We start from the raw sequence: 72,089 nt of genomic DNA on the forward strand, positions 1-72,089 counted from the left end.
TTAAACAGCTTAGAGGGTTCCTTGGCCTTACTGGATACTACAGAAGATTCATTAAAGGCTACGCTTCCTTGGCTTCTCCTTTAACAGATCTGCTAAAGAAGGATGCTTTTGTATGGAGTACAGAAGCTTCTAAGGCTTTCACTCAACTTCAAAAGGCTATATGCTCAAAACCTGTGCTGCAATTGCCCAATTTTGATTTACCATTTGAGGTTGAAACTGATGCTTCGGGTTCGGGAATAGGTGCAGTTCTATTGCTGCAAAAACATCCAATAGCATTCTTTTCCAAGAAGCTTCCCCCAACTCTGCAGAAACAGTCAGCTTATGTTCGGGAATTTTATGCCATCACTGAAGCGTTGGCGAAATTTCGACATTATTTACTAGGAAAGAAATTTGTATTGCGTACAGATCATCAAAGCCTTAAGGCGCTGCTTGAGCAGGACCTACACACTCCAGAACAACACAAATGGATGCACAAGCTATTGGGATATGACTTCGAGATTCACTACAAATCTGGTGTTGAGAATGTGGCTGCAGATGCCCTTTTGAGGAGTTTTCTTGGGGCTTGGTCTGCACCACGAGCTGATTGGCTGAGGTAGTTGAAAGAGGATTTAGCTCAAAATCCTGATCTTCAAGTACTGATAGAAAAGTGTAGTAATCACACTTTGGGGGATTTAAATTACTCAGTCCATAATGACCTTCTTTTGTGGAGGAACAGATTAGTGATACCTACAACTAGCTCTTTGATACCTAAAATTTTGCATGAGTACCATGATAGTGTTATTGGAGGTCATGCTGGCATAGCAAAGACCGTGGAGCGAATTTGTGCAATCTACTATTGGCCCAACATGCAGCGAGACAGCATTATGTTCTAAACTGTTGTGTTTGTCAGCAAGCTAAGGTGGACACCAAGGCCACGGCGGGGTTACTCAAGCCATTACCAGTTCCCTCACAGGTTTGGGAGGATATTGCAATGGATTTTATCACTGCATTACCACTGGCAGCAGGGAATTCAGTAATTATGATGGTTGTTGATAGACTAACCAAATACGCTCATTTTCTCCCTTTAAAACATGATTTCAATAGCAAATCAGTGGCAGATATATTCATCAACAATGTGGTTAAGTTTCATGGTTTTCCAAGTTCTATTGTTTCTGATCGAGATCGGGTTTTCATTAGCAAATTCTGGCAGCACCTATTTCGAAGTCAAGGAACCACATTAGCAATGAGTTCTGCTTATCATCCACAAACGGATGGGCAGAGTGAGGTATGTAATAGGACATTGGAGATGTATCTATGTTGCTTTTGTTCTGATAATCCAAAGCGTTGGGTTACTCTTCTTCCATGGGCAGAATATTGGTATAATACTTCTTGGCACAGCAGCATCAAAATGACTCCATTTAAGGCATTGTATGGCCGAGAACCTCCTATGTTAGCTCGCTATGAGTTTTCAGCTCAAGATGATTCTTCCCTACAAGAGCTGTTGGAGGACCGTGATCAACTGCTGGACAAATTAAAGTTTAATTTGGAAAGATCACAGCAGTATATGAAGCAGGTTGCTGACAAGAGTAGAAGACATTATGAATTTAGTGAAGGAGATTTAGTGCTGGTTAAGCTGCAGCCCTATCGTCAGCAGTCAGTGGCTTTGAGAAAGCATCAGAAGATTGGCTTAAGATATTTTGGCCCATTCCCTATAGCAAAGAAGTTGAGTGATGTGGCATACCGTTTGGAGTTGCCACCGGAAGCACGTATTCATAATGTGTTTCATATTTCTGCCTTAAAACCATTTCGGAGTGAAGGAACCTCACCATATTTTCCTCTACCGTTAACTACTACAGATGCAGGGCCAATTTTAGAACCTTGCAAAATACTGCAGACTCGTTCAATTAAAAGGGGTGATCAAGTTATGTCTCAAATCTTGGTACAATGGGGCCATGATGGTTTGACAGATAACTCTTGGGAGGATACTGCCCAATTCATCAAGTTATTTCCAGAATTCAACCTTGAGGACAAGGTTGGTCTTGAAGGGGAGAGTAATGATACGAGTATAGCTAAATGCAAGGAAGGAAGTGAGAGGCTTGCAACGTCAGCAAAAGAGGTTGCAACTAACTCGGGACAGATGGCAGCAGATCCTCAAATTCAGGGCCTCAGAAGAAGCGTGAGAAAGAGGTCAAATAGTAGGCTGTTGAGGGATTTCAAGCACTAGGCGTATTATGGTATTTTCTTCTTTCTTCTCTCTCAACCCTCTTTCTTTGGTCACTCTCATTCAGCTGCTACATAGAATTTTCCTTCTATTTTCCTATTCTGTTATCTTCCCTTCCCTGTGCTGATTCCCACTTCCATATCTCAGGTTATGGATTCTCCCTACTGCTGCAATCTGATTCAGCGAATTCTGATTTTTTCTATTTTCTTCAATTTGACATAGTTACTGTTATACTGAAGAACTCTATCTTGTTTCGGTTCTTAGAGCTCAATCACTGATGAGCTTGATTTCTTTCTGATTGTTCTTAGTTATTTTTGAACTCTAAACTTGTACTTCTGGCGTAATTACTCTATTCAATATACATATCATTTCCCTGTTTTTTGTTTAGAGCATCTATCACCCTATCAGAATCCTTTGCCCCTATTGCCCGAATGGAAGCCATAAAACTTCTCTTAGCTTATGCTGCATATTGTGGTTTTAAATTATACCAAATAGATGTGAAATGTGCATTCTTGAATGGAGTGATAGATAGAGAAGTGTATGTGGAGCAGCCTCCTGGTTTTGAAAATAAAGAATATTTTGATCATGTTTTTAAACTATCTAAAGCTCTTTATGGTTTAAGACAAGCTCCTAGAGCTTGGTATGAGAGACTTAGCTCTTTTCTTTTGAAAAATGATTTTCAAAGAGGCACCACTGACACAACTCTATTCATCAAGAACTCTAATGACTCTTTTATTCTAGTCCAAATATATGTTGATGACATTATTTTTGGGTCAGCCAATGAATCCCTTTGTTCTGAATTTGGAAAACTCATGACAAGCGAATTTGACATGAGTATGATGGGTGAACTTAATTTTTTCCTTGGGCTGCAAATTAAACAAACTGAAAATGGTATTTTCATTCATCAAGAAAAGTATGCCAAAGAATTAGTTAAGAAATTTGGTATGGAAAATGCCAAACCCATGGGAACTCCCATGCATCCTAGTTCTAAATTAGATAAGGGAGAAACTGAGAAAGATGTTGATGAGACTAGGTATAGGGGGATGATTGGTTCTCTTATGTACTTAACTTTCTCTAGACCTGATATTGTGCAAAGTGTTGGATTGTGTTCTAGGTTCCAATCCAAACCTAAAGAGTCACATCTTTCTGCAGTTAAAAGGATCATTAGATATGTTCATGGCACATCTAATTTTGGTCTTTGGTATCCTAAGATTGATGATTTTTCTGCAGTTGGTTGTTGTGATGCAGATTTTGCTGGTGATAGAGTTGATAGAAGGAGCACTTCAGGCCTATGTTGTTTTCTTGGAAAGTCCTTAAATGTTTGGTCAAGTAAGAAGCAACCAATAGTGGCCTTATCCACTGCAGAGGCTGAGTATATAGCTGCTTCTTCTTGTTGTTCTCAGCTTTTATGGTTAAAAACACAGCTTGCTGATTACAAATTAAACGCTGAAAATATTCCCTTGATGTGTGACAATATGAGTGCCATCAATATTTATAAAAATCCAGTTTTGCACTCTAGAACTAAGCATATTGAAGTAAAATTTCACTCAATAAGAGAACATGTCCAAAAGGGGGATATTAGTATTCAATTTGTTAAATCAGAGGAGCAATTAGCAGACATTTTCACAAAACCATTAGTTGAGGATAGATTCTGCATGCTTAGGACTAGTCTAGGAATTTTGAGTTATGATTCCTTATTTGAAAAATGCTGATGTATTTGCTGGAGCTTTTTGTCTCATAAACAGGTGTGAGATAATTTTGGGCAGGTGATGAACGTTTCCTTCAAATCAGCGTGTTTTGGGCTTGTTTCAAGTGAAAGTCAATCTGGGCCAATCTCAAAATTCAGATCTAGAGTGGTCCAATATGTTTCCTTAAAACCAACCATCTCTGGGCCCATATATGAATGTTGCAATTTTTGCTTGGTTGTTGTGATTGTTGGGCTGTGTGCTTAATTTTTTTTAAAAGGATTTTCATTTAATGTTCTTGATCCAAAAAAGATTTTCAGTTTGACTTAATTTTTAAAATCAAATAAAATCTTTCTTTTATGAGGTCAGGTCTTTTCATGTCATTTCAAAAGGTGATGCAGTTGCATGGTTTTGTAAATTCACTTTTGGGTCAAAGAGACATTTGCTGAATAAGAAATAAGAGATTTGGATTTTGTAATGTAAAAACGGACATGGACCAAGCTTGAATCTTATTACACATGTGGTCTCTTTTTGTTCTTTGAAACCTTCAAGTGATATGAAACTCTCTTTTTGGTTCTAATGAGTCTTTACCAAGAATTGGTCTTTGCACATTGTGAGTTTTATTATATAACTATGGTGTTGCGGGTTGAAATATGATCTTTATTTCTCTTCCAATTTTTTAGTATTTCAAAACGCAACATTTAGCTTTAACATGTCTCTAACACACTTTTTTGCAGGTCCTGTTTTGTTTTATTTTTCCCACCTTGACGACTAAAGGGGGAGAAAAATGCATATATGAGACTTGATAAGACATAAGACTTACTGAGATTATTGGATATTGGTTTTGACTAGTCTTGTGTTTGTTAATTGACTTGTGTTTATGAGATGAAATCTGTTTGACTTGTTTGTGAACTGAACTTGGATGAATTTAAGTCATTTAAACTTTATGTTGTGCTGGTGAATTGTTGTGTTGGCATTATTGTTTGTGCCCTCAGGTTAAGTGATAAGCATACATTAAGGGGGAGCAACTTATATGAAAGAAAGGGAGAGCATATCAAGCTAATCTGGTATCATCAAAGGAAAGTCTCTGACATTTTCTTGCAGGGATTAAGGTGCTGTTTTTGTTGATCTTGCTTATTGTCCGCCCTTGATGACAAAAGGGGGAGTAATAGCTGCGGAATGCTATTGAATTTTCTGTGATTTGAATTGTGAACTTTTGATTGTTGCTGATGATAGTGTTAAACTTATAAATTTTGTTTTGCAATTGTGCTGCTACATGGAATGTATCTCCACTAACAATTGAAACTTGCTTTCATATGTTGTTGGCTTGCCCTTGATTAATCTTGATACTTTGATTTTGCTGCTGACATAATATGTTGAGTATTGGGCTAAATTTGTAGTGTTGATTATTTAAACTCCCTTAGTCAAAATATTTTTGTGTAGCTCTTTATGGTGCTCTTTATAAGTAAATACAAATAGGAAAGAAAAGAAGAGTACAAATCAAGGGGGAGTTAACTTTGAAAAAGAAAGGGGGAGCAACACTAAAGCAAGAAACATCAATCAAAGGGAAGTTTTCTAACTTTACTAAAATTCAATTCCTTTTGGTTATTGCTTAAATATGTTTGTCATCAAGGGGGAGATTGTTGAGTTAAGAAATTAACTAAATTAATTAGTGATGACAAACATTATTTTATTAAGCAAAGTAAGTAATTAATGTTGATTATTGATGATGATATGTTGCAGGCCAAAAATAAATATAATAGAGCAGCCCAATTGGATGAAAATAAAAACAAGGTTGGAAGGCTACTAATCAACAACAGCCCAACTCAAAGCAAGCTGAATCTATTCTACTGGGTCACAAAATAATAGAAGCCCAAAGGTGATGAATAGAAAGCAAACGGGTTGCATGAATGAAGAAAGCCAACCCAAGCCCGAGTTGCTCACCCAAGTTGATCCTACCAAGCTTCTCATACAAGATTGAAGTCTTCACTCTCTCTTATTGCTTTGGTCAGCAACAAAACACAAGAAAGAGAGCTTCGTCGTTCCTACTCATTTCAACAAAAAAAAAAAGAAAGAGAAAGCTTATTCAGAAAGCAAATGTCTAATCACCCACATCAAACTAAGTCAGAAATTAAAAGGTGATTTATTTCCATTTGTATGCAACTTACTTTCTTCACTTCATCTCAAATCTTCTGTTTTACCATTTTTGGATAAATGGAAAAAGTGTTCTCTGTTCTACACTGCTGTGCATCCACGATCACAAGTGTATCTTGGGGACCAAGTTGGTTTTCAATGGCTAAGATAGGGGTTAGCTACAAAGAGAAAGAAGAAGAAATCAGAAGCTAGGGCAAAATCAGATCTTAGACAAATTAGAAAGATCTTTCCATTATTGGTACCCCAAAGTAACTTGCTGAAGCTTCTTTTCCCCTCATACCCATTTCTGGTTAAATGAAGAAAGAAGCCTCTGATCACTGTTGCCGTAAATCAAGGGTTCACAAAGTTTCTTGGAGCCAAAGCACATCATCAATGGTTTAGATTCAAGTTTACCTTTGAAACTTGTATCTTTGCTGATCTAAGGCTTTCGGTCAAGCAAAAAAGGGTCTGTTCCAGCATTCCATTTTTGGAGGTAAATGGAAGAAAGTGAAAGGTGAGTTGGTGAAGCACACAGCTCAAGAAGTTGACCTTGGGAGAAGATCCCAGCAACATGCAAGGAGAATAAAAGAAGACTTCCTGCTCATTCAGAACTAAGGAGGGAAAACCAGAGTTTGAGAGTTGTGTTCTGTGAAGTATTCCCTGTGAAGTTCCTCTACTTGGATAATGCTCTCTATCAAAGAAGCATTCAGCCAATACTGAAGAACTAAATCAGAGGTTTGCAAAGCTGGTTTTTAACATAGCAAAGAGGCTGTTGATGAAGTCAATCTCCTTCATGTTTTACTGATTGTAATGTACTTTTCTATGTTTATCTTTCTGTAATTTCTTGTGAGAAAAGGCATTGTGAGAAAGCTCAAGTAAAAGCCATGAGTGGAAAAAGGCTGAGTGAAACACTTGAGAGAAAAAGCCTAGAGTTATTTTCAGATTTCTTTAGGTATGTCTATGTCTTGTATCTTGTACCTGTAAGGTATCCCTTTCTTAGTTGGGTTAACACTAAGAGTGAATAGTTAGGTATTAGCATAGCCAATGTTAGGTTAGAACTTGAGTGTGAAAGGATTGGGTCAATCCTGTGTTATTGGTGTATGTAATACTGTTAACTATAGTGAAATTCTTCCATAGTTGTGGAGGAGACTGAATGTAGGTTGCGTAACTCAAGGCAACCGAATCAGGATACTTGCTGGTGTTAACTTTTCTCTTCTCTGCTGTGTTCTGTTTTCTGATAATCATGAGACAAAAATAAATTGTCTGATAAATTTTGGCTGCTGAGTTCAAACAGAATCAGAATTGCAAATCTGTTTTAAAAGGGTAATAACAACAACTTAAAAGGAAGGCATATATTTAACCCCCCTTCTCTAAGCCTATCACAACCTTCAGGGTGACATATAATAATAATAATAATAGTAAGAAGACTCGCCAATGAGTTATAGTTCAAATGACATAGTTTTTTCATATTTACCTAAAAAGTTGCAGGTTCAAGTTTTTTTATTTTTTATAAAAAAAAATAATAATAAGACTCAATCATATTTTTCTGCAAAATTAAATTAAAAAATTCGTATAATAATAATAATAACGAAGGTGACATCTAATAAATAAATAAATAAATAAATAAATAACAGTAAGAAGATCCTATCATATTTTCTAAAAAAATTAAATTAAAAATTTCGTATTATTATAAAATTTCGTATAATAATAATAATAATAATAATAATAATAATAATAATAATAATAATAATAATAATAATGAGGCCAATAAATTATATTTTAAATGACATAATCTTTCCATATTCGCCTATCGCGAATTCGAATTTTTCTAAAATAATAACGAAGATGACATTTAATAATAATAATAATAATAAATAACAGTAAGAAGACCCAATCATATTTTTTTGGAAAATTAAATTAAAAATTTTATATAATAATAATAATAATAACAAGAATAAAAATGAGAGTGACGTCTAATAATAATAATAATAATATGGATTTGTGAATCAATTCCTCTATTTTTTATTATTTTGTTTTGTTACCTGATTCTTTAGAATTTAGAAGATATTTTTTCACTCAAAAAAATTCTATGAAACTAAGGCTTTGTTTGTAGGATTTTATGGTGAAGAAAGTATAAATTTGGTTTTTAAAGATAAAAAAGAATGTTATTTTTGTGGTTATGATGATTTTTTATATATTAGTTTTTAATATTATGTAGATGATTTTTAAATTGATAAAATTATAATGAGTAAATTAGAAAATAGTCCAATTATGCTAATAATAGTAAATATAAATTTAGTGAAAATAATAAGTCGTCCGTTGATATAATATCAAGTTATCCACTCCACAAATGGGATTAAAATTTCAAATGAATTGAAAATTAACAACTCATAACGAGTTGAAATTTCAGATGATTCTTAAAACGTTTGACGCGTGCAACGCTAAGAACAGTGCATGGGAGCAACTTCAGCAGAAGTCACACAGGGTAACTTTATTCAAGTCCTCGCCTAAATATAACGGGACTCTCGGAGCATCATTAGTAGAAAAGTATCTCATGAAGATATTAAATTAAGGGTTTAGTTAACAAATTTATTATTAGTGAAAATTATAAATGTTTTTATTGAATGAACGTAAAATAAATGCATAAAAAATTTAAATTTTTTATATTTTTAATATTTTTTTAATTTATAAATTTAAAATATGACTTTAGGATATAAGATAAATAAATCTTTAAATAAATGATAAAAGTTTATATAATTGTCTTCATATAAAGAAGTTGATAATTATTAAATAATAATTTAATCAAATTTATCAAATTATCTAACAATTTTAATTATTAACTTTACCTAAACACAAATGTATATAAATTTTTATTTAAATTAATACATCTGGAAGACTTTGACTTGGACTTGGACTTGTTGCATATATACGTCTAAAAATATTGAAGTTTAACTAAACAATTTTTCCTTAGGAAGTTTCCAAGTGAATTTCAGTATTGCACTCTTATTGTTTATATGAGTCCCTTTCTCCTTGTTGGTTCATTAAATTTAATATCAGAAAAAAATACACACAAAATTTAAATCATATTCAATGAACTACGCTTGGACAAAGAAAACACATAGATTATTTATACTAGTAAGAAGGAGAAAATTTTATAAATTAGAGTGCATACATTGCTGTGAGAAAAAAAGAGAGAATCCAAGGGGGAAATGGCTGAGAGTGAGAGAGAATCAATAAAAGAACAAATCTCTATGTTTGATGAGAAAATGATAAGTGCTCAAAGGGCTGCAAGGAGTGAAAACTGGAGGGAATTCAAGAAACTCTTTGAAGTTGACAGGATGCGGTTACTTGATCCCCTTGACTTGTTTGGAAACACTGCCATCCACATTGCAACTCACTCTGATAATCCAAATCTCTTGCAGGAACTTCTGGAGTTGCTTCCTCGACAAGAAAGGTGGCGCGCGATGAGGATGGGGAATTGTGTGAATAACACCCTTCTGCATGAGATAGTCTTTTGCACAACGGTTGACATGGCTGGTGTTGTGTTCAAGTTGGAGAAGGAGCTGCAGGAAGAAGTAGAATCATATGATCCCCTTGTAGAAGTAAGAAATGACTCTGGTGAATCCCCTTTGTTCAGGGCTGCTAAGCTTGGAAAGCTGAAGATGCTTAAATATATGGCAAATCATGTGGTTGGTGACATAAGAAGTCATTTTGTAAGATTTGATAGATGTTCCATTCTCCATGCTTGCATTCTTGGTCAATTCTTTGGTAGGTCTCTCCCTAATTTCATGGTTGTCATTGAATAGTATGCTTATGTTAATAAGTATGATATATAGTATAGTAATTTGTCCATTCCATAATATCTATCACTCTATAAGTTTGGCATATTCATAACTTAATGTATCTCTATACTATAATAAAACGAAGAGTGTCACTTTATGGTGCAGATGTTGCTATTTGGTTATTGAAATTGGATGGAAATTTGGCTCAACACAAGGATATGGATGGGTTGACATGTCTTCAACTTCTTGCCAACATGCCTCTTGTTTTTCGGAGCCAAACCCCCTCAATGGGAGCAGTGAAGAACCTTGTATATTATTGTACATTCTTATTTCCCCATATCTATATTCAATTCTCCAACATTGCCATGATTGTTTACATTGATTGTAATTTGGTTGACACAGTGCTTCCAGATGAAGGATATGAAATTGATGATGATTATGACGAGAAGGGGGAGGAGGAGGAAGAGAGTGTTTCGTTCAGACTGAGAACAGATTTAGAAAGTGGTCCACTGGACAAGGCAAAGCAATCTGGTACCCTCTAAATCCTAAACCCTAAACCTCCAACCCTCGAGGCGTTTATTTGTTTTTTCATTTACATATACTAAGCTCATGGATTTCCTAATGAGATTGATTCCCCCCTTTTTTCATGTGATTAAAGTTCACCAATTTGCAGCTTTTTCAAGGATCAATTATGCTATTTGGAAAATTTTGGCTAAAGGTATAGACCATACAAGTTAGAATATAAACAAAGCATTATTGGCAAATTACAACTTTCTTACTAATTGAACTAACTAGATTTTGTTGTAGGATTGTTTTCTTTTTGATCAATTTTATGGTTGATCATGTGCAGAGTTCAATGGGATTGGACATATTTGGCAAAAGAAGAAACAACACAAGTTAGCAGAGTGTCTGGCTGAGTTGTTAGTGCAGAAGGACTTCTCATGGCAGATTTCTTTTCATTCAAATTTTCAACCATTGATTGTGTTGCCAATTCTTTCTTCCAAACTAGACAGAATAAAAGAAATTCAGCTGATGAAGGAGAAACGCCAGTTAGTTGAAATAGCTCATTCTAGAATCAGCAAACCTTTGCTCAAGGAATCCATTTCCGAAGCATCCCATTTTAAAAACTACACACCTCTTCTCATGGCAGCCGGTTCAGGAATCGTAGAAATTGTTGAAAAAATCATTGACATGAATCCTGAGGCTATTAGTCATGTTAGTCAGGATGAACACAATGTTCTACACATGGCTGTGAAGCACCGGCAGCTTAAAATCTTCAATCTGATAAAGAGAAATTCTGCATTCAAATCATTGATACACAGGATAACCGGGGAAGGTCGCACTCTCTTGCACCAAGTTGCTAGAATGGAGTTTTACAAGGAGCAACGGCTCCCTGGCGTGGCGTTCCAACTGCAAGACGAGTTGCGTTGGTACGAAGTAAGCAGCTCTATGACCCTTTCTGAATTGTGATTTGCTTTTGTCCTATATTCAAATTGATTAAAATTAACTGGTTCATTACAAATTATTGGTACAGAGAGTGAGAAGGATTGTTCCTCCTCACTACTTAATGCATTGTGACAAAGATGGCCTAACTGCGAAAGATGTTTTGGAAATGGAGCATCAGGATATGCACAAAGAGGCAAAGTCCTGGATAAAGGAGACAGCTCAATCATGCTCCACCGTAGCAGTTCTTGTTGCCACAGTTGTCTTTGCGGCGGCCTACACAATCCCAGGTGGGAGCCAAAATGGCACGCCAGTGTTCTTCGGCTCACGAGTGTTCCTCTTCTTCACTATCACTGATGTTGTGGCCCTTGTGAGCTCACTTGCCTCAGTGGTGATGTTCCTTTCAATCCTGACATCACCGTTCGAGCTATGGGATTTCTACAAGTCCCTCCCAAGAAAGCTCAGCCTGGGATTTGCATTGCTGTTCTTCTCATTGGTGTGCACAATGCTGGCATTCAGCGCAACCGTTTTGCTGACGATTCGGTTGGATAACAAGGAATGGACTTCTATTTTGTTCTATTGTGCTGGATTCCTTCCTGTGGCTATATTTGCATGGATGCAATTCCCACTCTATAAGACTCTTCAAAAGTTAGTTAGGAGGCTTTACAACAGGGTTAAGCAGGTGTAAGTGAATGATGTTATTATATCTAATAAGCTCAACTTTCTTGCTTGAGTTTATGTGTTGCCGGATATAAACTAGTATATTTGTAAGGTGTAAATACTGTGAAAGCATATATATATTAGACCTCACCATTGATTCAGAATTAAATTAAACTAGTAGATTTGAAACCATTGCAGAATTGTACATCTAATTTTTAATTTTATGATAGAAATAGATTGCTCATTTGTAGGGCCATATTTTAATGGATTCCAATTTCATATAATATTAGTTATATAGTCAATTAGTCATAGAATCTGTGTGGATTGCAAATTTTCAATTCTTTTCATTGTTCTTCAAAAGTTCTTGGCAATCTGAACATGTTTAATTTTACTATGGTATTGTTGCATATATTAGAGATCATTCATATCAGACAAAAGCAAACAAATTTTCATAATGTCATGGTATAACTTTCTCATTCACATAGCATTTTTACATTTTCAAAGGAATGATACAAGGAAGATACAAAAATGGGCAATCTTCAAAATAAAAGAAACAGCCTTCTGTACAAAATTTGGTCTCATCTAATCTATGTCAGTCTCTATTAGCACAATTTACTGTCCACTGAATTCAGAAGTGAGGTTTTGGAACTCTTCCTCACTGCATGGAATTGTGAGACCACCAGTTGGATGATCATATCCGAATTCCTCTTCGGCCTGGCATAGTAATTCTTGGAATGAAGGTTGATTCAAGTATGATACCGGAATCACAAACCTCTTCATCTTATCTCCTACATAGACTGCAAGATAGCCTTTTGGAACATTAGTTCCCTTGGATGTAGAAAATGATGTGGCCCGTCTAATACCTGGAATACGGAAAGCCATCGTTTCTTGTTGCTCGAAAGAAAAAGTAATATATTGTTCTTGAAGGATTTGTATGAGAGAAATATGTGAGCTTTGATACTTGGGGAGATGCAAATGAGTTGTGCTGGTTGAAAACACAAGAAGTAGTGTATATATAGTTGCTACCTTTAAGAAATAATTCTGGTGAAGCTGTAAAATAGGGTCTACAAATTGAAATGATCACAAGAGATCACATGGTATTGTCTTGGAGTTAATACATCATATTCATACCCAACTTCCTGACATAATTGCCAAGAAACTACATATGTCAAATCAAAGACATGTAAATTAAAGCAATGTAGTTGTACCAAAGATACTGAATTAGACATGCTTTGGACATCTCACATGTTTCTTCAGTAAACCTTGTCCACAACCTGATTTATATCTCTGAAACAAAGTGTTCTGAGGCCAGAAGAGAACCAAAATTGGACACATGATAATGATCCAACATGAACCTCATTTTTAAGTACACCAGATTCTTAGCATATCCCTTGGAATTTGCAAAACCATAGGCAACATGATAGAATCAAACTTGCAGTTGTATACATAAATGAACCTTGAATTATCTAAGACAACACCATGTGATCTCTTTTATGACCATGTCTCCTAGTAAGTCCCATGGCTACCATCTCATACGCTTTCTCCACCAATCATTCAAGTGGCATTATGTTTATAGCATCTCCTTTTATCTATATATATGTTCATGGTTGCAAACATTTAGCAGCAGCACAAGTCATTCACATCCTAAATCACAAGAAACTCAAATACTTGCATCTTATTTACAAGTCATTTGTAAAACTAGTCTTTCTTCAACACATACAAAAATGGGTTTTCGGTTATCTGGTATCGTAAGAAAGGCATCAGTTACTTCATCTTCAAAAGCTATGGAAGTGCCAAAGGGTTATCTTGCAGTTTATGTTGGAGAGAAAATGAAGCGGTTTGTGATCCCTTTATCATACTTGAACCAGCCTTCATTTCAAGACTTGCTAAGTCAAGCTGAGGAAGAATTTGGGTATGATCATCCAATGGGTGGCCTCACAATTCCTTGTGAAGAAAATATGTTTTTAGATATCACTTCTTGCTTGAGTTGATGCAAGCACCATCAAGACTAGGCTGACTTAGAAATAGATTACTTAACACAATTCTTGAAACAATTCTTACCCTGAGAAAGATTTTCCCCAATTTTTGTTATCCTACTATTCATCTCAATGAGAAATTTATGCACATAAACATTTGTCTCCCATTTTCTCAATGTATTGTTAAGTTCAAAGGCAATAATAAGCAGAAAGTGTTGTTCATAAAATCAATTGAAAAGGAACCAGCAGGTAACTCTTATGATGATAGTAAAAAAAAGTTATGAGGGAAAATAAAAAGCAGTAACTAATATGAATTTGCATAATATTAGTCTCAATAATGATAACATTTTTGGTCAATTCAATTATCCAATTATCACGATAGGATGATTAAACATCTTCAAGGACTAGTCCCTGTATTTACCATGTCCCACTTTGCTTTTATCTGTCTTTGAAATCTCTGTGGACCCCTTCCCAGTTTGTACATGGTGGTCACTAAAATGTGGCCTCTGAAATGACAATGAGATTGAAGCTTATCCATATGTTAAAAAAGATCAAATAAAATAGAAACATTAATCCAGTTGTATTACATAATGTGATGGTAACAATGTATGATAAAGAATTGTTTGGAATGTGTTTGTGCAATTGCCTTTGATAAAGAAATATTATGACAATAATCAAAATCAATTGAATAATTTTTAATTATATTGAAGTGTTGTCAATTTCTATTTCTTAAATAAATTTGTTATAACATAAGAATTAATGTTTATTTTTAACATGCTATTTAATTATCAAACTCTATCTATTCTTAATATATAAAAGTAGATACATAAGCATGCACTACATTACTTCTAAGTTATTCCTCTTATTCTATTAATGCCATGTCAGCAATATTGCTTACGTGGCAAAATTTTAGAAACAACCAATCAAATTTTTTTGCCAAATTTCAACAGCTCAAATTTTGCCAAATCAACTTCTATTTTCAAATTAAAAAAAAACTAAAAAACAGAATAAAAAACAACAAAAACACAAATTAACATTTACTCCAAAAAAATCTCTAAAAACCAAAGAGTTCATTACTTTTCTCATGCTTCTCGCTTGAAAACTCCTTACTGTTCTTATGCTTCTCGAAATCCTCTTCTTCTTGGCACATTTCCGTACCAAAATCCTATTTCCACCATGCTCTTCCGGTATGAGCCATTGTGTTTTCCTCGAATCAAATTTTACTCTTCTCATGCTTCTCGAAACCCTCTTCTTCTTGGCACCTCTCCGCATTGCATCAATTGCAAAAATCAGGCCAACTAAGAAAATTCGTCCAACGAAAAAAATTCGTCCCAAGTATTTTCCTAAGGATTACAACATTGAGGTAATTTTATATAAGAAATTAAAAGTAGATATACTTAACCTATCTTTTATCTTTTTTATTCATAAACTTATTCTTTACCAGTCGTTTATGCTTGCAGTACTTGATTCCATATCAATGGCATTTCAACAAACTCATGAAAATATATCTTCTATAAAGTAAGTCATCTTTTACACATTGTGAGTCGATGAGTAATTTCATACCAAACTCCTTTGAAAAAACTTGCGATAATATATTTCCTCCTAAATAATCAATTTTTTACGTCTGGAGTAATGTTTATATTTCTTTCTTCCGAAATTCTTCATACATATTTTTTGTGAAAATGGTTGTATTTACAGGTATAACACGCTTCGGAATAAGGTCGACCTCTACAATGCTTTAACTGGTCCGAAAATTAAATCTCAATACTTTCTTTTAGACATTGAACATATAACCATGGGTTGAATTTAAGGATATTTTTTTCTCTTAGTTTTGTATACTTCTAAATTTATTTATATATTATGCTACAGTTTTTTATTTTTTTTTCTTTTACAAAATTCTTAATCATATCATTTATAAATCATAATTTAAACCACTTAAAATTGGTCTATAAAATTTATGTAATATTCTTAATCACATATAACAATTTAAATAGGTTAAAGTTACATTTTAAAGCTTATAATAATTTATTAGTTAGTAAATAAATTTATATCATTATTATTGCATATTACTTCACTAAGAAATATATATTTAAATGTGACAATATCATATTAGGTGGAATGCTTGGTCATCTTTAACATTAAGACATCGGCATTCAATTTGATCCACCAAGGACCGATCACATTTAATAATATGATATTATCTAATTCAACTTGCTAATTTATGTATTTTATTAGGAATAATTGGTATTATTCATGATTACAGATAAAAATACTATTATTAATTAATAAGTTGTTTTAAAAGTGGGATAAGAAAAAATGGGAAGAAAGAAGATGTACTGGCTTCTATTCTAACTGCAAAATTTTATGAAGTCATTTAATTAAGTAATTAGAATATTAATTTTGAATTACTGCTAATAAACTTTTCGCCATTTTTGGTACGTTAGTATATATTAATTGTTTAAAGAGAAACGTTAATGACTAATATTTTTTATTAATATTAGTCTAAAAATTTTCAATTAAGTCCATATAATATACAAATATTTTTTAATCAAGTCTTTTTAAATTAAAATTTTTGAAATTAAATTTGTAACATATAAAGACATTGAAATCATATTCCTATATTTATTATATCTTACCGTTATAAATAATACAATAAATTTATTATACTAATAATTAATTTATTAATTTATGTAAATTAACACATTAAAAATTTATATCATTATTATTGCATATTACTTCACTACTGCCATTATTTTAGCGAGCATAGGTCTCAACTTTGGATTTCTACAATACAAAAAGAGTATCATATAGTCACATCAAGCATCGGATGTATTTCATTCATGTAGGTGAAGTATTCTAAAACTTCCTAAAACTTAAATATTTGCAAATAGCCTAAAAGTTTTCTATTAAGTCTATATAAATCTAGAAGTTCTTGATTAAATTCATATAATATATAAATATCCTTCAACCAAGTCTTTTTAAATTATAAATTTTGAAATTAAGTTTGTAACCTATAAAGATATTAAATCTATATTTTTATATTTATTATATCTTACCGTTATAAACAATATAATAACTTTATAACACCAATAATTAATTTATTAATTTCTATAAACTCAATCATTAAATGTAATAAATATCCATATAATAAATGTCATAATAATATTATTAATCATAATAAATTTTACGTTACAAATATTTAAATTATATACTATTTGAACTACTTATATAAGTCTCTAATCACTATTCTTTAAAATAACATCAAATTTACCATAAGAAATTTATTTCCAAACTATACAACATCTCAAACTTACTCAATGGAGCATCATTCATTGGACAATATAACCAAACATATGGATAATTAGTTTATCAAAGTTCGCGTGGTTCGTCTATGAAAAACATTAACACCAAAAAACAAAGAGGAGCCTTTTTGCTTAGAAATGATTATATTAGATGAAAAGGTACAAAATAAACAAATTTATTCTGTTTTTAAATTGAATTTAAAAAAATGCTTTAATTATTTTTGTTTTTTATACTTTTAATATTATTTTATAATACTTTATATATAATTGTATTTTAATATCGTTAAAGTTAAACTTCTCTCAATTTGATAATCATTGTTCCTTTTCTAATAATTTAAAAAAATAAACGCAATCATTTTTTTAACTAATTGTTAACAATGATTTACTAACACTGAGGGAACACCTCTTCATGTAATTGTGAAGAAAAATATGATAAACAAATTCAAACATTTGTTAGAAGAAGGAAAAGTCTATACTATCAAAAATTTGAAAATAGAAGATGCAAATGATTTGTATAGAGCAATTAAAGGTACTATGAAAACAAATTTTTTAATAACAACTATTGTGAAAGAAATCAAAGATCCAATTTTGAACATTCTCCAACACTATTTTGAATTTGCATCACTTGAGATATTATCTGACAGAGTGGGTCAAAGACAAATTTTAACAGGTAATTTTATTTTATATTATTTCAATTATTCTTATTAAAAATAATTTATTAAAAAAATCAACACATTTTTGTTCTTTTTATTGTAGATGTCATTGAAAAACTGCATGCAATAGGAGAAGAAGAACAAGTAGATGTTAAAGGAAAACCCACAAAAATACGAAGAATGGAATTGATACTCAAAGAGTAAAAAAATATACAGCAAATTCATTTTTCATTTAGATATATAGTTATTAACAAAATACTATTAATTTTAGGAACATCGTGTTGAAAGTCACGTTGTGAAAAAATCTTTCAAATCAGATAAATAAAGAAATTACAATACAAATCAAGGGCCAAAAAATTGTTGCACTCGCATCAACATTGGTTAATGAATATAAAGGTATGATATTTTTCAAAAAAATTTAATTTATTGTTTTTTTTAGTTCAAAGAATTATATTTTATATAATACATTAATTGACACAATACAACACAATCTTATTTTATATAACCTATTATATTATAATATTTTAGGTGATTATTAGGTTAGCACAACTTCAAGTACAAAAATCTATATCAATCCAGAAATTGAAGAATTCACACAGCTGATTTATGGGTATTTCATAACTAATAAGTATCTCAAAAATTAATTCATTTATTTAATTATTCAATTTAATAAATATAAAAAAATTTCTAAACAGGATTGATCAACATGAAGAAGTAATGGAGATACCAAGCCAAGACAATGCCAATACAAATCTTCAGAGCAAAATGATTAGAAATCGAATAACTATTTAAGATCTAATGGCTATACAATGGGAATCTGATGATCAGATATGACAAAAAAATCTCACAACATGCATCATACATTCATTCTTACTCAAATACAATATACCTAATGATAACATAAATGGAATATTGGAATAGGAAAAGATCTTTACAATTTTAGCAACTATAAACGAAATTGATGACAAATTTGGATTGAACTATGTTGAATGTGAAAAGTATCATAAGAAAGCATAAAAAAAGGAGACAACTACATCTGTGGCACATGTAATCAAACACCATAATATCCAACCATAAGGTAACTTTATATACTTTTCATAATCTCATTTAGCAAATTATTAGTTATTAACGGAATACTTATTTTAGGTTCAGAATTCAATTAAAGGTTTCAGATCAAAGTGCTATAGCAACTTTTGTATTATTTGATGGCGAAGTAAAAAAATTGTTGGACACAACTGCTTCAAATCTAATCACACTCCAGAAAAGTAATGATCTTGAAGCACCACCCCAATTGAAAAACTTGTGTAACCTCACACTTATTTTTGAAGTCAAACTAAATGAGTTTAATCTCAAAAAAAGTTCTCAACAATACACCGTTACCAAGACATTTGTTCCAAATAAAAACACTGAACAGCAACACCCATTACAACAAATAAAACAAGTAATACTAAAAAAATCACTTATTTAAAACATCATTTTTATTTCTAATTTATATTATTCATTGATTATAGGAACCAACTTCGCCAACACTAATATCATCAGACGAAGATCACATACCTATCAAGAGGTTGAGGAGAAAAAAAAGATACAAATTCAAGAGGGAGCAAACAACACAAAAGAAAGTGCACACAACACAACTCACCAATTCATAAGGAACATGCCTTCACAACAACCTATGACAGAAAGAAGAAAGCAACAACTCTAACAACAACCAATAAAAAATAGGAGGACGAGTGCCATATAAGAAGACCAATTCCATCAATTAAATCAAATACAAAAATCAATTCTAACATCCAAATACTTTGTACTACCATTTTTTTTAAATAAAATACCATTTAAATTTATTTTTAGTTTATACATATTTCATTTAATTCTACAAAACATAATAATTTTTAATATTTATTATATACTATTATTAATTTACCGTCCCGCGCATCGCGCGGGTCACATTCTAGTTGATTTACAATAGTCCTCATTGGTATGACAACATAGAGTGAAAATGAGTGAATTAGAGATTGACAATGGCAAGATTATGATTATGTGACAATAGTATGAAGTATTATGTGTCAAGTTTTTAATATAACATGATTTTGTTCCATGATCAGCTCAATGACAAATAAGGAATCATAATCCCTATCTGATATATATGAACTGAAACATGAAAATTCTAGTGATGCATAAGTTTGATTTCATTCAGATTTGACACAAGCTAAATTTGTTTAAACAATATCTTGTCATGAATTTCTCATTTATCAAATGATTGATACAAGGAAGAAAACAAAATATAAATTCTCAAAAAGAAAATGCCTTCTGTACAAGTTACTCTCAACTAATCTATTCTCCATTAGCATGATTTACAGCCTACTCAACTGAGAAGCGAGGTTTAAGAACTCATCCTCCCTGCATGGAATTGTGAGACCACCATTCGGATAATCATAACCGAATTCTTCTTCTGTTTGGTTTAGTAATTCTTGAAACAAAGTTTGGTTCAAGTATGATACAGGAATTACAAACCTCCTCATTTTATCTCCAACATAAACTGCAAGATATCATTTTGGGATATCATTGCTCTTTGTTGCTCTTCTAATACCTGGTATGCGGAAAGCCATTGTTTTTTTATGCTTCTTGGTAAAGGACTAATATGAGAAAGAAATATTTGAGTTTTCCTAAACTTCTAAAACTTGAGAGTATGCTAATGACTGGTGTTGCTTAAGAACACAAGTAGTGTATATATAGTTGCTAGGATCTTCTACAAACCAATTTCCTGAAGAGATAATTTTGAATAAGATAGGATCTACCAAGTGACAATGATGCATCACAAGAAATCACATGATATTGTCTTGAAGGTGTTAGGAAGTTCATTGAGAGTGCATACCCCACTTCTTCATATAATGGCCAACATATTAGCCACTTGAAATTAATGAGATCTACATTATTATAACACAGTGAAGACCTTACATAATGCTTCTTTCATGCATTGTACTACAGCTACTCCATTAGTTAGTAGACATGCTTTAGACATATCAAATGTTTATTCAAATTGAGATTGCTTCTAAGAATGAACTTGTGAACCTTGACCATGACCTTATCTGTTAGCTTTGAAACTATTTGTAATGAGCCAATATGAACCTCAGCTTTTTCAAGTACACCAGATTATAAGCAGTACCAACTGGAATTTGAAAACCATGGGCAAACATGTTCCAATTATACTTCCTCTTGCATATATTTGGTGGGCCTTGTATTATCTACTATGAATTGACATTTAAGTTTCACTTGAGCACCTAGCATTTGATTGCAAGTGGCTGCTTTATTAGCCATTCCTTGACAAGGTGGGGTATGCATTCTCAAACAACTGCTTAATCCGTGATAGAGGCCTCTAGGACAATACCATGTGATCTCTCATGTAGTGATGTGTATGCATTCCTATAATTTTCAACAATCTTTTATCATAGAAATAATTTTCTGAAGAATCTTAAAATCTATAAATACACTTGCTCCTGCCTTCAAAAACAACATAACCCATTGGCAATCTTAAGTGTCAAACACTTAAAAAACACATTATTCTTTGAAAATTGAGAACTTCTCCTTGCTGTTATTCTTACATATATACTAAAGAAATGGGTTTCCGTTTACCTGTTATTCGAAGGACATCATCATTCTCAGCTAGCCAAGCAGCTTCAAAATCTGTGGAAGTCCCAAAGGGGTATCTAGCAGTGTATGTTGGAGAGAAACAGAAGCGGTTTGTGATCCCCATTTCATATTTGAACCAACCTTCAATCCAAGACTTGTTGAGCCAAGCTGAGGAAGAGTTCGGATATGATCATCCTATGGGAGGCCTAACAATTCCTTGCAGTGAAGATGTTTTCCAACAAATCACTTCTCGCTTGAATTGACGATGAATCTCACGCTGTAGGAGACTGACATAGATTAGTATACAAATTTTGTAGAATAGGCAACTTGTAAAGATTACACATTTTTCTAAGTAAATGAAAGAAGAATGATCATTACTATGACAAGTTCTAAGTGTTTCCTTTGTTTTTTGTTTAATGACAAGGAAAGAATTCAACTACTCTAGTATTTCATCTTTTTTTTTTTAATATTTTATCTTCTCTCTACAAACGGAACATTATGCAGTATCTAGTAGTGACAATGCTGCCTGGTGTAAGAAAAGCCATACTTCATTGTTCATTTGTTCTCATAGATTGCACTAATACACAAGTATATAAAATTATAAGATTTTAATATAGAAAAAAAAAGATAGAATTATGAGTGTTTTAAATAAAAGAACATGCATGGAAAACTTTAATTCATGGCACCAATGATACACAAGATGCTGTTTCTGCCAACTGCCAATGCAAGTTTACACTAACAAAGGGTGAATTTCAACTGATAACATCTCCTCTATAGCTAAAGAAATTTCTAACATGGGATGTATGGGTTATTTATTCATATATGTCTGTTCTCTTATTTCTTTATTGAAGTTTTAGCCATGCCTTAACATTTTCAAAAAGCAAAGATCAGTCTTGAATTTAACTGATTAAGTTCTATTTTCTTCCAAGGCCAGCTGCAATTTTACTCAATATTTGGTTAAATTTTCTAAATGATCTCTTATTTATGCAACAAATCATCAAAATTGGACTCAAGTTTGGATAATTAAATGTCCCTTCACCTTTTTTTTTCTGCATTCTGAAATTATGAGCAATCATGTGTCCAAAAATAAATGCAAATGGAGATGTTAAATGTTCAGATATGAATTTGCAGCTCTATAACACTGCCCTCTACAAAATTAGAATCACTGTAAAAATTGAAGTTCATGACATTCAATCAAAGAATGTCTCCAGCTTGTGTTACTTTTTATAATGACATGGAATGCCTCTTCCTTTACTTCTAATATAAGAAAACTGTGAGTTCTTAACAGATTTACAATTGTAGTTGCAACCCACTATTCAAAATTCTAATTTAAATGAAATAAATCATCAATTTCAGTGAATTTCTTCAAAACAAAGTTGAACTTAATTTTGATTTGCTGCATAAATATAAGAGATCATTCAGATACAACAAAAGCCAAAAATAAAAAATAAAATTAGTCAACAAATGAGATGCAATAACTTTCTTTCATTCATCTAAATTTTTACACTTTCAAAGGAATGATATAAGGAAGAGACCAAAATGGACAATCTTCAAAACAAAAAAAAAGGATCCTTCTTTACAAAATTTGTCTCAGCTAATCTATGTCAGTCTCTATGAGCACAATTTACTGCCCACTTAATTGACAAGTGAGGTTCAAGAAGGCATCCTCGCTGCATGGAATTGTGAGACCGCCTGCCGGGTGATCATAACCGAATTCTTCTTCTGATTGGCTTAGTAACTCTTGAAATGAAGGTTGGTTCAAGTAACATACAGGAATCACAAATCGCCTCATCTTATCTCCCACATAGACTGCAAGATAGCCTTTTGGAACATTAGTCCCTTTTGCTGCAGAAAGTGGTGCCTTTCTAATACTTGGAATGCGAAAAGCCATTGTTCTTGAAGGATTTGTTTGAGAGAAATATGTGAGTTCTAATACTTGACGAGATGCAACTGATTTGTGTTGGTTGAGAACACAAGTAGTAGTGTATATATAGTTGCTATCCCAAAGAAATAAATTTGATGAAGCTGTAAAATGGGGTCTGCAAAGTGACAAATGATCACAAGAGATCACATGGTACTGTCTTGGAAATTTCTATATCAAAGGTTAGGTCTCTATTATCAAACATGCTTCCGACATCTCACATGTTTCTTCAGATAGACATTTATAGCTCTGAAAGATGGTGTTCTGAGGCAAGAAGAGAACCAAAAGTTGGTCTCACAAGCCATTATGGACCTCAACTTTTCAAGTACACCAGATTATAAGTTACAATTTTTTTGCCTACCCTCTATAATGAGGACCTTGAATTATGTAGAATAAGAAGTTGGTACACATGAAAGTTCTTTAAGACAATACCATGTGATCTCCTACATGCCGTTGTTTCCTAATAGGTCCCATCTCATAGCCTTCCTTCACCAATCATTCAAGTAGCTACATGTTCATAACATATCCTTCCATCTATATAAATGTTCATAGTTGCAAGCATTTAGGACCAACAAAATTCATTCACATCCTCAAATAATAAGAAACTCAAAGGCTTACATCTTATTTGCAAGTCATTTCTAAGACTACTCTTTCATCAATACATACAAAAATGGGTTTTCATTTAGCTGGTATTAGAAGAAAGCTATCATTTAATTCGAACCAAGCATCTTCAAAGGCTTTAGAAGTCCCAAAAGGCTATCTTGCTGTCTATATGTTGGAGAGAATATGAAGCGGTTTGTGATTCCCGTTTCGTGTTTGAACCAGACTTCATTTCAAGAATTACTAAGCCAAGCAGAAGAAGAATTCGGATATGATCATCCAATGGGTGGTCTCACTATTCCATGCAGTGAGGAAGCTTTCTTGGATCTCACTTCTTGCTGCAATGGACTATAAGTAATTCTAAAGGAGACTGACATAGATTAGTTGAGAGACAATTTTGTAGTGGAAATTAGTAGCTATCATCTCAATGAGATGTCAAGGATGTAAATATCAGAAATTTTTTCACAATTTCAATGAATTTATACACTTAATCACTAAATACTTATAGATTCAATTAAAGTCGACTATAATCTTTTTTATTTTTTTATCCGATTAGACTCAATTAGCCATCTGATAATACATCGTACCGAGTATAATTGAGTTGGGTTCGATTTGACCCCAGACTCGAATTACCCGTACCCACACCTACCTAGTTCCTAAGAGAAAGGCAACTTTCCTTCAATCAACAACAAATGCAACTAGTCCAACATAACGAACCAATAAAAAAAATTCAAAATGTAGAAAGAAAATTTTGAATAAATCTAAAAATTAATTGCTGGAGTGGTGGCTATTTGCACTGACTGGCTGGTTAGCTTATGGAGAATAAGAGAATCGTGACTCTCTTATTCTTCTCATAACAATTCATCATCATCAAGCCATAGCTGGCTGATAATAGTAACCAGAGCATGCCAGCTTTCTTCTTTTGAGTGGAGAAACTATATATGCTTCTCAGTGTCTCTAATACATATTGTTTCATTTAATCTATGTATGTACCACCTCTGCACTTCTCAGAGTAACAGCCATGCCAAGTTTATAACTATTTCTCTGATGTCGTACATCCGATGGCTCTATTTTGTAGAAGAATATGGGAAACACAAGCTGGCCCTTTTCCTTCTGACACTCGAGGATCTTGGCACCTTCATCTAGATACCACTTTGGAGCTGCATATATAGTTCTCAGAGAAAATGCAAATTAATAACCCAACGTGAAGAATAAAAGCTAATTTATGACGAGAAATTATTTGCACAAAACTAAACTGACCAAGTACAGTGAGAATTGGTCACCTATAACCTTGTCAAATGTCAACTCATTACATGTTTCCTATGGGGAACCTTAGCTGCCTCTATGCTTCCATGTCTGACTCTCCTTCCTCTTCCTCTTCCTCTTCCTCATCCTCATCCTGTTGCATTAAGCAAAAGCTTTGCTCTTCTTCTCTTGGAGCCATAAGCCGCTTCAATTTTTTTACCACAGTTTTGAGGCTTTTTGAGAAGCTAGCAATGGCAAGTTCCACAGCACTCTTCTTCCAATTGGATCTCACTGCACCACATGGAACATCTTCCCACTCCTGAAATTGGATATCTTTCATGCTTGTTTCTTTCTTGTAAACATACACTCCCCAATGAACTGGGATGATGTCGGGTACACACCTCACCTGCACTGTCTTCCATGTGTTACCATGCTCAACATGTGCATCAAGTCTCTTCCACTCCTCATCACTGAACCATAGTCGTAGGTCGCACAACAACACATGATTTTCCGCAACTGTGAAATTATGCGATGGTTGGTATGCAGAGTTTACATCCCCAGACTGAATGGACAAGTGCAGCCCAACAGATTCATAGTTCATTTCTCCAAACACAAACGCCAAAGCCACAACTGGGAACTTGCCACGTGCTTTGAAATTCAGGTGCTTCCAACTTGTACGATGGTCCCACCATTCTGGAATCTTTGTATTGGAAGTTGGCATCACAACTTGTAATTTATTTATCTCTCTGGACACCTACAAATCAAAAGATATTGCTTCCGTATCTTTCTCTCTCTTCTTTTTAATCATTATTTTCGTTAAAAAGATATGAAATGATAAAAAGTAACAAACCTGTGACCATAGCATACTTGTTGTGTTTGCACTTAAGGAATTGCAGTGTCTCACATCCACTTTCCTAACGCTAGAGGGAAGTTCTGGAATTTCTTGAAGCTTTAGGCAGTAACTCAAATCCAAACTTGTCAAGTAGGACGATTCTTGGACGCATGCTGGAATAGACACAAAGTTGTTTGATGAAACATTTAAGACTTCCAAGTTTGGAAAACTCTGCATAATTACTTGAAGATCTTTGTCACGTAAACTTGCATGGCTGAAATGCAGAGTTTCTAAACTTGGACGGCTCTCTGCAGTAGTTGAAAGGCTTCCTCTGAATCTTGCAAATGATCGACCAAGTTGAGGGCATCCTCCAACTTTCAATGTGACAAAATTTGGCAGCATAAATAAGCAGCTTGGAAGATAACCAAGTTTCTCGCAACTTGTCAAATCTAAATAGCGAAGTCCTACAAGATCAACAAAGGAATCCGGAAGCTCTTGAATAGCAGTAGCTTTCAAACAAATCTTTAATGGCTTATCCATCTTTCTTACTATGTCCGGGAAGAGTCCAAGTATTCTACACCAGTTAAAGGAAAGGTGCTCTAGTGAAGGCAGATAAATTCTTGAAAGAAACTTTCTTAACTTAGTGCACTTTGAAGCTCTCAAATATGTAAGGTTTGGGAGATCTCCAACCGATTCATCAAAGCTAACCAAGTTTTTGCATCCATTGAGTATCAACTTTCTTAAACTTTGGGTTTTAGATACGTTAGGAAAATGAGTGATGGATTCACAATGGGAGAAATTCATGTAAGTCAAATGCTTAAAGTTCTGCAAACAAAAATCAATAAATTAAAAAAAAAGGTAACAATATATTATATGAATTCCACCAATCCAACCATTGAATTGAGACACTTAACCATATAGATTAATCATGTAAAATTTTATAAAATTTGGAAGTGATTTAATATGTTAAGCACTACTTTATTTTGACATAACACAATTTTTAACAAGAATTATGCATGGTCTAAATGGATCCTTGTGTATAAATTTCAAGTTTTAGCAGAAAGTAGTATCCACAATAAAAGTGAACTTTTTATAATAAGGGAATCAGACAACTAGTTGTACCTGAAACGAGTTTTCCAACGTGAGAGGACTATGACGTAAACTGAAGGCAACAATTTTTTTTAAGTTCGACGGAATAGATTTTGAAGGATACCCCTTCCAATCAAGCAGCCTTAATTGCTCAGGTAGAAGAATAGTTCGACATGAAAGGTTTGTGTTCCGAAGAATGAGAATTCTAAGTTTCTTCATCTTTTCAAGGGCAGTGTCAGTCCAATCATCTTCTTCACATTGAACAAGCTTTATTCCTTCAATTTTTTTATTTTCCTATGAAATAAGAATATGTCACATTAAATGTTATTATTTTCGAGGAAGGCTTGAAGGGGGAACAAAATAAAACAAAACTTTCCAAAACTTTTGCAATGCCTATTGATGGGAGGAAGACAAATAACTAGAATATCCTGCATCTGACAGGTAAAAGTTAAATAAGAAAGAAAGTTTGTGTAGTTCTCACTTTATCATCGGGTAGTAGTTCAAGAACATCTTCATGAAACCATAATCTGCTGCGGTCACTAACTTCTCTTGGTGCCTCCTGCTTCACAATCTCTCTACCCATATTCTGTATTAGATCATGCATCCTCAAGTAACCATCTTTGATAGTTACGAGAGATTTATCAACTAGTATTTTAATACCATCTTCTGTAAACATACCACATCCATCTAATACATTTTTTACATATTCACATTTCTTCCCATTGAAGAAGCATGCTATGTCAAGAAAAATATCCTTTTCATTGCCTTCAAGACTATCATAGCTTACTCTAAGAACACTTTGAATGTCTTTAGGAGGATTCTTCTCATATTTGTCCAAAGCAGACTTCCACTCTTTTAAATTTTTATTAATCAAATTAGAGCCTATAACCTTTAAGGCTAATGGGAGGCCCTGAGCATAATGTATTGCTTGATTGGATAGATCTTCATAGTTTGCTTTGGGCCTTGTCATTTTGAAGGCGTTCCAACAGAAGAGCTCTAGAGATTCAGGGTCACTTAGCAATTTCGTCTCGTAAATCTTTTCGACTTCATGAGCTTCTAAAAGAGATTTATCCCTTGTTGTTATAACAATTCGAGTCTCGTCACTAAACCAATCACATTCTCCTGCCAATGCTTTTAATTGTTCTATCTTATCGACATCATCAAGAACAATAAGAGCTCTTTTTTTGCTAAGTTTCTTTTTTATCATACTGATTCCTTCCTCAACACTGCGGACCTTGATTTCCCACTCCCCAAGCAACTTTGAGAGGAGCGTTTGCTGTAGACGTACTAGGCCCTCTTCTTGATCTGAAATTTTTCTAACATTGAGAAGAAAACAAGCACATTCAAACCGGTAGCAGATGGAGTTGTACAAGGCTTTGGCAAGCGTCGTCTTTCCACTCCCACCAATTCCAACAATCCCCAACATGGTATCGTTGTTGTAGTGCTTTCTTTTGGGTGATTCGCCATTGGATAATACCCTGTCCCAAGGATATAGATCTGACAACACTTCTTCAACTCGAGTTTGCATTCCAACCATATGATCCCCAATAAGTAATTGTCTTGGAGGTATATGAGTCAATGCCTTGCTTACAATGTTTTGAATAAACTCGAATTCATACCTGTAGATGTGCAAGCAGCTTTCAAATATTGAGATTGGGCATTGAATGATCATGCAATATTTTAAGGATAATTTTATTAACGGTCCGCTACGTTACCAACAATATATCTGCCAACTTCTGCCAACTCTTATTTATAACTGTGTTTCATGGAAGTGTCTTCGTGGATGTGTCTAATAAAAATGTCTTTTTATGGTTGTATTTAATAAAAGTGTCTTTATAGATATATTTTCTGGATGTGTCTTTTTATATATATATTTAAAATATAATAATTAATTATTATTGATAATAAATTGGCAGATAATATGTTCGTACCTATAGTTTTCCTTTTATTACAGAACTTTTTGAGGCGTTAAACACTCGATTCTAATAAAGGTGTTATTTAGTTGAAACTAAAATAATTGATGAATAAATCTTCACTTATATGACCATGTACATATTATCACACAAGATATTGATTCAAATTAATATAGAAGTACTGAATAATGAAAATTAAGGATATCAATTTTAGAGATCACTAGATTTAGACTTGTACAATTTGAAAAATACTCAGGCTATAAACTTTTGTTACAAATTTTTTTGGATAACTAAAAGGATAATAGAGGAATTTTGACTTTGTTAATTAGTTATAAAACAATCTATATAGCTGTTAAAACAAATATAATAAATTTTATAGTATATTACACTGAAAATAATATTAATTCGATCAAAATATATATATATATATATATATATATATATATATATATATTGAATATTTGTTTAAGTAGTATTTTTAACTCTTAAAACGAAGAATTATATAATAGATTCTGTAGTATAATAAAATCTAGTATATATATTAAAGTATTTATTTAACTAGAATTTTTTATAAAGTACGTATAAGAAAAAATAATATTTTTTTATTTGGTTTTGATAAATTCAAGTATTTTTGCAACAATTTATTTGAATATCGTTGAATATCAATTAATTTCACAACTTATAATTTCACCTTAGAAATTCAAAATTCTATAAAAAAAATATAATATATAGATTATTTGATCTATAATATATTAATATAACATATATAAGAATAGAATAATATTTTAACAAATAGAATTAATTAATGACAAATAAATAATATGATAGTTTTTTCCTTAGAGAATAAACAAATAATGGTATAAAAATCATTATTAATTAAGAAATAATTCTAGTTAATGTCATCATTAGATGAGGAAGGTTAATAAGAAAAACAAATTTAAAATTCTATAAAAGTTATAATTTAGCAAAAGAATTTATGTGACAATAGAATAAGCAGAAGAAATGTCATTCTCTAGTTGCAAGAAAATATGGGTATCAACTTTTATATAGATAAAATAGACGCTATTTAATTTTGGTGTTGCCTTTCCAATAGTGTTTTTCAACGATGTTGAAACTTGGTGTGTTTTTTTATTATGTGAAAACCACGGATCTGAGGGACCTTTAGATTTGTGACTTTCAAATTTTTTTTAAACATGTAAATCTGAGGATTAAATTTGTTTGTTTTTTTTTTTAATTTTTTTAAACATACCAATCCAATATTCAGATTGTCATATTTGTATTTTAGTATTAAAAAATTGTTTACATGTGCAAATCAGACTTGAAAAAATTATTTCCACACAAACCGAACCTCCAATCCGATTTGTGCGCTATGAAATTTGACCATTAGATTTCTCTGCAAATTTTATTATTTTTCAGATCTGAAAGTCTGATTTGTTATTTAAAATTAAAAAAATTAAATTTATATTTAAAAAAAATACATAAATTCACCGTTACACTGAAAAAAAAAATAGATTAGTTTATCACTCACATCCTTAGAAGACGGGAATTTTTTTTTTTTTAAACTGTCGACGAGTATTGTAATATCGTCATACTAATCCCTCCAATCCTTTGATACAGATTTAATAGTCAAGCATGGTATATAGTTATATTAATAGTCAAGCATACCATTACCACACACCCTCACAATTATAAGAGAATTAAAAATGTGATTTAGAGTTTAGACACAAACAATAGGGGGAGAAGGTATTTATTACTTACTCTTGTTTCAAATGAAAGCCTTTCATGTTGGATGTTTCGGCCAAAGCTTCCTTCCATTCTTTCACCTTCTGAGAGTGACAACCAAACCTGATTTCATGAGCATCCATGGCTTCCTTGTAAGTGTTCCTCTGTTCCCGTACATCTGAGGGCTCTATTTTGTAGAAGACTGGAAACAGAACCTGGTTCCTTTCCCTGTGACACCGCAGGATCTGGACGAGTTCATCAAGGCACCATGTTGAAGATGCATAGTTTGTTGAGAAAACAATAATGGAGATCTTTGAGGCTTCAATGGATTGAAGGAGTTGAGGTCGAATTGTTTCTCCTGTTCTGAGATTCTCATCATCGATGAAGGTGTTGATTCCGTTGCGGCAGAGAGCATCGTAGAGATGACCTGTGAATCCATGACGTGTGTCTTCACCCCTAAAACTCAGAAAGACATCGTAATTAGTAGCCATGGTCTTAGAAGTTGAAGCTCGATTTGCCATCCCTGTAAATGCAGAACAATGTAATGATAGAATGATTCACAAATCACAATGGCAACCTGGCTTTTATAGGGAAATTTGTAAATATACTCAAAATATCGATTTTCTAGTCACCAAAAAAAAAAATCGATTTTTTAGTAATTTTAATAATTAATTTTAATTAATATATTATATATATTTTTTATAATTAAATTTGAATTTTTTAATTTTAATATGGAGAGAAGGTTAGTATATAGCAGAGTTATGAAGGTATACGGTATTTTATCAAGATATAAAGACTGTGCAAGACAAATCGAACTGTCTGATTTGTGTACTGGTAAAAAATTATGGGTCTGATTTGTGTATTGATAGAAAATCTTGGGTCCAATTTCAGTATCTATAAAATTCTGCAATGAAAATTTTAGGTCTGATTTCAGAAAATTCTGGTTCGATTTGTGTTCCTCTCTCTCTTTAATGAAATGGGACGATTCGATTTCTTCCCACTAAAATAAAAAATTAAACGCCGTTACAACCGTATATATCTTTCTAATACTTCATAATTCAACATAACTCACATATCAATCTCATATTAAAAAAAATTAGCCTTAAAATTTACGGTTAATCTACTAGAATATATTTTTAAAAAAGTTTATATATATATATAATAAATTACATATATGTCCCTTATCCTTAATATTGTCAGGAAATCTTGAACATTGTCAGAAAAATCTTATCCATGGGTTGATGAATCAATGAGAGCACTTGACTAGTTGACTTGACTTTTAACAGTAGCAGAACTTTTATAATTATAATTATATAATCTTACAAACATTATGGATGGAAATGATGATAACAAGAATTCACTTTCATTAGTGAAATACTCAAGACGTTTATGCTCTTACGTATCAAATTTATTATAGGGCCTCAGAACAAAAGAAAAAGGAGAGTCTGTGGGCCAAGTCCATAACTCTTTTATCTGCTGCTATAAGGATGACCATGAAAGAATCATCTTTTTCATGCTGAATGGTTACATTATTAAAGCTCTTATATTTATGATAGTGGAAAATATTTACCTTCTTGCATGTATAAATTGACCACCTCTGTGCATGATATGGACACAGAAATAAAAACACACAAGCAAGTAATAAAAAATCAATTCCTTCTTTATGCAATCAAATAATCTTCTTCTTATATTTCTACTACAATTCTTTCTCTTCTTTTATTTTATAAGTATTTTAAATTCTATTTTTTATTACTCTTTACATATAATATTAATAGCAATATTAATCATCTTTATTATATTGAGATAGTAATAATAAACAAATGCAATTCTCTCTCTTTATTTTTAATACTTCTTTCTATCTTTGTATATATATATACACATTACAACAAATAATATTATCATATATATAAAAATTATTATTGAGCTAATTATATTAATAATAAAGTCCTCTATTTATACATCTCTATTTTATATATCTTTTATTTATTTTACAACACGTTATCAGCACGAGATTCTGATCAAAATTTTAAGAAGACTCAGGTAACAATTTTTCATTATGTCGAAGCTCTCTCATCTTGAATTCAATGCTCTTGATATATTTGGAAACAATTATTTATCATGGATACTAGATGCTGAAATTCATCTTGATTCAATGGATCTTGGAGATACCATTAAGGCTGAAAATAATGCATCCCAGAAGGATAAAGCCAAAGCCATGATTTTTCTTCGTCGTCATCTTGACGAGGGATTGAAAAATGAATATCTCACATTAAAAGATCCTGCAGATCTTTGGAAAGACCTCGAAGAAAGGTATAATCATCAGAAAACGGTGATACTTCCTCAGGCTCGATATGAATGGACGCACTTGCGTCTACAAGATTTTAAATCTATAAATGAATATAATTCTGCAATGTTTCGAATCACCTCACGAATGAATTTATGTGGGGGAAAAATAAATGATCATGATATGTTGGAGAAAACTTTCTCAACCTTCCATGCCTCGAATGTGCTCCTGCAGCAGCAGTATCGAGAGAAAGGGTTTAAAAAATATTCTGAGTTAATTTCTTGCCTTCTTGTTGCTGAACGCAACAATGAGTTACTCTTGAAAAATCATGAAGCACGCCCAGCTGGCGCCGCCCCATTTCCTGAAGTAAATGCGGCAAATCATTACCCCAGAAGAGGTAAATGGCAAGGTTTTAATAATAAGAAAAATTATGGAAGGAAAAATAATTATGTTCAAAAAAGATAATCTCACCAGAAGTGGGATAAAGAAAGGAATATCGGGCAGAATAAATCAACAGAGGATAAGTGTTTTCGTTGTGGTGGAAAGGGCCATTGGTCACGTACCCCAAGGCACCTAGTCGATCTTTACCAGGCATCTTTAAAGAAGGACAACAAAGGAAAGGAAACAAATTTTGTTTCAAATGATGCTGAGAACTCCACCACTCATTATGATGTATCTGATTTCTTTGAGGATCTTGAAGGAAATATTGGTCATTTGATTAATGATGGAATAGTTTAATCTGTGAATTGTGAAGTATCTATGTAAATAAATAATGTAAAGAACTTATAGTTAAGTTTTATTTTCTATGTATTTAAATTTCAAATGTGATGTATATAAATAATGAAATATTAATGTTTATGAATTTTGAAATTATCAAATGTGTCAAATTTTAAAATAAAATTTTAGCATATGACATTACTTTATGTACAGTGTTTCTTAGAAAAATAATTCTGATCAAGTATTCAATTTAACTGTGCATACTACTCATTTCATTATTATTTGTTTTTTTTTTTTAAGAGAATGGCAAGGATATGTAATGAAGATATATGCCTTGCGGATAGTGCAAGTTTGCATACTATTCTCAAAAGTGATATATATTTTACCTATCTTGTGCCAAAAGAGGAATATGTTAATACTATTATTGGCTCAGGCAATGTGATAGAAGGCTCTGGAAGAGCTATAATTTTGTTTCCTGGAGGAACAAAATTTATAATAAATAATGCACTATTATCTACCAAGTCTCTGAGGAACTTGTTGAGTTTTAAAGATATTCGCCGAAATGGATATCATGTTGAGACAATGAATGAGGGAAATCATGAGTATTTATGTATCACAACTCATGATTCAAATAAGAAAGTTATATTAGAAAAATTATCCTCACTTTCATCGGGGTTGTATTATACCAAAATTAGTGCAATTGAATCACATGCCACTGTAAACCAGAAGTTTACTTGCCCAAATGGATTCATAAATTGGCACGACCGATTGGGTCATCCGGGAACAATCATGATGAGGAGAATTATTGAAAACTCTCATGGACATTCACTAAAGAACCAGAAGATTCTTAAAACTAGTGAATTTTGTTGTGCTGCATGTTCTCAGGGAAAGTTAATTTTAAGACCATCACCAGTAAAGGTTGGATTCGAGTCCCCTGAATTCCTAGAAAGGATTCAAGGTGATATATGTGGACCTATTCATTCACCATGTGGATTGACAACCCCAATTTGACGGTTTGTTTTGTATTGAATTTAGGATAATTTGATAACCTTTTGTCACATTTAGCCTATGAATTAGCATGGTTTTGTTATCTCTCCCATATTTGTGCTTAAGTGTAAAAACATGCTTTTTAAGCCTTATTTTGATGAATTTTAGTTCCTCTTTGATTCCATAAGATGCCTTGATGTGTTTGCTAGTAATTCCAGGATTGAAATAGGCCAGGCATGGATCAAAGAAAGCAAGAAAGGAAGCATGCAAGTGGAGAGAAGCACAAAAAGCCAAAGAATTGATTTCGGCCAAGCACGCGTACGCGCACAAGGCGCTCGCGCGCACATTGCGATACAGGCCAAGGACGCGCACGCGTACCGTGCGCGCACGCGTCGTAGCCCGCACGTGATTCTTTTATTGCAACACATGCCTGGCGATTTTGGAAGGTTTTAGCAACCAACTTTGGCGCCAAAATGCATATAAGAGCCAAGGATTGAAGGGGATTGACACACATTCACATCCATAGACTAATTTTTAGATCATTAGATAGATAGTTTTAGTTAGAAGATTAGTTTTAGAGTTTTAGAGAGAGAAGCTCTCTCTTCTCTCTAGAATTAGGATTAGGTTTAGTTCTTAGATCTAGGTTTTAATCTTTGCTTCTTCTACTTCTACATCTCAATTCCTTGTAGTTACATTGATTCTTCTTCCATTCTTTTGTTATAATCTCTCTTATGTTGTTCTTGTATTTTGTTATAGATCTAGTATTGTTCCTTTTACTCTCTTCCAATTCAATAAAGGTAATTCATAATAAAAGTGTTTCTTTTGATTGTTGTTGTTAATTCCTTTCAATAATTGTTGTTAGATTTCATTCTTGTTGTTGATTTACTATGTTTTCCTTTTATGCCTACCAAGTGTTTGATAAAATGCTTGTTTGGATTTTAGTGTAGGTTTTGTTTCTCTTGGCCTAGGTAGAGTAATTAGTGACTCTTGAGTTATCGAATTCCTTTGTTGATTGATAATTAGAAGTTGCTAATTGATTTGAATGCCTCTAAAGCTAGTCATCCCTTTAGGAGTTGATTAGGACTTGAGAAATCAAATTGATTCATCCACTTGACTTTCCTCCATGGTTAGAGGTTAACTAAGTGGGAGTAATGAACAATTATCATCACAATTGAGAAAGGTAACTAGGATAGGATTTCTAGTTCTCACATCTTGCCAAGAGCTTTGTTAGTTGTTAGTTTATTTTCATTACCATTTACTTTTCATGCTTCCTATCCAAAACCCCAAAATAACTCTCAACCAATAACAAGACACTTTATTGTAAATCCTAGGGAGAACGACCCGAGGTCCAATACTTCGGTTTATAAATTTAGGGGTTTGTACTAGTGACAAACAACTTTTGTATGAAAGGATTAGTGATTGGTTTAGAAACTATACTTTACAACGAGATTTCATTAGTGAAATTCTAAACCGTCAAAAATCCAATCATCATGGATCTTTTAGATATTTTATGGTCCTAATAGACGCATCTTCGAGATGGTCACATGTGTGCTTATTATCTTCTCGCAAACTGGCGTTTGCGAGATTATTGGCTCAAATTATTCGATTAAAAGCACAATTTCCAGAAAATCCAATCAAAGCAATTCGTCTTGATAATGCTGGTGAATTTACTTCCCAAGCTTTTGATGCTTATTGTATGGCTAATGGAATAAGTGTTGAACATCCAGTAGCTTATGTTCACACACAAAATGGGTTAGCAGAATCGCTTATTAAACGCCTCCAATTAATTGCTAGACCCTTACTTATGAGAACAAATCTCCCAACGTCAGTTTGGGAGCATGCTATTTTACATGCCGCAGCACTTATTCGTTTGAGGCCAACGAGTTACCACCAATTCTCTCCTATGCAATTAGCTTTTGGCCAGCAGCCAAATATTTCCCATTTAAGAATATTTGGGTGTGCGCTATATGTTCCCATTGCACCACCTAATCGCACCAAAATGGGACCCCAAAGAAAATTGGGGATATATGTTGGATATGATTCTCCCTCTATAGTGAAGTATCTTGAGATACAAACTGGAGATGTATTTAAAGCCCGGTTTGCGGATTGTCATTTTGATGAATCAAAATTTCCAACATTAGGGGGAGAGAATAAGCTTCCTGAAAAGGAACTTAACTGGAATGCATCATCGTTGATGCATTTAGATCCTCGATCAGGGCAATGTGAACTGGAAGTTCAAAAGATTATACATTTGCAAAGAGTAGCAAATGAATTACCTGATGCATTTTCTGATACAAAGAGGATTACCAAATCTTATATACCAGCGGAAAATGCCCCAATTCGAATTGATGTCCCAGTAGGACAAATAGCCACTGAAGCAAATACACGCCAGAAGCGTGGCAGGCTTGTCGGTTCCAAAGACAAAAATCCTCAAAAGAGAAAAGAGGTAAATACTATTCCTGTTGAAAAAGACATAGTAGAGACACCTGCAGTTGTCCAAAATTCTGATTTAACGCCAGAAGATGTTCAGGTACCTGAAAATTGTGAAAATGACGAGATCTCGATAAATTGTGTCTTTACAGGAAATAAATGGAACCGAAATAAGACAATTATCAATGAAATATTTCCATATAATGTGGCATTAAATATCATGTATGAAAGTAAGGATCTTGAGCCAAGATCAGTCGAAGAATGTCGACAAAGGAATGATTGGCTAAAATGGAAAGAAGCCATGAAGGCTGAATTAGACTCACTTGCAAAACGTGAAGTCTTTGGACCTGTAGTACGTTCACCTGAAGATGTAAAACCTGTTGGATATAAGTGGGTATTTGTGAGAAAACGAAATGAGAAAAATGAAGTTGTGCGTTATAAAGCCCGACTTGTGGCACAAAGTTTTTCACAAAGGCCCGATATAGATTATGAAGAAACGTATTCCCCTGTAGTGGATGCGATAACATTGCGTTATTTGGTCAGTTTATCTGCATATCATAAACTGCATATGCATTTAATGGATGTGGTAACAGCCTATTTATACGGCTCATTAGATCGGGATATCTATATGAAAGTCCCTGAAGGACTAAAGATATCTAAACCATCCAATGAATATTCACAAGGGTTATACTCAGTCAAATTGCAAAGATCTTTATATGGTCTAAAGCAATCTGGACGAATGTGGTATAATCGTCTTACTGAGTATCTGGCCAAAAATGGATTCAAGAATGATGATATCTGCCCATGTGTTTTCATAAAGAAAATTGCTTCTGGATTCATTATAATTGCTGTGTACGTTGATGATTTAAATATCATTGGAACTCTTGAAGAGATTCCAACAATTATAAAAACTCTAAAAGAAGAGTTTGAGATGAAAGATCTTGGAAAGACTAAGTTTTGTCTCGGCCTGCAGATCGAGCATATAAAAAGTGGGATCTTTATTCATCAAACAACATACACAGAAAAGATCTTGAAAAGATTTTATATGGATAAGTCGCATCCATTAAGTACTCAAATGATCGTAAGATCTTTGGATGTGGAAAAGGATCAATTCCATCCTAAAGAAGAGAATGAAGATATCCTTGGTCCTGAAGTATCATATCTTAGTGCCATTGGAGCGCTAATGTATCTTGCTAATAATACGCGACCTGACATATCATTTGCTGTGAATTTACTAGCAAGATATAGTTCCTCTTCAACCAGAAGACATTGGAGTGGAATCAAACAAATCTTTCGATATCTTCATGGGACGGTTGATATGGGATTATTTTATCCATATGAATCCAAGTCACAATTAGTTGGCTATGCAGATGCTGGATACTTGTCTGATCCACATAAAGGGAGATCTCAAACAGGATACCTGTTTACATATGGTGGATCAGCTATATCATGAAGGTCCACGAAACAGACGATTGCTGCAACATCCTCTAATCATGCCGAAATATTGGCGATTCATGAAGCTAGTCGCAAGTGTTTTTGGCTGAGGAGTCTGATTCAATATATTCTGTCATCATGTGGACTGATTGATCATAAGATAGCTCCAACTGTCCTGTTTGAAGATAATTCAGCATGTATTGCTCAACTTAAAGGCGGATACATCAAAGGTGATAGAACTAAGCATATTTCTCCCAAATTCTTCTTCACCCATGATCTTCAAAATCAAGGGACAATTGATGTCCAACAGATTCGCTCAAGTGACAATTTGGCAGATTTATTCACAAAGTCACTCCCAAAATCCTCCTTTGAAAGATTAGTACATGAGATTGGGATGTGTCGATTTCGAGACATTAAATGATGTCGGCAAGAGGGGGAGACTGTACTCTTTTTCCCTTGGTCAGGTTTTTTTCCCATTGGGTTTTCTTGACAAGGTTTTTAATGAGGCAGTCCCCATCATTAAAGGATATTGTACTCTTTTTCCTTCACTAAAGTTTTTTTTCCCACTGGATTTTTCTTTAGTAAGGTTTTAACGAGGCAATAATCTTTAATGGTCATCCAAGGGGGAGTGTTGCGATAAGGATAAGATGGATGACCATGAAAGAATCATCTTTTCCATGCTGAATGGCTACATTATCAAAGCTCTTACATTTATGATAGTAGAAAATATTTACCTCCTTGCATGTATAAATAGACCACCTCTGTGCATGATATGGACACAGAAATAAATTAAAAACACACAAGCAAGTAATAAGAAATCAATTCCTTCTTTATGCAATCAAATACTCTTCTCCTTATATTTCTACTACAATTCTTTCTCTTCTTTTATTTCATAAGTATTTTAAATTCTATTTTCTATTACTCTTTACATATAATATTAATAACAATATTAATCATCTTTATTATATTGAGATAGTAATAATAAACAAATACAATTCTCTCTCTTTTTATTTTTAATACTTCTTTCTATCTTTGTATATATATACACATTACAACAAATAATATTATCATATATATATAAATTATTATTGAGCTAATTATATTAATAATAAAGTCCTCTATTTATACATCTCTATTTTATATATCTTTTATTTATTTTACAATATTATCCTTGTTTTTCACTCCAACAGCGCGCGCACACACACATTTTATATCACTCAATTCTTTCTCACCGAGGGATGTCTCCTCCTCCTCTTCGTGCTATCTTTCTTTAAAAAAATAAATTTTCATACACTTTTCTTTGATTATTTTCACTACTACTTTCCTACTTTAATTCTATTATACTCTATCAATTGTGTTCGCTTAGGTAGGTTCTTATTCTAAAACTTTGTTAAAATAGCCTAAATTTAAAGAAGGGAAAAATTACTTTTAATTTAAATATTAACAATTATTAAGACATCAAAATAATTTTTTAGTTTGATAATTACTTATATCTTTAATTTTTGTCATAGTTATAGTTATGAGTATTAATAAATCTAAAAATTTAGGATTAGAATAAGATAGAATTTGAGATTTTTAGATATATAAATTTTATTATATCAATTAATGTTAAAATTAACTTATTAAAATTATTATTGTTATGTTTGTGATATTAGATTCATCATTCTCTTTATTGGTTGGAATCTGTGGAATAAAATTTTTTTTCTTAAATTTTAGTTTGTAGATAAACTTTGTATTTATAGTTAAACTTTAGTATTTTACCAATTTTACAATTATTGAAAATAATTTTAAAATTAATTATTTAATTATTTACTAACGTATTTGTCAACATGATGTTTATGTTAAATATTTAACAAAAAAAATTCTAATTGAGATATAGTATTTTGTGTTGAAATTAATTAAGTTTGTCATTTGAAAAATTAAATTACAATGTAAATATTATTTTGTGATTACACTTTGAATATAAAATTAATATTAAATTTGGATAAAGTTATCACATGAATTATTATTGAATTAATTATTGATTTGTTTGACAACTTTTAGTTTGATTATGGTTTGTATGTAAAAATATTTTAAAAGATTCCATGACAAAAATTGCAGCTAGTGACAATAAATGTTACATTTGGTACACCTTGTCAATATATAATTGTATTTTTAGATCTATATGAATTAAAAATGGTACATGTTTATTTCATGTCTACAAAATTAATGAAATATGTTCACAAATAATGGGTGTGACAATGGTGGGGCGAAGGAGAGGTAAGGTGATGTTGAGATGGAGATGATAAAGTTAATATTGACGAAGGCGGTGGTGCACCCACACAGTGGGAGAGGATGAAGGAGGGTTGAGAGAGAATGATAGATGATGAAAGGGAGTAATAACAGGGATAATTAGAGAAAGAATTATTTTGACCAACTTTGACTATTAAAAAATTTAAGAAAATGATAAAATTAATATTTATTTTAAATGTTAGGAATAAAATTGAATTAAATTAAATATTAAGAATATTTTTAAAATTTTTTAAAAACATTAAGAATAAAAAAGTATATTTTATTCTAAAATAAACTAATTATTTACTTAAATAAATTAAAATACACCATTTTACTAATTTAAATATTTAGTTTTATTTTCACTAGCATAAAAAGCAAAAACCTAAAGTACAAAGATTCTGCAGGTGTTAACAGTAAAAACTATGTAAAAAAGATTTGACAATTTTACTGCTGTTGTTACTAAAACAGGGAAGCATTTTCGCGAAAATGGAAGAGCATTTTCGACTATGTAGCCAACGAAATTGAGAAGAAATTTTCTCCTACTTTCGTAGTAGACCATGTGATAGCAAAAATGGGATATATATTTTATGACTTGATGCCTGCGAAAATAGAAACATTAATGTTCAAAAACTTTTTTATAAATACCACAATAGTCTAGTAGAATCTGACACTTTTATCTATCATTCTTTTTATTTTTATTTCTTATTCTTCAACTTTTTTTTCTCTTTAAATTATCACAAAATGACAATTGAATATATTAATATTGTTGTTTATCCAAATGTAAGAATTAGACGTAACGATAATGGTGCATCTTTTAAATACAATGATTGAGTTACAATACAAATATGACAGTTATAGTCATTGATTAAGTTAAAAAGTTTGATTCTGGTCAACAAGAGTTTACTCGGGAGGAAACATAAAAAAAATTAGGATATCGATTTCTATTTGTGGATGAAAGCCGAAGAGTGTGTTATAAAGTATTTTGGCTTAAAGATGACAAATATATTCGTGTTATGTTAGAAGTGCATAGGAAGATTGTGGCACAACAAATGATGGAGCCTTACGTTGAGATCGTGAACATAGGTGGAAGTTCTTCATATTCATGTTCATCAAGCATCTCGAGTTCTAAGTCAGGACCAAGCCACAGCCGAGGAATCAACATTGGGGGACCGAGTGAAGCTTGTTTTGCACCACCGAATGCTTGGTTTTAGAAGATTTAGAGACGGATGAAGACTCGATTGAAACTAGTTCTCAGAACGAAAGTAATGATGAGATGGAGTCCATTCCAAAAATACAAGATTCTGAATTTACACAATCACGGTTTATTTTGCTACCACTACCTTTTCTTCTTCCTTATTCGCGAGTTCCAAATCATTATTCTACATTAGATCTTGATGTAATGAAAGATGATTCGTGACCTTTTGATTTCGCAGACCATAATAACTATAATTTAGATAGGAGTGTGGAATTACGATTCAGCCACATATTCTATAATAGAAAATTTGTGCATCTAACCATAAAAAATTACAACATTTAAAAAAATGTTGAATATCCAGTAATTAGGTCGGATAAAATACCACTGTTGACACGTGCAAACTTCACAAATGAAATTTTGTTGAAAACGTTGGCAAGGAGTGTGTTATTTATATGCATAACTCCTCTGTTTTCGCTGGCAAAAGAAATGCAAACGTTGGGCACATTTCTCTTTAGTTTCTGCTGACAATAACAGCACAATTGGGGGCATATTTTGTTAGAAAAATGTTACTCATCCTTTAAATATTATTTTTTATTCATCTTTTAAATTTAATATTTTATTATTTTAATTTTATAATTAATTATATTTCTATTTTTAAGGAACATTTTTTATTTTTATTTAATTGATTATTATACTTATTACCGTAAAATTTGTAACAACTTGTAATGCATTAATTTTTCATAAATTAAACCAAAAAACTTGTAACAATTTTTTGTGCACTCATTTTTAAAATATCAATAAAATTTTTAAAATAAATTAAACTCACTTCAAATTTTTTTCGCTTATTCAAAACATTCAAAATTATACAATTACGCACAAAGTGCTTTTTAAACACATCCAAAATTATACAAGTAAAATTTAAAATTCAAAAATACACTTCCAAATTATAAGAATGAACGCTAATTATTTTATTAACACATTCAAAACTCATGTTAAAATAATTTATTTATCCATCCAAATTTATAAAATTATAGAATAAATAATTAATTGACACGCTCGCAAATCAATGGTAAATAATTGTGCTTATTATAAGAAGATGTAGATGGTACGTTCATAAAAATTAGTTTTTTTTTAATTATAATACATCTAAAATTATTAAGTTATATACAAAATATTTTTACAACACATCCAAAATCATAAATCTAAAATTATTATTTTTTTCAATTATAACACATCTAAAATTATTAAGTTATATATAAAATATTTTTGAAACACATACAAAATTATAAATCTAAAATTTTGTTTTTAGATGTATATTTAAATTATAATCGATTAGTAATTAAAAATCTTAAAATCGAAATGAAAATTATAAAATTTAAATTTTAAATTTTAGTTTTATTTAATTTGTATTTTGAATGTGTATTTAATTTTAAAAAGACACTAAATTTAGTTGGATGTGTTTGTTTTAATTTTTTTAAACTATTATAATAAAAAACTGAATAAAAAATTATTTTAAAAAAATACCTAGTTGAACCGATTTTGTTATTAGTTTTCTGACATAGAGAGCGAAATTAGAGAAATTTTGTAACTATGTGTATAAAGGGAGAGAGAATAATGTTTTTGTTGTTGTCTTTCTCTGAGGCAAAAGCCTCTATTTATAAGCATATGCGATGGTAAATTGTCAAATTACATTAAATAGTATTCTTCTTCAAAACTTGAGCCTTTGTGGGGAAATGGTCATCCACCTAGGCTTCCTTATCGTAACACTCCCCCTTGGATGACCATTTAGGATTATTACCACGTTAAAACCTTACTAAGGAAAAACCCAGTGGAAAAAAAACCTTAGTGAAGGAAAAAGAGTGCAATATCCTTTAGTGATGGGGACTGCCTCATTAAAAACCTTGTCAAGAAAAACCCAATGGGAAAAAACCTGACCAAGGAAAAAAGAGTACAGTCTCCCCCTCTTGCCGACATCATTTAATGTCTCGAAATCGGCGCATCCCAATCTCATGTACCAATCTTTCAAAGGAGGATTTTGGGAGTGACTTTGTAAATAAATCTGCCAGATTGTCACTTGAGCGGATCTGTTGGACATCAATTGTCCCTTGATTTTGAAGATCATGAGTGAAGAAGAATTTGGGAGAAATGTGCTTTGTTCTATCGCCTTTAATATATCCGCCTTTAAGTTGAGCAATGCATGCTGTATTATCTTCAAACAGGACAGTTGGAGCTATCTTATGATCAATCAGTCCACACATGATGACATAATATATTGAATCAAACTCCTCAGCCAAAAACACTCGCGACTAGCTTCATGAATCGCCAGTATTTCAGCATGATTAGAGGATGTTGCAGCAATTGTCTGTTTCATGGACCTCCAAGATATAGCTGTACCACCATATGTGAACAGGTATCCTGTTTGAGATCTTCCTTTATGTGGATCAGACAAGTATCCAGCATCTGCATAGCCTACTAGTTGTGACTTGGATCCGTAGGGATAAAATAATCCCATATCAACCGTTCCATGAAGATATCGAAAGATTTGCTTGATTCCACTACAATGTCTTCTGGTTGGAGAGGAACTATACCTTGCTAGTAAATTCACCGCGAATGATATGTCAGGTCGCGTATTATTAGCAAGATACATTAGTGCTCCAATGGCACTAAGATATGGTACTTCAGGACCAAGGATATCCTCATTTTCTCTTTAGGACGGAATTGATCCTTTTCACATCCAAATATCTTACGATCATTGGGGTACTTAATGGATGTGACTTATCCATATAAAATCTCTTCAAGATCTTTTCTGTATATGTTGTTTGATGAATAAAGATCCCGTCTTTTATATGCTCGATCTGCAGGCCGAGACAAAATTTAGTCTTTCCAAGATCTTTCATCTCAAACTCTTCTTTTAGAGTTTTATAATTGTTGGAATCTCTTCAGGAGTCCCAATGAAACAAATCATCAACGTACACAGCAATTATAATGAACCCAGATGTAGTTTTCTTTATGAAAACACATGGGCAGATGTCATCATTCTTGAAACCGTTTTTTGCCAGATACTCAGTAAGACGATTATACCACATTCGTCCAGATTGCTTTAGACCATATAAAGATCTTTTCAATTTGATTGAGTATAACCCTTGCGAATATTCCTTGGATGGTTTAGATATCTTTAGTCCTTCAGGGACTTTCATATAGATATCCCGATCTAATGAGCCGTATAAATAGGCTGTTACCACATCCATTAAATGCATATGCAGTTTATGATATGCAGATAAACTGACCAAATAACGCAATGTTATCGCATGCACTACAGAGGAATACGTTTCTTCATAATCTATACCGGGCCTTTGTGAAAAACCTTGTGCCACAAGTCGGGCTTTATAGCGCACAACTTCATTGTTCTCATTTCGTTTTCTCACAAATACCCACTTATATCCAACAGGTTTTACATCTTCAGGTGTACGGACTACAGGTCCAAAGACTTCACGTTTTGCAAGTGAGTCTAATTCAGCCTTCATGGCTTCTTTCCATTTTGGCAAATCATTCCTTTGTCGACATTCTTCGACTGATCTTGGCTCAAGATCCTTACTTTCATGCATGATATCTAATGCCACATTATATGCAAATATTTCGTTGACAATTGTCTTATTTCGGTCCCATTTCTCTCCTGTAAAGACATAATTTATCGAGATCTCGTCATTTTCACAATTTTCAGGTACCTGAACGTCTTCTGGCGTTATATCAGAATTTTGGACAACTGCAGATGTCTCTACTATGTCTTTTTCAACAGGAATATTATTTACCTCTTTTCTCTTTCGAGGATTTTTGTCTTTGGAACCAACAGGCCTGCCACGCTTCTGGCGTGAATTTGCTTCAGTGGCTACATGTCCTACTGGGACATCAATTCGAATGGGGGCATTTTCCGCTGGTATATAAGATTTGGTTATCCTCTTTGTATCGGAAAATGCATCAGGCAAATCATTTGCTATTCTTTGCAAATGTATAATCTTTTGAACTTCCAGTTCACATTGCCCTGATCGAGGATATAAATGCATTAATGATGATGCATTCCAGTTAAGCTCCTTTTCAGGAAGCTTATTCTCTCCTCCTAATGTTGGAAATTTTGATTCATCAAAATGACAATCCACAAACCGGGCTTTAAATACATCTCCGGTTTGTATCTCAAGATACCTCACTATAGAGGGAGAATCATATCCAACATATATCCCCAATTTTTTTTTGGGGTCCCATTTTAGTGCGATTAGGTGGTGTAATGGGAACATATATTGCACACCTAAATATTCTTAAATGGAAAACATTTGGCTGGTGGCCAAAAGCTAATTGCATAGGAGAGAACTGATGGTAGCTTATTGGCCTCAAACGAATAAGTGCTGCAGCATGTAAAATAGCATGCCCCCAAACCGAAGTTGGGAGATTTGTTCTCATAAGCAAGGGTCTAGCAATTAATTGGAGGCGTTTAATAAGTGATTCTGCTAACCCATTTTGTGTGTGAACATAAGTTACTGGATGTTCAACACTTATTCCATTAGCCATACAATAAGCATCAAAAGCTTGGGAAGTAAATTCACCAGCATTATCAAGACGAATTGCTTTGATTGGATTTTCTGGAAATTGTGCTTTTAATCGAATAATTTGAGCCAATAATCTCGCAAACGCCAGGTTGCGAGAAAATAATAAGCACACATGTGACCATCTCGAAGATGCGTCTATTAGGACCATAAAATATCTAAAAGATCCACATGGTGGATGAATAGGTCCACATATATCACCTTGAATCCTTTCTAGAAATTCAGGGGACTCAAATCCAATCTTTACTGGTGATGGCCTTAAAATTAACTTTCCTTGAGAACATGTAGCACAACAAAATTCAATAGATTTAAGAATCTTCTGGTTCTTTAGTGAATGTCCATAAGAGTTTTCAATAATTCTTCTCATCATGGTTGTTCCTGGATGACCCAATCGGTCGTGCCAAATTGTGAATTCATTTGGGCTAGTAAACTTCTGGTTTATAGTGGCATGTGATTCAATTGCACTAATCTTGGTATAATACAACCCAGATGAAAGTGAGGGTAATTTTTCTAATATAACTTTCTTATTTAAATCATGAGTTGTGATACATAAATACTCATGACTTCCCTCATTCATAGTCTCAATATGATATCCATTTCGGCGAATATCTTTAAAACTCAACAAGTTTCTTCGAGACTTGGTAGACAACAGTGCATTATTTATTATAAATTTTGTTCCTCCAGGAAACAAAATTATAGCTCTTCCGGAGCCTTCAATCACATTGCATGAGCCAATAATAGTATTAACATATTCCTCTTTTGGCACAAGATGGGTAAAATATATATCACTTTTGAGAATAGTGTGCGAACTTGCACTATCCGCAAGACATACATCTTCATTACATATCCTTGCCATTCTCTTCAAAAACAAATAATAATAAAATGAGTAGTATGCACAGTTAAATTGAATATTTGATTAGAATTATTTTTTTAAGAAATACTGTACATAAAATAATGTCATATACTAAAATTTTATTTTAAAATTTGACATATTTAAAAATTTCAAAATTCATAAACATTAATATTTCATTATTTATATACATCACATTTGAAATTTAAATACATAGAAAATAAAACTTAACTATAAGTTCTTTACATTATTTATTTCCATAGATATTTCACAATCCACATATTAAACTATTCCATCATTAATCAAATGACCAATATTTCCTTCAGGATCCTCAAAGAAATCAGATACATCATAATGAGTGGTGGAGTTCTCAGCATCATTTGAAACAAAATGTGTTTCCTTTCCTTTGTCGTCCTTTTTCAAAGATGCCTGGTAAAGATCGACTAGGTGCCTTGGGGTACGACAGGTACGTGACCAATGGCCCTTTCCACCACAACGGAAATACTTATCCTCTGTTGATTTATTCTGCCCGATATTCATTTCTTTATCCCACTTCTGGTGAGATCCTCTCTTTTGAACATAATTCTTTTTTCTTTCATAATTTTTCTTGTTATTAAAAGCTTATCATTTACCTCTTCTGGGGTAATGATTTGCCGCATTTACTTCAGGAAATGGGGCGGCGCCAGCTGGGCGTGCTTCATGATTTTTCAATAACAACTCATTGTTGCGTTCAGCAACAAGGAGGCAAGAAATTAACTCAGAATATTTTTTAAACCATTTCTCTCGATACTGCTGCTGCAGGAGCACATTCGAGGCATGGAATGTTGAGAAAATTTTCTCCAACATATCATGATCAGTTATCTTTTCCCCACATAATTTCATTCGTGAGGTGATTCGAAACATTGCAGAATTATATTCATTTATAGATTTAAAATCTTGTAGACGCAAGTGCGTCCATTCATATCGAGCCTGAGGAAATATCACCGTTTTTTTATGATTGTACCTTTCTTCGAGGTCTTTCCAAAGATCTGCAGGATCTTTTAATGTAAGATATTCATTTTTCAATCCTTCGTCAAGATGACGATGAAGAAAAATCATGGCTTTAGCTTTATCCTTCTAGGATGCATTATTTCCAGCCTTAATGGTATCTCCAAGATCCATTGAATCAAGATGGATTTCAGCATCTAGTATCCATGATAAATAATTGTTTCCAGATATATCAAGAGCATTGAATTCAAGATGAGAGAGTTTCGACATAATGAAAAATTGTTACCTGAGTCTTCCTAAAAGTTTGATCAGAGTCTCGTGCTGATAACGTGTTGTAAAATAAAAGATATATAAAATAAAGATGTATAAATAGAAGACTCTAGTATTTAAAATAATTAGCTCAATAATAATTTATATATATATAATAATATTATATGTTGTAATGTATATATCTATATATATATACAAAGATAGAAAGGAGTATAAAAAGTAAAGAGAGAGAGAATTGCATAAATATATATATAAAGATAGAAAGAAGTATAAAAAGTAAAGAGAAAGATAATAGCATTTGTTTTTATTGTAGCTATGTGTATAAAGGGAGAGAGAATAATGTTTTTGTTGTTGTCTTTCTCTGAAGCAAAAGCCTCTATTTATAAGCGTATGCGATGGTAAATTGTCAAATTACATTAAATAGTATTCTTCTTCAAAACTTGAGCCTTTGTGGGAAAATGGTCATCCACCTAGGCTTCCTTATCGTAACACTTTTGATTATTTTTTTTTTTTTGAATTTGCCTAGTTAAAGTTTTCAAAGAGGAAAACATGTTAATGTTTTTTGAATGAATGACTAAAAGCTCGTAATTTGTTGTTGTCCTGATGAAATATGTTAGGTATACATGGGATCCTCTTATTATTTTTTTTCAATTATTTGGTAAAGCGTAAATTTTTATTATTTAATATTTTTTTTACATATTTAATATGAGAGATTATATTTTATTAAACAATTAAAAGTTAAAAAATTATTTTTGACATACACTAATAAAATTAATTATTAAAATCAGTTTTTTATATAAAATACATATTAAAATATAAAATATATATTTAAAATAAATTAAATAATATTAATAACTAATTTGAATGTATAAATAATATTTTATTTTATTATCAAAACAAAACTTCTACTTGAAAAATTGTAACTGAATTCTTTAATTTTCTTCTCTAGCTTCTTCGTCTTTAATGATACTTCAAGATTTGTTGTTACAATCTAAAATTTTTGGCCCCTTTATAAAGTGTCTTAACTCTATGCTTTTTCCTTTAACAAACATGCTAAATGTAACAAAAATGATATATATTAAGGGTGTCACTCAAATAATGATATTAAAAATATTTTTTTAAAATATTTTTAATAATTAAAATTTAACATATATAATTGACTAAACTGTGTTATTTTTATTAAAATTAGACTGGACAAATCAGTTTAGTCGAAAAATCAATAAATTAATTGTTGAATTAGTCTAAATTAATATTTTTTATAAAAAATAACTACATATATATATATATATATATTTGAAAACTTTAAATTCTAACCCTATGACAGCAGAGAAATAAAGAGCTAGAATTTAAGATTTTCAAAATTAATATATAAAATACGAGTATTCTAGTCATTTTTATAATAAGGGTATTGTAGTAATCTTCTATAAAAAATAATATTAATTTAGACTAATTCAAGATTTGATTTACCATTTTTTCGGTCAAATTAATTTGTTTAGCCTAATTTTGACAAAAATAACACGGTTTAATCGATTATATGTGTTAAATTTTAATTACTAAAAAATATCTTTAAAAAAAGACGTTTTAGCCGTCTTTATCTAAGTGTCTCTCATATATTAAAATATAAATATTTAATTACTCTGCAGGTCCCTATAGCTTTACCAAATTTTCAATTAGGTCCCTATACTTTTTTTCTTTTCAATTAGTCCCTATACATCATTATTTTTTTCAATTTAGTCTGTTAAACATTAAAAGAATATTAGTACATTATGAAATTACTTGTATAGCCCTGTCTTCCACCTTCTTGTTCATCTTTTAGTTATTCATCATTCTCTCTGAATAGCCACTTTTTAAAATCTTTTCTCTCACAACTATGGAGTAAAAATAATAATAAAATAAGGAAAGTGGTAGGTAAACAATAATTATCTTGAACAACATGAATAACCACCAATCAAATAAAAACACATTACACCTCTAAATTACCATCTAAATTTTTATAAATAAAAAAAACCATCCGTACACCTAGTGAAATGAACATCCGATATATTTATTGTTCACATTATTTAGTATTTTCATTGTCTCCCTGTACTTTTTCTAAAAATAAATAATAATGATAACACATTAATTAGTGAGAGCCACTAACGAGCAATGTTGGATTTCCATTCTAAAGAACAAACAAGGCTTTTTCTCTCAGACTCCAACTCTGAAAAAAAAACATAACAAAATAACAAAAAAATAAAAATAAAAATAGCAATAAAATATAGACAAAAGTAAAAAGACTGAAGAACTAAAGTACTGAAGAATCCCAACCTTCCCATTCACAGGTTGGTTGTAGTAGTCTCAGCTGTGAAATTTGAGTAGTTAAGATTAAAGCTAGTTTTAAATCGTGAACCATGAATCAAAAGATATTCCGCCATGAAAATAGGTCATGTGACAATGTCCAAAAAATCTCAATTAAGATTCCTACGCAAAAAATTAAACGGACCTGCTACACATACAAGTAAAAAGGCCCTACAAGTCATACAAGCTCCCAGCTTACACTCCTTGCACACGCGCACTGAACAGTCATACAAGTCATACACATAACATTCACGCGCTCCACTCAACACTCGTGCTTTGCGAAAACCGCTCCTTAATGGTGCACTCTCCCACTTTTCCAAGCCATTTGAAGAAAACACAACCGTTCTATTTTCGAACAACATTGCAAACGGCAGAGATAGCAATCGTCGCGAAGATTCGAACTCTCCATCAACACAACATAGAACTCTCGATCAAGAATCTCCAGAAAAAACAAAGTTATAATACTCAAGGTACGTTACGTTACTATTTTACTCATCCTGTATATTTTTCACATTTCGAAATCGAAGAACTAGGTTTTACTGTTCTTCTACATTGTTGTAGGTTTTACTGTTCTTCTACGTTCTTCTAGGTTTTACAGTTTTTAATGTTCTACTTGTTCTAGTTTTAGTGTTATTATTGGTTCTAGGTTATACTGTTCTTCTTAGTTGTTCTAGGTGTTACTGTTCTTGTTGTTCTAGTTCTTCTGGTAACTGATTTTTGGAAGTATATTGCTTGATTTGGTGGGTGTATATGGAGTATTTTGTTGGGTGTATATTTCTGAACTGATATATTGTAATATAGTGATCAGTTGCAACTGTTCTAATATTTACTTGTCCATCGGTGTATATTGCTTGACCTTGTAATGTTGCTTGACCTTGTATGTTAATGCATGTTTGAGTAATATCTGACTGATATCTATGGGTGTACCTGACTCATATGTATGGGTGTATCTGAGTCATATCTATGAGTGTATCTGAATCATATGTATGGGTGTATCTGATCATATGTATGGGTGTATCTTACTGATATCTATGGGTGTATTTTTCATTTCAGAAACAATGGCAGACAGAAACCAAGCTGGAAAAAATGTAAGAACAAATATATGTTTTGGACAAAATCAGTTTTATATAATAGAAATATATCTGACTATAATTTTTCTTTGTTTGCAGCAAACCAAGGACCTTAAGTGTGCAACACATTTGTTAAGTGAGAAATTCAGAAACATGAGCGAGGAGAAGAAAATAATAGTTAGGGATTTGGGATTTGGCGGCCTGATGCACATCCCACCGCTGAGGGTGCATCACCAAATATTAAGGGAGTTGGCTAACTCCTTCAAATTAGGGGAAAACAAACTGGAAACCGGCTACGGTTCATTTAAAATAAGACCAAAAACAATAGGGGCTGCGCTTGGCATCAACGCGTCAGGTAACTCGCTAAAATTTATAGGTGTATATGAGCCATATTCAGTTGTATTTCAATTGATGCTTGGGTGTATTTGAACTGATTTTCATACTATGTTGTTTTTCTTTTTGTAGGAGATACATTTCATCAGAAAGTCAATTATAAGAAACTTTCTGAAGGCGAGAAACAATTTTTTAGAAGATTCCAGGCTAAGACCCTCAAAAATCTAACAGATAAGATGATGGCTATTGCCGTTGATAATGAACAGGATCGCCTCATGTTCAAGAGGATTTTCATCCTCTATATACAGATGGCGTTCCTATTACTAATGACAATAAACAAAATCTCACCTGTGCACCTGGCCCCAATTTTTGAGATGGACACAATAACAGAGCGGAACTGGGGAGGACATGTTTTGAGTTTTATCATCAAGGGCATAACAGATTACAAGGTGAAAAAGAAAAAGGCAATTGATGGCTGCCTCTTTTCCCTGATGATAATTTACTTTTATCTTTCAAAAAATAAAGACAAGAAGAGGGAAGAAAGACCTCCAGAATCCTGGATTGCCAACTGGACTAAGGAACAGTTGGTCAAAAGAATGAGGGGAGAAATAGAGGACCATATGGTAAGTGAACAAAATATCTTGGGTGTGTTTTATTTACCTGAATGATGCTATCTACAATTTCTAATGTTTCAGGGGGTTGTAAAGATGGGTGAAGCAAAGGAAAAAAATTAAAGAAATAAAGAAAAAAAGGAAAAAAAGAAGAAAGCAAAAAAACAAAAAAAAAAGAAAGGCAAGTTCAACATAATCATCTGAGACTGAAAAAACTGAAAGTGACCATTCTACCTCTGACTCTGAGACTGAAGAAGACTCAGAGGATTCAACAAGAAAACAACCGACCCGAAAATCCAAAAAGTAAGTAACATGCTTGGGTGTATTTTGTTTCTACATTTGGGTGTATTTTGTTTATCCATTTGGGTGTATTTTAATTCTCTATTTGCGTGTATTTTGTTTATCAAGTTGGGTGTATTTTGTGCATTCCTTTGGGTGTATCTTGTGCATTCATTTGGGTGTATTTTATCCCTTTTAGAATGTTTTTAAATAATTATTGTTTGCCTTCCAAAATAGAGTCCAAAAAAAAAAGAAAGAAGATTGAGGAGGATTCTGATTCAGAATCTGAATCAACTAAATCTGAATCAACTGATGAGTAATGTTCTGAAATTATTACTCCTTTCCTTTGGGTTTATTATCAAGATTTCATATATTAACAGAGTGTCTCTTATTAACTTATAGAAGCGAAGAATCATCACCAGTGGAGAAGCAAAAAACAAAGAAAAAGACTCAGAGAACACCAAAAAAGTAAGCACTTCTTTGGATAGTGTTCTGTGATCAGATTAATTTTGTATTTCTGATTCATACTTGTTTTTTCCCCCATGACACAATCCAAAAAGAAAAAGGTCATTGTGCAGGATTCATCTCCTGAGCAAACTCAATCCTTTCATGGGTACAGTACTTTCTAAGCAATATTACCGTCTATCATCAAAATTATATTTGTTAACATGTTCTTTTATGCATGTACTGTCAGATCTGAAATTGGAACTCAAGAATTAGATGAATTCTTAAGGGAAAACAATGAAAAATCTGCTGCACATGGGTATGTCTTGTTGGGGTGTATATTTTAGATTTTAGGGGTGTTTTATTAGCTAATAATTGTTTCTTGTTTCGCAGGGAGAAACAAGCTGACCTGCGATCGACCGAAGGTCATTATGTCTCATCTGAAACGTAAGAATCTTTATTTGATTAAATCTTGTTATCATGATTTAACAGTATGGTATTTTTTTGTGAATAACATGTACTCTATTATGTTTAGAATACCGGATGTAAACTTGGGAAGTGATGATTCTTCCTCTCAAGGACACACAGAACAAAGTAGCGTAAACAAACCGGCAGAGAGCGTGTAATTTCTCTTTCAAATAACTGTTGCTTTTATTCTTTTATTACGTTCTACTTCTAATTCTGTATATATTTTTTTAGAAAAAAAAGCCCTTTATGGTAACCTTTTGTTTTTCTTCTTGTTTAGAGTTTCGATTCAAGTGTGTCTACCACTGTCCCAAACAACCACTACACCTGAGACTGAAAATGAACCAATCCCTCTGCTACAAATTGAAAGAACTACAAAAGGTAAGAAATAGTGTTGGGTGTATATTTGGTTACAGTTTGGGTGTATATTGCTCGTGTTGGGGTGTATATTTTGACGATTGATCCAGGACTAGTTTTTTTACATCATGATTAAATTTATGTACCGTGCAGCACTCCTGAACCCCCCAACAACTTGAAGAAAGCACACCCACGCTTCCCCCAGCTCCATCTAAAATGTAAGTTCATCAAAGTAAAATCAATGTTTGGTTATCATCCGTATATTCTTATTCTTATAATACGTTATACATGATCACGTAGTAATCCAGCCCTAGAAGACGATGCTGCATTGATGATGATGGCACGGACAGCATCGTATGTTCCTAAAGCAGATCCGTTGCCATCATTCAGCCTTGGCTTGACTGATTCAAGCCAAGAAGAAGCAGCAACACAGGAGGGGGCGTCAATGCAAGAAGGAGGGATGGAAAAAACTCCAGAAACCCCAAAGCTGCTAGAACAATTAGGGGATTTGGTGGAAAAAAATAGCAAACAGTGGGGTGAAAACAAAAAGTAAAAGTCTACAAATTCAAAAAGAGAGTGGCGGAGAAAGTTCTGGGAAGTTTGAAACTCCTGTGAGAATAAATCAGAATACGGCTGAGATGAAAGAGAAGTGCTACATCTGGGGGACGCAATTGAATAAATACGCAGATGGCAGAACTAATGAGTTTGACAACGTGTGCACTCTGATTGCCTAAGATAAATATATTTTGACAAGAATGCACATTGCATCACTCAAAGCAGAAAGTTATGTAGAAGCTGAGGTAATATTAGAATAACATTAATGTTTTTACACCAAAGTTAACTGCAATGTTTATTAATGTAAATTGATTTCGGCATATTTTTCTAGATTGTATCTGTCATGTGCCTCATCCTCAACCAGAAAAATGATAAAAGGTTTCAAGAAGAAGTATCTTGTCTCCCCCCTGATATTGTGGTAAGTTTTACTTCTACGAATTTTGGGTGTATTTTCTGTATTCTTTAGGGTGTATTTTCTTTGATCAACTGGGGTCTCTTTTGTACTCATTTGGGTGTATTTTTTACGTTCAATTGGGTGTAAGTTGTGTATTCATTTGGGTTATTTAAAGTATTCAGTTGGGTGTATTTTCAGTATTTTATTTGTTGTTTCACAATTGTTGCAGAACATGGGCATTGCGAAGCATCCAAAGAGGGAATTCATATCACCTAAAACCAATAAAGAATTCAGGGTGGAAGACTACCCAATGTTTATTCCCTTCATAGATGCAAAAAAATTAACATCACATCGATATGTAAATTTTCATTTGTAAAATTTATTAGTACCATTCTTTACTTATATGCCAAATAAAATAAAACACTGTTGAAATGTCGCCATGCTTCAGATTTTTGCACCTGTTTGCCACTCAAACCATTGGTGGTTATGGCTGATTGATACAAGAAAGCAGAGATTTTATGTAAATCATGTTACTTGTATACAAAGTTTGTATTCATAGGTTTTGATGAATGACAAACCAACAAACGACATGAAAGGACAAATCAACAAACATCTTAAATGAACAAACATGAAGAGTTGAAAGCAAACACAACAAACAACAAGAAACTCAAGTCCACAACTTTTGAAGACATGTATAGAGTCTTAGGACTTAGGTAACTTCTTGTTAAGAACCAAATGTTAAATCTCTCAAACACACTCACAAAATGTTTTGATGATTCAATGCTAGCCAAAAGGTTTTTAAAAACTTGTTTTCAAAGGTACAAAAGCATAGGAATTGACTCCAACAAGTTTGAGATCAATCCTAAGCATTTTAAAGTGTTTTTAAACCGTTCTTTGAGGTTTGCATCGATGCACACCTATTTTGCATCGATGCAAAGCATGCAACGACTTGTTGCATCGATGCAAAGATGCTTGCATCGATGCAACCTAGCTGAAAATTCAAAATTCAGCATCAAAGGCATATTTGCATCGATGCAAAGTGTTATGCATCGATGCAAATAATTCAAAAACATAAAAAACGGCTAGTTTTGACATAAATGCTCCATCCCATTAATTCCCCAACGTTTCTAAGGTTTGAGAAATCTATAAATGGATGGATTGAAGCCTTATTTCACAAGTTTTTTATTTTAGAAAGCTATCTCGTTCATATTTCTTCCTTCTACACATTTTTAAGTGATATAATACACTTCTTGAGAGAATATATCATTTGGTTCAATAGTGCTAGACTTGTAATCACACACTCTTCTAGAGAGCACTCATTTCATCTCAACAATTCTTAGAGAATTGTTTTTCTAGTATACCTTGTAAATTGGAGTGTGATCTCCAAGGTTGAGTCAAGAGTTATAAACACTATAGTCGGTGAGGATACCAAAAGGTATACTAAGTACTCAAGGCAAATCTTAGAGAAGGTATCTCTAAGTGGAGTGGGTTAGTATACGAGTGGTGATCATATACCGTGAGGTGTTAGAAACTAAGGACTCGGATTGTAAAAGGTTTTGCGCGAGCACCTTGAAGCTTGGCAATAGTGGAACTTCTCAATTGCGATTGAGAAAGAAAGTGGACGTAGGACAAAGATTGTGCCGAACCACTCTAAACAGCGTTTGCTTCTCTCCAAACTTATCTCTTTAATAATATTGCCTTTTTACTTTTGAACAAATAAATTGTGATCGAAAAGTAGCTTCGTAAGTACTTAAGGAGTGGCTTAAGTCCGATTGGTGAAAATCTTGATCAATTTATTTGAGTTAGTGTCTATTGGAAAGTAAAAGCTCCTTATAAATGCTTAGCAATTGAGTTAAGCTCTTGGAAAAATACTAGTACAATAACATTTTTATATATTGTTCTTAATTTTCGCAAAAAGATAAATTGTTGTTGCATTACTCAATTCACCCCCCCTCTTGAGTAATTGTGCATAGGTTCTACATTTTATATACTCGACCTGGTACACACGAAATGTCCAACCGATGACAGAAAGAAGCTTAATAAATTCATTGTAAGTTGGCTCTGTGTTCTTTATTTTAATAGTTAGGTGTATTTCAATTCAATATAAGGTGTATGTATGTTTTGCTTTGGGTGTAAGTATGTTCTCCTTTGGATGTATTTCCTTCGGGTGTATTACTGATTTGTTTTGTTTTTTAAGGGATATGTAATTTCAAAAATGAGAGTTTATGCTGGCGGGGCACCTCTGAAGAGAAAGGAGAAGGAGAAGGAAATTAGAGCACCATACGTTAACATCTCAGGCCAAAAGACAAGGTATAAATTTGTGACTCTGAATATTAAACTTTCCTAAATGAGATTTGTAATTTATTTTCTTCGTTTTCAGCTATGACTGTGCTATTTATGTTATGAAGTGGCTTGAGTTAATTGAGTCCGAAAACATTAAAAGGGTGAAGTATGAGTGGGATAATTGGACACAGGTAACTGTCTTTAAAACTATATAACTCTGTATTACTTTACTGAATTAATATTGTTATTTAAACAAAATATACTTTTTAATTGTAGGACGAGGTGGACCACTATAGAGTAGAATATGCTTCCCGGATACTATTCAGTAAAATGAATAAAGACAGAGCTGAAGCAATTAGAGGGAGTAATGCAATAAGACTGTCCAAGCCATCCTTAGTATTATTGAGTCCATTTTGTCAGATAGATTCTAATGATATAGAAACTGAGTAATGTAACTGCTAGCTAGTTTGTAAATTGAACACATGGTGTAAAAATTTGCCAATTATAAACAACTTCTTTTCAATGAAATTTTTTTCCATAGTTAAACTGTTTGTGCTGTATTCAAAAGCTCTGTATTACAGGTGGTAAAATATGAAGAAAAACATCAAACCAGATATAAACACAAATTATAAAATTTTACACCCAAGGAAAGTTTAATATACACCCAAGATTGCTTAATATACACCTAAACTTCTATCCCCCTAAACCCTAAACCCAAAACCCTAAAAACGATAAAACCATAAACCCTAAAACCCTAAAACCCTAAACCCTAAAAACCAAAACCCTAAACCCTAAACCCTAAAATACTAAACCATAAACTCTAAACCCTAAATCCTAAAACCCTAAACCCTAAAACCCTAAAACCCTAAAGACCTAAACCCTAAAACCCTAAACCCTAAAATCATAAACCCTAAACCCTAAAACCCTAAACCCTAAATCATAAAATCCTAACCCCTAAACCCTAAACCAACGAAACTACTATACACCCAAATCAGTAATTTTTTAACATAAACATCATATTGTGAAGTATATATATATATATATATATATATATATATATATATATATTATATATATATATATATATATATATATATATATATATATATATATATATGTAAAATGTCAAACACAAGAAAATTCACAAATACACCCAAAAGAATAGTTCTTTTACACCCATATTCTGTAACTATACACTCAAAGAGTTATTCGCTGCTGCTGGTACCCTAAACTGATAATTCATAACACGTCCTTGATATTGGCTAGAATTTGAATGCACCACTGATCCAGCATCAAAGAGGTTTAACTGAATATAACAAAGTCACATATTAGCTAAACTATTAACGACAAAATTAAACTCAATTACCACATATTTAAAAAATATCACTTTTACCTCGTTTAAAGCTTTCGTTTTCTTCTTCTTTGAGGCATTTTTAATCTGTTTGTCCAACTTTGAACCTAGCCTATTTTTTGGACGTCCTCTTTTTCGAATTCTTGGAGGGCTCTGAAGCTCGTTAATGGATTTCAAGTTGGCGTCTTCGTGAGATAAAGAAGATGTCCCCTTCCTTTTGGCTTTCAATTCTTCCATCTCAACCATGACGGTATCGTACGCACGGTGTAGAATTGCAGTAAACTCCTCCAATTCTGATGCAAATTCGCAAATATTTTGCGAACGAAAAACCAATTCGTCAAACCTCTTACTTCTTGGCTCCAACAGTGGCTCGTCGTGGCTGCTCTTGATGTGTGTGTGTCGCCTCTTACCTTCTTGCTCTATCGTTCCAGTATATATCTAGGTGACACTTGGCTTACTTGTTCAAAGCTTAATACGCTTAGTGCGTGACGGCACAGTATCACTCTTGACTCGAATAATAAGCATTGGCATTTTACCTCGGCTACTACTGTGTCGTAAGTAACCACAAACTTGTTGAATATTGAGTTGGAAACTTGTTCTCCAACTTCGCATACTGAATAGCCTAGAGCGGAATTCGTTAATTAAGTTATGCAATTCGCTTTTTCTCTGAATTGTGCTTGGACTTTCCTAAACTTTTGATGAGTGTACACATCTTGAAACTGAGCTTCAATGGAGGATTTGGTTGCGCACGGTATGACCGTATGAAAATCTGTAGCATCTGATTCTCTCTCTACTTACTCTCTGCTTCTGAGGTAATTATGGTATTGTTTGACAAATTGAATAAGTGAGCTATTCCGGGTAATAAACTTGTTAAAAAATGAATGCATGCTCTCGCTTCTTTGCATGCTTCTCATCCCTGCCTAAAAATGGTGATCCAAATAGATTGAAACCCATATATGACGGTCTTTATAGAGATCTGCAGAATACACCCAAAAACAGACTATAAATACACCCGACAAAAATTTAAATTACACCTCTGCTACAAATTTTAAACAAACATTACCTGAAAGCCACTTGTTGTCCACAAGACCAAAATTCAGCAGAAAATCATTCCAATTCCTATCAAATGAGTCTTTACTATGAGAGTTCCAAATAACTTGGCTCATTTCTTGTTCAATTTCTGCATGTTCCTTGTACCCGTTTAATTTGCTTGGAATCTTTTTCATGATGTGCCAAATACACCAAGGGTGAATTGTTGTTGGCATACAGGCCTCTGAAGCCCTTTTCATTTATGCGCATTGATCGGTGAGGAACCCTTTCGGAGAATTTTCTCCCATGCAACAAAGCCAACATTGAAATAACCATTTGAATGATTCAATTTCTTCGTTTTTCATCAAAGAGCATCCAAGAAGTGTTGACTGACCGTGGTGATTCACCCCGACAAAAGAACCACAAACCAAATTATACCTGAAACAAATTACCATAGTGCAGAATGGAAAATCATTAGGTACACCCAACAAATGCTTTTTATACACCCAAAAAACAATCAATATACACCTCTGCCACGGATTCATAAAATTACATTAATTTAGAATCATAAAAAGGGACATTTTGTTACCTGTTTGTATTGTAGGTGGTGTCAAAAGAAATAACATCTCCAAAATACTCAAAGGCAGCTCTACTTCTTGCATCGGCCCAAAAAGCCAGCTTAATCGATTGTTCCTCCTCGAGTTCAAGCTCAAAAAAGAAATTCTAATTCTTCTCTTTCATTCGTAATAAATATTTTCCGAATTCCTTTGCATCTTCTTGTTCAGAAACATTACGCACTTCTCTCGTAATATAATTCCTCACATCCTTTTTAATAAAATTTAACTCGCAGTGACCACCGACAGCCGCAACAAATGATTGGTAAGTTTTGCTTGGTCTAATACCAGCCTCCTCGTTATTCTCTATTGTACGACGAATGGACATGCTTAGTTCCCTGTGCTGTTTGAGCATCTCTGCTTTACTTGGACAGCAACGGTGTGAATGATCCAGCACAACCTTTGAAATGATCCAAGCACCAACATCCTTCAATGTGTGTATATAAATTCTTGCAGGACAGTTTAAACCGGCTGTCGGATTCGTCTTCTCGGTCGGAGATATTTTAAATTTCCATTTTTCCTCTCTGTTACATGTAATCAATTGATTGTTAATCTCGTTTTCCTTCCTATTTGTGCTCCGAACTCTTGTAGAAAAACCTGCAGCCTTGGCGTAGTTCCTGTAAAATTTTGCAGCATCTTCAAGGGTGGTAAAGGTCATTCCAACCTTCGGAACAAACTGGTCATTAATAACAGAAAGAGGCCGCAGAATACACTATGTCAAAAACTAAAAATACACCCAATCATTGCTGATATAATACACCCGAACGGCAACAACTCAACTAAAATAACAATAAAAGCCATAAATTATAAATACACAGGCTGTAGAATACACCATGACAAAAAATAAAAATACACCCAATCATGTCTGATATAATACACCCGAACGACAACAACTCAGCTAAAATAACAAAAAAAACAATAAAGTGTAAATACACATGCTGTAGATTACACCATGTCAAAAACTAAAAACACACCCAATCATGTCTGATATAATACACCCGAATGACAACAACTCAGCTAAAATAACAGAAAAAGTTATAAACTGTAAATACACCCACACTTCCCGCAAAAATACACCCAAAATGTTCTGATTTACACCCGAGCGTCTGCTATAAATTCCATATAATCAATCAAAACTAATACATTAGATTCAATCCACAGATTTATGTTCACGCGTTAGTTTCACAGTCAATGTTCACGAATTATTCAGCTACACAATGCTATACAAATTACTGCAACAAAATTCAGAGTAATCGTATGTAAATCAAACCTCAGGAACTTCGTTAGATTCAAATTCATAATCCACTTCGCCCTGATTCAGCTGACAATCTGAGGTTGAATTATCCATTATTTTCAAAACGAGTTCAAACTTTGATTTCATAAAACAAAAAATTGAATAGAAAACGAAGCTGGAGTTACAGAGAGAGAAGAACGAGAAGAAGAACGAAGAAGGAAATAAGGAGAACAAGCAAATCTAGAAATAAGGAGAACGAAGAAGGAAACAAATCTTTTAAATTTTGTAGTTATATATACGCGGGATCTTTATATAGCGCGTGTATGGGACGTAACCCTTGCAGCGCGTTTTGGGTTTTTATTCGTTAATTAACTTGTAAAGCATACAAGCCCTAATGGCTTGTATGCATAGCTTTTCTGAAAATTAAAAATAGAAAAAATGAAGAACTTATGCAGATAACACAATCAAGCATATTGACAAGTATGATAACAGATGCGGATTGAATACCTTCATTGGAAAGGTATTCCAAATGCTTTTTTCAGAGTTTTCAAAATACAAACATGAATGCTATCAAATAATATACTTAGGATTTTGGACTTCAAAGCAGCTACAAGATTCTCCAATGTAAATGGACTCAAAAATAATAAAGTACTGAATGACCTTAAACAAGCATAAATAGAAAAGACTTCAAGAACAGGAACATCATTTGAATTTAAATCTTGGGAAGAAGAGGGTAATTGCAACTTTGTCTGAAAAATTTTGGACTGTTCATGACCAGATATTACAGTTACAGGAACATCCTTTGGTGTGGCATCTTTGGAAACATCATTCAAATCACTACGAACATCATCAACTTCCATAGATCTCTGATTAAGATTTGTCATGTCTCTTTGGAGCTAACCCATCTTACCCGATATGACATTTGCCTCATAAATACCATTCCCATTGGCAACATTGACGCAGTTTCCTTGACATCTTCGCACACCTCGACACTCAAATCAAAATTACATTCCCGCTGCAACTTCCCGCCGCCCAAAGATCCCTCATTAATGCTGATTTAGGAACCAACCTACCTGAATCACCCAAAATCAGTTGAGGAAGACGAGGACATCCATAGCGGAAGAATTGCCCAACGTGACGATGGCGCGCAGCCAAAAACGGCACTGAGAGCCGCACCATCGCGAAGGGGAAGGTAAAGACGAAGGTGCGCAAGATGGCTAGAGTGTGTGGCAATAGCAAGGGGAGAGAGAGAGGCACCCAGCCGCCCCTCATGATAGCTGTTCCTCTATCTTCGTCATTGAACCACTGCCGGCTTCATACTCGCTGCTGCCTCCGCTGGTCCACTGCTTGTATAGCTTTCCATAAAATTTCCTTTTTCGGTTCATTCTATTCAGATGAGAAGGGGGTGAGAGTGGGTTTAGAGAGGGAGGGCATGGAGTTTCTGAATCTGAAGAAATGTTAAGGGTATTTTTAGAATTTAAAAAATATTGAGTAGTCTAGATTAGGTTTTTTATTATTAATTTTAGAATATTCTTTTTTAATAGAATATTTTGTTATTTTAAACTTTTTTTTAGACGGTAAAAACTTAATTAAAAAAATTAAATAGTATAAGAACTTAATTAAAAAGAAAAAAAATATAAAGATCTAATTAAAAATTCGATAAAACAATAAAAATTTACAGAATAATTAAACCAATATAAAATATAGATTAAAATAATAAAATAATATATATTTATATAAAAATATATAGTAAATAATTTAGTATATGATTTTTAGTTTTTCATCATATTCTTTGGACGACACCTCAAAGATAATCCGTCATGAATCGCAATTCTATTGAAGAATTTATTATTGACCAATGAATTAATTAAGGCATATATTTCTGTAGCAAATAAATCCGTGAATTATTGGTCACTTAAATTTATTTTGAATCAAATTGATCTTCTTAAATTTCAATTCAATTAAATCATTCCTTTCTCAAGATTAACGAAAGTGTATCATAGATTCATATTAGTGAAATAATTAAATAATCACCAAATAAATTGTCATTTGGATAGTATGACACTGCTAGTAACAAATAAATTTAGATAAAGAAAACCAAACTTACAATTCCTTTTATCATTGAATAAAGAAAGATAGTTACAAATTACAATTAAATGAATCAATATGAATTTAGAGAACACCTTATTGACAACAAGAACAACAAGAATTTATGAAACATGTATAAAACAAAACAATAGGAGTACAAGTTGAAGCCAAGATTCAGGAGCCATTAGTTGATAGCACTGCAAATTTTTCTTATGATTCCAGCTGATCCAGTCAAAGGAGAAATATCTCCCATTTTTATCATAGCAGCTGCAAAATCCGATTTAAAAGTTGTAGGATTCTTACTATACTCAGAAACAAATGAATCTGTAGATCCTCCACTAAACAAAACTTGATCCGATTGAAGAAGACCCTTCTTCTGAATTAAGTTCTTGAAGTAGTTGTTATCAAAAGAATTGGGTGTGACCAAGTCCAATGGCGACAACTTTTTATTGTTGTCGTTGTTAATCAAGGATGGACAACCACGTTGGCGAGTGCTAGCAAAACCAGCATCAATGTCACTTGTGTTACCATATATTCTATTTCTGAATGTGACACATCGAGCTTGTCCAATTGTATGGGCACCTACAAATTAAATTAGATTTATTAATTAATGATTGCCATATAATTTATAATTAACATTTTATCTCTATTAAATTTAGTGTGAAGAGTATGTTACATATTATTAGCAATGAATATTGAATTACCAGATAAAGTGACCATTTCTTTTGCACTAAATCCTTTGTTACTGAAACGAGAGATGAGAGTGTTAAGATCATCTGAGGCAAGTGGAAGGTCACTATTAGCCAAAGTTATACTTGCTGTAGTAGAATCTCTGCGTCCAAGCTTCACAACCCATGATGGACCACCCACCTGATCAAGAATTTGTTAGAGAAAGAATAAAAAAATGCATCCTTTAATTTGAGTCTTACTATATACATCTATATTAAGAAGCCAAGTTATATAAATTGTTATATGAATTGTTATGAAATCACTTGTTCTACATGATATAGAGTTAGAATTTATAAAATTTAAAAGAAATATATTAAAAATATAATTATTTATGTGCATCATCTTATTGATTAACTTAAACTTTTAGGAGAAGTGATTTCATAATAAACTTACCGTGAATGATGCATCACGAGCAGCTACAGCAACAATGTCTGCGCATGAAACAACTCCAGGGCATACTTTCTCTACAGCAGCTTTAGCTTGATCTATGACTTCAAATCATCTAACTGAGTTATTATTAGCAAATGCACCTTTCTCGCTCACAATTGTGGGGGGGCTATCATCTAGCAAAATTGATGCATCACAACCCTGCATATCAATAAACATTTAAATGTTTAAGATTCTATTAACATTATTTATAGTATGTTATGAAAGATGAAATAGTTCATCTTAAAGGTTTAAGTTAATGAGAGAAGATAATATTAATAGTTATATCTCTAATACTTTCCTTTAAACAGGAGTCTTTTTGAGTTTGTTTTATATTTTGCATAGGCCTTCTTTTCTCCTTTATTTGTTTTATGCTTTTTTTTTTTGAGTTAACTGAGGATCGAATTCTATATTTTTTAGATATAAAATTCTAATACCATGTCACGAAACTATTCATCCCAAAAATTTAAGCTAACGAGAGAAGACAACATTAATGATTATATCTCTAACATGGTAGTCAATAGTAAAGAATAATGTAATTAAGTATACCTGAACAAAGCAGTCATGGAAATGAAGGTGAACAAGAGAAGCCTCAACCCGCCATGCGGCGCTCCTTAGAAACCGCCGTGCGAACGGTGGTTCGAATGGTGGAAAGGGCATTGGGGCATGTTGTATCATAAAATGTTGAAGATAACTGTGCATCACATGCTGTGCCTAAGAGAACCAATATGATAGCAAAAGTAGTAGTCACACTTTGAATTCTGCCGCCCATAATTTTTATTTTTGAACAAATAATTGAAGATGATGAATATAGTTAAAACAATTGAGAAATTAAAGAATGAAGAATGGGTAACAAGATGTAGAATAATGATTAGTGATGAGAATGAAGAGATGATGGAGGAGTGGGTGTAAGTGGTGATGTATTTATAGTTAACACCGGGAGGGGTAGCACTAGGTTGTTGAATAGAGATCCTAGAGTTTGGAATCGAGAAGAGTACTTTCGTTTGGAAAACAAATCGTTTTCAATCTTTGTAGAACATCTCCCTGAGGATATATCAAAAAAGGAGCTATATCAATTGTTCAACTGGACTGGACGCATAAACGACATCTATTTATCACAGAAAATGAAAAATGGAATGGCATACATTTTTGCGTTCGTCCGATATACAACAAAGGGTGGAGCGTTGAAGGCTATTGCGGAAATGAATAAGATGCGGCTACGAGGGAAGGTAGTTTTAGTAGGAGAAGCTCGGTACCGACGTACAAAAGAAGTGACGAAGGTCCAGAGACATCATGAGACATACGACATCCAGAACACTGTTAGGGTTCAACCTCAGCAGGAGGCTAGCCAGAGGGCTCCAGACAGAAATGGGAAGGAGTTGAGGAAAGAGGAAAAAAAGGAAGACCCCCACGGTAACGGATGGACGAAGAAGGTGGAAGTACCGGTGGCAAAAGAGAACCTGGACTGGGTCCAAAGGAGTCTAATAGGTGGTACGACGAAAGCGATTGACTATAAGTCGTTAAACACCATGATTAGGAAGAATTTGCCGCAAGTTGTAGAAGTACGTGAATTAGGAGCATACAAAGCTCTCCTGACCTTTGATAGTATATTAAGTGCTGAAGAAGCCTACACCTTCAAGTTGGACAATATCTTGAAGTGTTTCCATAGCGTGTGGAGATGGGATGAGGAGGAACGGAGTGAAACTCGGAGAGTATGGCTAGAGTGCTTTGGTGTTCCTTTGCATACGTGGTCAGCAGAAACGTTCAAGCTGATAGGAAGTCAATGGGGAGAGGTTGTTGGGTGTGACGAAGCCACGGAATCATGCATCTCGTTTAGTGTGGGACGGGTGCAAATCGACACTTGTATCATGAACATAATTAACGAATGGATTCACATCACAGTTGGTACTAGTGGGTTTGACGTTCTAGTTAAAGAGGTCGGTCACGAGAGTTATGGGTCACAGTACAAGTTTGATGATGGAATTAAACCTTGTCTCTCAAGAACATGTGAAATATTGGGTGCAAGCAGTTCGAGTTCTACAGCGCCGGTGGTAAACAAAGATCCGGTGGTTGAGAGGGCGATGACAGTAACACGGGAGGTAGAAGATGATAAGGATAGATTGGTAATTCCTGAACACATTTTGAATGAATGGAATTATTGCAAATTAATTCACATTCAAAATTCAACGGAAAGTGAAGATTCTGCAGTTAATGGAATTGCTAATTTAAAGGGAGATTATGCTTTGGTTAACGCTGATGAATCAGAAAAAACGGTTACTTGGGATTATACTAGGAATTATGCTACTGATGGGTTGAATATAGGAAGTCTAAGGAGGAATAAGCCCAATCAAAACAGGCCTAGTTGCTGGCCCAACTACACAATGCAAGGCTCAGGCGCTGAAGGAGGGAGTTTGGGCTGCTTATCTTCAAGTTCTGGCCCACTTAACATTGGAGCAGGAAGGCTAGGGCTGTTGGTGGATCCGGAACGGGTTAGGCCGGCTAGATACGCCCCAGTTGCTGCTGGTCGACCCGCCGCGTCTGAAGACCTGCACGAGGAAGAGAACCTGCACGAAGAAGAGAACCCTGACGCGGACAGTGCGGCTAACCTCCGAATCGGCGGGCAAGCACACGGCGGCATGGGCTGCGATGGTTCAAGTCCGGTGAAGGGGAATCGTTCGACTGAAGACTTGAGCGAAGAAGAGAACCTTGATGCGGACGGTGCGGCGGACCTCCGAATCGGCGAGCAAGCACATGGTTGTATTGGCTGCGACAATTCAGGTCCGGTGACGGGGAATTGTTTGGCTGACCTGGGAGGGTACCACCGAGCTGGTGAGCAATGTAGCAGCTCTGTCGATTGCGGGGGTTCACGAGCCATGGTGGGGAACCAAGCATCTGAAAGAGGGATGACAGGCGGCTGATCGAAGCTTCCCCTGCAATCTGATATCCCAATGAAAGTGAAGGCAGATCTTGATCTCTCCAGGAAGGAAATGTGCAAATGTAGTACTAAGGAGAGGGGTACATCAAGGGGGAAGGTTGCCATAGGGTACCGAGTTGAGCTCCTTGAAAATGGTGAACATGCACTAGAGGCCGACGCGATTCGGGTACTGGTAAGGCTTGAGGAAGGAAGTGGCGAGAATGGGATGGACGGTGATTTTAGAATTGAAAAACAGGTTGCTGAGGGCGATGGCGCGACTGGGAGGAAGATCGATATTGACTCTGGGCACCATGAGCTCTGTGGTGGGAATGCTTTGAGCAGAGAAAAGCAAATGCTCGAAAATAAGAGGGCATGGGAGCTGGCAGTTGAATCCGGAGCAGAGCAGTATAATGAAGATGATGATATAATGGCAATTTTGCAAGAACAGAATGAAGCACTAGATCAGAAGAGGAGATTGACCAAGCAAAAAGAAAAGGCTCGGAGATGTAGACCAAAAAAATTTAAAAAGGTGTGTAAAAAAGTTTTATTATGATTTTTAGCTCTTGGAATGTTAGGGGGTTAGGAGGGGTTGGAAAATTGAGCATGGTTAAAGAGCTAAAAAAGAAACAGAAATTGAATATGTTAGGATTGGTTGAGTCTAAAATGCAAGCTGTGACTAAGTTTGATGTAGTACGAATTTGGGGAAGCGATGTAGTGGGGTGGGAGTTTGTAGGTGCGGAAGGCACATCGGGGGGTCTACTATTGATGTGGGATACCATGCTGTTTAGAATGAATAATTGTTACAAAGGGGAGAGATGGTTATTTGTAGAAGGAGTCCTTTTGAAAAATGATTATCGTTGTGCTTTTTGTTTGGTATATGGTGCTCATACTAGAGCAGGAAAACTTGCTGTGTGGGAGGAACTGAGCTTTATAGCTGGCTTATGTCAAGTCCCGATATGCTACATAGGTGACTTTAACGAGGTTACACAGGTTGAAGAGAGGAAAGGTCAGGACCGATTAACAGCATCAGCCGAAGATTTTAAGAGTTGGGTTCAGGATATGCAGTTAGTGGATTTACCTTTGAATGATCGCAAATACACATGGTTTAGAGGCAACTCTTGCAGTCGTATTGATAGGGTACTTGTGAGCTTAGAATGGACGGAGGAATTTCCAGAGATTCGGTTAAAAGGGGGACCGAGAGGCCTGTCAGATCATTGTCCAATTATAGTTCAGAATACAATATGCAGAGATGGTCCGCGTCCATTTCGAAGTTTAGATTCTTGGTTTACCCATGAAGGTTTCTTAAGAATGGTCAGAGAGGAATGGAGGAACCTTGGTGAGGTGCAATTCACAGATAAGCTGAAAGCTCTTACGGTGCCTTTGAGAAGATGGCATAAGGATAAATTTGGCGACATGGATAAGAAAATTCAGCACTTTGATGAGGAGATCAGGAAGGTAGATGAGCTCGCTGGAAATGGAGTATATGATGGTACATCGGAGGCTAGAAGGAAGGCTCTAGTAACCTGTTGCAAGCAGTGGTATGTGAGAAAAGAAATACATTAGAAGCAGATGTCACGCTCCAAGCATGCGAAGGATATGGATCAAAATACTAGATACTTCCATAACTTGGCGTCGGCAAGAAGGAGGAACAATAGAATTGATGCCCTGATAATTAACGGTAGGTTGGTGAGGAATCAATCTCAGATCAAGATTGCTATCCGAGACTTCTATAAACATTTGTATCACCAGGAGAGATCACCGGTGGTGGGATTTAGGGATGGACTGGTAAATCGGATCGATGAAGAGGAGTCCATAGCTTTGGAGAGATTACCGACATCAGAGGAGATTAGAGAGGCAATTTGGGATTGCGAATCTTCCAAGGCCCCAGGAAGTGATGGGTATAACATGAATTTCATCAAGAAGTGCTGGGATGAGATTGGTGCTGAGTTCACCAAAGCTGTTATGGATTTTTTCCGATCTTCAAGGTTGTCTTCTGACTCTAATATTACTTGGGTGTCTCTCGCACCTAAGTATACAGGAGCCAAGGAGATTAAGGACCTCCGGCCGATAAGCATGGTAGGTTGCGTATACAAAGTGATTTCCAAAGTGATGGTCAGGAAAATGAGGTCTGTCATGCCAGGTCTAGTGGGAGAGACACAGAGCGCTTTTGTCAAGGGTCGGAAAATACATGATGGGACACTTATTGCTTGCGAAACAGTGCAATGGCTGAAGACGAAAAAGAAAGAAAGCGGCGATCATTAAACTAGACTTTCAGAAGGCCTATGATCGGGTCAAATGGAGCTTTGTGGATATTGTGCTACAGAAGATGGGCTTTGGCTGGAAATGGAGGAAATGGGTTAAGGAGTGTGTTGGCACGGCATCTATGTCAATCCTGAAAAATGGCTCACCATCTAAACCTTTTAAGATGGAGAGGGGTTTGAGATAAGGTGATCCTTTATCTCCGTTTCTGTTCGTTCTAGTGGTGGATGTTCTGCATCGGCTGGTAGGGGAGGCAGTCAGAAACAGACGTATTATGCCGTTGTTAGTTGGTAAGGACAATATAGAGTTGTCACATCTCCAGTTTGCTAATGACACTATATTGTTCTGTCCGCTAGAAGAGGAGACGATCAGAAACTATGCCAGGCTGCTAAGGTGCTTTGAGATGATGTCGGGATTATCCATTAACTTTGATAAATCAAGTCTAATCCCAATCAACTGTGAACAGCAATGGACATCCAACATGTGTAACTTGCTGGGATGCAAGGAGGCCTACCTTCCAGTTAGATACCTTGGCATCCCATTAGGAGCGAACCCACGACTGGTCAGGACATGGAAACCGATAATTGACAAGGTAGAGGAGAAGCTCAGTCTATGGAAGGCAAAGGTACTCAACAAAGCGGGTAAGCTGGTCCTTATTAAGTTCGTGTTAAATAGCTTGCCGGTGTACTACTTGAGCCTGTATAAGATGCCGAAGGCAGTGGCAGAAAAATTGATATCATTGCAGAGAAGGTTCCTGTGGAGTAAGGAGGAAGGTAGGAATGGCATGGCGCTAGTTAAGTGGGAGGTGGTTCAAGCCCCTAAAAAGCTGGGGGGATTGGGGGTAGGTGATGCTGTGATTAGAAATGCTGCGCTCCTGTTCAAGTGGTGGTGGCATTTTTCGAAAGAAGAATGTCCATTATCGAAGAAGGTGGTATGTTCTTGTTATGATCTGAATCCAAGTGTGATGTTATCAGCTCAAACATTACCTACTAGAGGGAGCCCATGGAAGGATATCTGCCATCTGCAACTCAAAGATAATACTATAAAAGATAAGATAATTGCGGGATTGTCTATGGAGGTGGGTGACGGAAGGAGGACTCGTTTCTGGGAAGATGTTTGGCTACAAAGTGGTCCGTTAGAGTTGAGTTTTCCAGGACTTTTCTCCATTTCAAACCAAAAAGGATCTGTCATAGGGGATTGTGGGTTTTGGGATGGATTAGAGTGGATTTGGAATTTTCAGTGGAGGCGAGCTTTATACCAATGGGAGCTGGAATTAGTGGATCTGTTGCATGAGACCTTAAGGCCTATAAAGCTATCACATGATAAGCCAGACAGAATCTTTTGGAAGTTTGACAAGGAAGGTATATTTTCAACTAACTCTTTTGTGCAGGTAGTACAGTCAGAATCCCTCCCGGAGGATATAACCAGCTATAGTTTCACAAGAACGCTATGGAAAGGTTTGGTGCCGCCACGAGTGGAGTTATTTATTTGGTTTACTCTGATAGGAAGAG

General features: G+C 33.8%; 5 protein-coding genes and 2 pseudogenes across 10 annotated transcripts; 4 read left to right on the plus strand and 3 right to left on the minus strand.

Annotated features, from left to right (window-relative positions):
- Positions 1–9,119: 9,119 nt before the first annotated feature.
- Positions 9,120–12,150, plus strand: LOC130970028 (ankyrin repeat-containing protein ITN1-like). 4 transcript variants are annotated; one of them, XM_057895975.1, is made up of 7 exons: positions 9,223–9,361; positions 9,441–9,786; positions 9,966–10,118; positions 10,203–10,331; positions 10,459–10,518; positions 10,651–11,237; positions 11,335–12,150. In XM_057895975.1, exons 2-7 carry the CDS (start codon positions 9,483–9,485, stop codon positions 11,929–11,931), a joined length of 1,830 nt encoding a protein of 609 aa, XP_057751958.1. In that variant the 5' UTR covers positions 9,223–9,361; positions 9,441–9,482; the 3' UTR covers positions 11,932–12,150. The 4 variants fall into 4 exon arrangements, with proteins under 4 accessions (XP_057751954.1, XP_057751955.1, XP_057751957.1 ...); XM_057895971.1 differs by having other exon boundaries at positions 9,120–9,786; XM_057895972.1 differs by having other exon boundaries at positions 9,120–9,786; positions 10,474–10,518.
- A 215-nt stretch (positions 12,151–12,365) lies between these two features.
- LOC130969871 (auxin-induced protein 15A-like) lies at positions 12,366–12,875 on the minus strand. Its single transcript, XM_057895774.1, has one exon. It carries the CDS (start codon positions 12,783–12,785, stop codon positions 12,516–12,518), a length of 270 nt encoding a protein of 89 aa, XP_057751757.1. The 5' UTR covers positions 12,786–12,875; the 3' UTR covers positions 12,366–12,515.
- A 563-nt stretch (positions 12,876–13,438) lies between these two features.
- LOC130969869 (auxin-induced protein 15A-like) lies at positions 13,439–14,061 on the plus strand. The gene has a single exon (XM_057895771.1). It carries the CDS (start codon positions 13,628–13,630, stop codon positions 13,892–13,894), a length of 267 nt encoding a protein of 88 aa, XP_057751754.1. The 5' UTR covers positions 13,439–13,627; the 3' UTR covers positions 13,895–14,061.
- A 7,283-nt stretch (positions 14,062–21,344) lies between these two features.
- On the plus strand, positions 21,345–21,874 carry LOC130969870 (auxin-induced protein 15A-like). Its single transcript, XM_057895773.1, has one exon. The coding sequence runs from the start codon at positions 21,452–21,454 to the stop codon at positions 21,725–21,727; it is 276 nt and encodes a 91-aa protein (XP_057751756.1). The 5' UTR covers positions 21,345–21,451; the 3' UTR covers positions 21,728–21,874.
- Positions 21,875–23,972: 2,098 nt separating this feature from the next.
- On the plus strand, positions 23,973–24,556 carry LOC130968558 (auxin-induced protein 15A-like; annotated as a pseudogene).
- Positions 24,557–24,721: 165 nt separating this feature from the next.
- LOC130968557 (disease resistance protein RUN1-like) lies at positions 24,722–31,354 on the minus strand. 3 transcript variants are annotated; one of them, XR_009081692.1, is made up of 6 exons: positions 30,823–31,354; positions 27,633–28,770; positions 27,185–27,445; positions 26,081–26,887; positions 25,269–25,984; positions 24,722–25,145 (listed from the first exon to the last, which is right to left on the minus strand). XR_009081692.1 is itself a non-coding variant. In XM_057893901.1 (5 exons), the coding sequence occupies exons 1-5, from the start codon at positions 31,305–31,307 to the stop codon at positions 25,328–25,330; spliced, it is 3,348 nt and encodes a 1,115-aa protein (XP_057749884.1). In that variant the 5' UTR covers positions 31,308–31,354; the 3' UTR covers positions 24,722–25,327. The 3 variants fall into 3 exon arrangements, 1 of the variants encoding a protein (XP_057749884.1); XR_009081693.1 differs by having other exon boundaries at positions 25,246–25,984; XM_057893901.1 differs by having other exon boundaries at positions 24,722–25,984.
- Positions 31,355–64,419: 33,065 nt separating this feature from the next.
- LOC130970320 (lignin-forming anionic peroxidase-like) lies at positions 64,420–66,177 on the minus strand (annotated as a pseudogene).
- Between the last annotated feature and the right edge of the window lie 5,912 nt (positions 66,178–72,089).

This window comes from Arachis stenosperma, chromosome 3 (genome assembly GCF_014773155.1).
Source record: "Arachis stenosperma cultivar V10309 chromosome 3, arast.V10309.gnm1.PFL2, whole genome shotgun sequence".
Lineage (NCBI taxonomy): Eukaryota > Viridiplantae > Streptophyta > Magnoliopsida > Fabales > Fabaceae > Arachis > Arachis stenosperma.

Excerpts from the sequence above, each read along its gene's own strand:
- LOC130968557 (XM_057893901.1), bottom strand. The coding sequence starts at position 31,307 with ATGGCAAATCGAGCTTCAACTTCTAAGACCATGGCTACTAATTACGAT. Across the intron at positions 28,771-30,822 it reads GGCTTTCATTTGAAACAAGA|GTATGAATTCGAGTTTATTC; the intron begins GTAAGTAATAAA and ends GCACATCTACAG. Across the intron at positions 27,446-27,632 it reads AACTACTACCCGATGATAAA|GAAAATAAAAAAATTGAAGG; the intron begins GTGAGAACTACA and ends CTTATTTCATAG.
- LOC130969870 (XM_057895773.1), top strand. The coding sequence starts at position 21,452 with ATGGGTTTCCGTTTACCTGTTATTCGAAGGACATCATCATTCTCAGCT.
- LOC130969869 (XM_057895771.1), top strand. The coding sequence starts at position 13,628 with ATGGGTTTTCGGTTATCTGGTATCGTAAGAAAGGCATCAGTTACTTCA.
- LOC130970028 (XM_057895971.1), top strand. The coding sequence starts at position 9,228 with ATGGCTGAGAGTGAGAGAGAATCAATAAAAGAACAAATCTCTATGTTT. Across the intron at positions 9,787-9,965 it reads CATTCTTGGTCAATTCTTTG|ATGTTGCTATTTGGTTATTG; the intron begins GTAGGTCTCTCC and ends TTTATGGTGCAG. Across the intron at positions 11,238-11,334 it reads ACGAGTTGCGTTGGTACGAA|AGAGTGAGAAGGATTGTTCC; the intron begins GTAAGCAGCTCT and ends TTATTGGTACAG.
- LOC130969871 (XM_057895774.1), bottom strand. The coding sequence starts at position 12,785 with ATGGCTTTCCGTATTCCAGGTATTAGACGGGCCACATCATTTTCTACA.